This window comes from Aquila chrysaetos, chromosome 23 (assembly GCF_900496995.4).
Source record: "Aquila chrysaetos chrysaetos chromosome 23, bAquChr1.4, whole genome shotgun sequence".
Lineage (NCBI taxonomy): Eukaryota > Metazoa > Chordata > Aves > Accipitriformes > Accipitridae > Aquila > Aquila chrysaetos.
Genome location: NC_044026.1, coordinates 6,516,538 through 6,583,263, shown reverse-complemented (window position 1 = coordinate 6,583,263; position 66,726 = coordinate 6,516,538). Strand labels below are relative to the sequence as shown.

Here is a 66,726-nt window from a genome sequence, read left to right as displayed (position 1 = left end):
AAACTAGTTGTGCCTCGTTCTGTCTGTTAGCTTTTGGGTTTTTATGAATTCAGACTATTTATTTATAGCCGTGGCTGTTGATCCTAGTTCTCACTTTTTGTACAGCTCCTTTCGCATTTGAAACTCATGAGAGAGCTCCTAATACAGCCTTGTTGGTCCTTACCTACCTTAAAACCTTCCTTTACACCGAGCTTGTCCGATGGTTTTGTCAGTTCCGACAGCTCTTCCGTACTCTTTTTTTTTTCCCCTAGGAAAGCCTTAGATTTCCTTCCAAATGGATACTAGGCTGATCGCATTCTTTTGGATCAAAGATTCTCCCAGTCTCCTGCCACTTGTGATACTGATTTACTTGTCATTCCTACATAATGACACAATTAGAGAAAATGGAAGAAATGCAAGAAATATACTTTGTGTTAGTTAATTTCCTACTCACAGATTGTGTCAGATGGCTAAATATGTCCCATATGAGAAAAGTCTTTCAAAATAAACATTAAAAAAACCCTTTAGTAGTTAATATCTGATTTTAAACAAAGATTTAATGTTCCATCATTTCAAATAAAAGAGATACCCTCTGAATTTATTCTTTTTTATATATATATATACACACTTCAGAAACACTACAGATACATATATTTATGTAAGATATGATTTATCCCTATATTTTTATCCCATATTCTTTTTTACTTTATTCTGCAGTTTCATACAATTCTTCCTCTTCTCCTTTTTCCCAATACACCGTGAGATATTTTATTGCAGTCTGGCCAGTTAATAACATAGCTAGGTTATACGAGGATGCTAGTATACAAAGGTATGGGAGAGGACAAGAAAGGTGCATGAGAGGTTTTTGGCTGCACAGTCAAATTGTATATGATTTTTCTGAAGTCCAGAAAGAGATGGAAGGGAGACTTCCTCAATGTTTTTAGGTAAATATAAAAAGGGAGAAGAAGAAATTCAGTCTCACAGTCAAGACAGAGTTAATGATTTGCCAGGAGTGGAGATCTGAACTATTCAAATATCAGTTGGGAAAGAAACAGAGGAGGGCACAGATGATCCAGCAAGTTCTGGGAATGTGTTAGTGGCAAGTTTTTATTGTAGAGGCAGAGGAAGTTAATAGATAAGGGACAGTAATTAAATCTGTTTGAAATTTAATTCAGCCAGAGGTCAGACAGTAATGTGAGTTATAGGAGACTACAAAACAATAGCATTTCAAATAAAGGAAGGAAGCCCCGAATCGATGTGAGGCAGACAGGTAGGAGGATATCTTTGGAAGAAATTCCAAGGAGTATCTAAGGAACAAGAACTCATGTAAGAGACAAAAAGCTAATTAAAAACAAGGTGGGTTTGCCAATAACAAAACACTCCTTAGCAGTTCTGTTTCCTCTTTTCCAGGATAACTGGCTTATTGTTAAAGATGGAGCAGTAGTTGTGGTGTATGTCAGATTTAGTAAGGGTTTTGAGGAGTGCCATAAGTAAGCTGGGGAAATGTGGTGGAGATGATGGGAATGTACGGTTGATGCTCAGCTAGTTGGAAAACTGTTTTCATGGAGTAGTCAACAATGGATTTCTGTGAAATGGGGGATATTTCAGGGCAATGTTGCAAATTTAATTCCTGGAAATGGTTTGACTCTGCCTAATCTAAACATTTAGGTTAACAATGTCGGTGATGGACTAGGGAATAGTTTCATTAATATACTCCAAATTACAGTAAGAAAGGGTGGAAGCACTTTGAAGATAAACAGCAAAAGTCAAAGTGAGTCTGGTATGTTGGGGTGATGGTACAAAATTGATGAGCATAAATCCAAGAAAGCAAATACTAGGAAAAAAATTTTAGTGGTATTTGAGGAGCTGATTAGGCAACAGCAGTTCTGCAAGGCATATGGAAAACAAAGTCAACCAGAAATTGACTTAGTCAATAATGCAAAGCAGTTGCAACAATTTGTATTGACGTGTACTAACATACACTTTTTCATATAACGTGAGAGGTATTTATTCTACTCTATCTTTATTGGGAAGACCTTATCTGGCATTCAAACTTTATCAAGTTTTGAAATCATGTTTTGAGAAAGATGCATATAAATTGGAGACAATCCAGAACAGAGAACCCAGAAGAAGAGTTTTGGAAAACATGATTTATTTGGAATAAATTTAAACCACTGAGTTTGTTTATACAAGAGAAGACTAAGTGAATATTAATAACACGATAACAGACTTCCAAAATAGCAAGAAGATAGCAAACAGTTGTTTTCCATGTTCACAGCATTAGGACAAGCAGTAATCTTTTCAGATTTGCATGGGAAAAGAAACATTTATGTACTGTATTAGGGAAACCTAGTTCTACATTAGGAAAAACGCTTCAGCTGAAGCAAGTTTTTCTAGTTTAAGCACAGAAATAGACTATGAGGCGGGACACTATGAAACCTTTGTGAGTATGTTAAATACCCAACAGGATGTTGCAGATCTACCAGCCCTACTTCAGGACAAAAGCACAGATTAGGTGACCTTGTGAAGTCCTCTCAAGCTACATCCCAGTTTTTTCCTCCAAGGTCCCGTACAAGGGTTTGTGGAGTCTTTCCCTCTTCCCCCATGCAGCAATGTACCCATACATCAGTTTAACATGTCAGGTCCTTCTTTAACAGGCTTCTGTCTATAATTCCAATGGCTTTATCAGCATTTTTGCAGACTACTTCAGAGTTAACCTTTTCTCTGTGTAACTGAAGTAGAGAAAATTTGGAATCTTTGTTACCCAATTAATCCATAGGAGCTTGTCCTGGAGCATGCTGGAAACATTCCTTAAAAAGAAAAGCTTAAGTGAGTAAAAAACCAGACTCAACCTGCAAGGGAGAGCCGAGTACCTTCCAGCAGCCCAAGTTTTCCCATCAGTTCTGGCTAGGGACAGATACGTGGTTTAACCTCTTCACGGAAATACCAGATGTACTTTTGGTACTCTGAGGCTGCGTTTCATTGCTGAATGTTTGAACTTGGTATGGCATAAAATCTGAGAGATTTTCTTTGGAAGCCTTCAGTGATCTTTACAAATAGTGGTATGCAAAATTAACCTTAGCAAACCTCTTCCGCATACTACTTTTCTAAGTCTGTGGACACCAATACACATTTTACGTAAACATGCAATTCAATTTTAGTTCAGGTTCACCAATCAAATAACAATATAGCTATATAATTAACTTTGTGATTTCACATTACCAAAAGAACCTTTATTTAACACTTCCTTTTGCCTTTTTTTTTTTTTCTTTCTGTAACAGCTTCCACCCTATGTTATTTGTTTTATCCAGGGAAACATTGTAGTTTCTTTCCTTCACTATTTGTTTTTTGGGCGATTTACACAATGGCTATTTTGGCTGCAGGAATTTGGACGTCAGCAGCTAGTTAACAAACAGGTTAGTTTATTGACATTGACACTTCTATCGATCATGCAGCCTGCAAAAGTTGCTCAAGGCTTTTGTATTGAGTTTGGTTTCCGATTGTCCTCCTGTAATTTTGTAACCAGTCTCAAATAAGCACATTCACATTTTCAGTTACAAGTACTGTAAATCCCCTGATATTACTTGGAAGAAATGAAAAGAAAAAGCAATTAAAAATGGCTTCAAAACAATAGACCTGAAATTCATAGTTCAGAACTACAAGGTCACAGCCACTGTGCAGCTTTCTAATGGCTGTATCGCCATAAGAAATATCTTTGCTAATCAGATCGTTGCAGGAACTTTTCCTAATAAAGCTAATTGTAAAGTAAACTCCTTTAGTAAAATTCTTTTTTTTTTTTCCTTTTTTTAAAATTTATGACTTTAGTTGATTTATGAGACTTTTACATGCCAAAGTTGAAAAGAAGAAACTCAAGTTGTATTCTAGGAATAAACACAATTACAATGTGATAAGGAAGAACTTTTTTTTCCCCTTGTCCCCACCCTTGCGCAGAGGGTCAAGTGATAGAGGTTGGCCTGCGGTTATAAACCTGCAGATGGTACAAATGACAAGCTCCTACCTGGATGTGGAGGGAAATGCTGTGTCTACAACTGGCACATCAGACTGAGGGGCCGAAAGAAGCTGTTCTGGAAAAGCCCTGTAATGGGAAAAAAGGAGATGGAGCCTCCAGGGAGAGCAAAACCTCCTCCTGTCTGCATACACTTTCCCTGCGCGTCCTTGCTGAACATACCATAAACATACCAGCTGCAAGTACATGGCTTAGCATCCAGCCGCGTTGGGTTACACAGAGCTGAAATGCCTCTAAGGATTAGTCAAACGCTGGGTGAAATTTGCAGTGGTTAGCTGCCGAGTGTGGTGCGACGCTGTCCCCACCAGCAGCAGTGCAAAGAAGAAGGTGTGAGAGCACGGAGCAGCTTTTGACTCAGCGATGCAGACGGCAGTGGAGTGTGCTGGGGAAGATCCCAGAGTTTTCATCAAGTTTTCGCTCAAAAAAAAATAGAACTGTGACATAAGATATCACGCTGAGAGGTTGTTCTGTAGTAATTTGGCTGAAGACTAACTGTTCAGTGGGAATTTGGCCTGAGACTAATTGGCTCAAACGTGAAACATGCTGAGATGAGAAGCTCGCTCTTCATTTCTGACAGCTTGCCTGTATTCCGAAGTGCACACAGCTGCCCTTTCAGGTCATCCCTAGTCTGCTGATCGCTGGGGACCAAAATGTGCCTGTCGTTCAAGCACTGCTCTACCCCATCCTGGCACAGCTCAGAAGTCTCTTGGGATGTTTCTTTTCAGAAGCTGCGTTACTTTTGAAGGTGCTGCGACAGGATATGCCACGCTGACAGCCTTGGTAGTGGTACCTAATTAAATACTTGTGACATGGTTCTGTTCAAACTGTGCAAGATGTGGCCAGAACAAAAAAAAGCCCTGTCCAAAAGCAAAACAGGATTTAGTGTCATATGCTCTTAGTAATATGATTTAGTTTTAGGTAGTCCTGCGAGGAGCAGGGAGTTGGACTCGATGATCCTTATGGGTCCCTTCCAACTTGAGATATTCTATGATTCTAAAAGTTCAGAAATTTATGCCCAGAGCTGTGACTCTGGGAAGAGGCAATGCCTGGAGGAAAGGCAGACAGGCTGGCAGCAGCATCATCAGAGTATGGATAACTATAGGTGTTCAATTAGCTCCCTAGGGCTTTTTTTTTTCTTAGTACTGTCCTAGCTTCAATGCCACTTCTCTTCAGATTAAGGACTTGGTGGGTATATGAGCTCAGTAGATAACTTGAACCCAGAAGTGAAAGGGCTTTATAAGAGCCAGGTCAGGAAAGACATGCAGTGAATAAGGGCTGAAAAATTTGGCTTCCCGAAAACTAATGAAAACGACTTCAGCAGAAACTGTGCACGTTTCCAGCTGAGCCTGAGATTCTTAAGAGCAATTGTGGATTGTTGTTGTGGGCTGCAGTTTGCACAAAATCTGTATACACTAGTAATTGCACTCAAGCAGTCTTGCAGTTGCTCATTATTTCTGCTGCATTAGTATCCCAAGCGGGATCAGAGCTGCCTTCCGTAATTCACAGAATTTGAAGCAAAAGAGAAACTTATTTGCCTTTATACAGATGCGCATATTTCTGGGTCTCTTCAAACCTATTGAAAAATCCAGTCGTTCTCCAGTTTTCCAACGACATCGGCCTGCAAGTGATGGGAGCCGTTCCAATAACTTTAGTCAGAAGAAGATCAGGTCCATAAGTAAAAGAAGCTTCACTGGGATACATAGCACTTTCCTGTGCAAAGAGGAGCATGCAATGAGCCTGGCTTTCAGAAGTGAAGAAAAAAAGCAAATAACATTTTGAGGGGAAATTTTCCTAAAGAGCATTTGGTTGTGACATGACAGCTCTTCCTTTAAACAATGGTTTCAGAGAATTATAAGGAAGCCTTGCAGATGCCTTTTACAGTAAACCCACTTGCCCAAAACTCTTGCACAAAAGGCTCAGAACAGATAGGACTCATGCTGGAGAAGAGCTTGCTGAAGCAGTTCTTGTGTAGGAGGGGTCTAAAGGTTTGTCCCAATAGTTAGCACACGCAGTCAGCTACCGGAAAGTAAATCTTGCTCCCAGTCACTGGTATGACACGTGAGCAGATGCCATATTGAACCTGAATGGAGCATACGGTTTTTAGGGATGAATGATACTCGAGGCATACAATGGGCTACAATCCTATTCCTGCTCAAAATAAGGGCAAAGCTCGCACTAACTTCAGGCTCTTATCCCACATGCATATCCACGATGAGAATTGCCCTGCTGGCAGATTATGAGTATGAACAGGATATGTGACAATAAGATCGCAGACAAGCAAGCCTTCACTTGACTTATGCTCCCATAAATGTGGGTTTGGCAGCTTCCCACTTTTCCTTACCAGCCCTCGAAATATTTAACTGTTAAATTCCTACCACATGAAGATTGTAGCTAAGCAAGAGAACGAAAACTTTCTTCCTTAAGGACAGGTGATTGCTGCTCCAGGTAGGCTTTACCTGCCATAACATAGGCTTGTGTACTGCAAACCAGAGCTTTGGCTTTGTTGTGGTTTATTTAAGGTCCTGATATTTCATATTGGAAGGAGCAGATCAGCCCTCAGTACTTTTTCTCTTTTGTATATCACTGTCAAATGAAATAAATGGTAAAACCTCAGAGAGGACTTTTTGGTTTTGACAGGCTCTGCAAAGTCAGAAGCAGCTGGCGTCAGTGCTTAAGCAGTTGGGATCATTTTTGGCTATGTATGTAGTGCAATGAGTAAATATTGGTACTGTTGGGCTCAAATTAAAGCTGTTCTGTCTGCAATTGCTTTAAAAATAAGAGACAGGAAATTACTTAATTAGGCAACTTCATAAAATAAGGTGGTAAGTTTTCCTTCACTATGGGAGAGGCCAGTGTCATTGGAGAAGAACAGAGGTTTCTTGATTAAAACTTTAGTCACCAGAAAAAACCAATTTATTAAAACCTAAACTTCTTTTAAAAATGAACTAATTTTCACTAAGTTAATTTCCAGGAAGAACCTTTGCCTGGGACTTGGGAGAGCCAGACTGAATTCTTTGTTCCAAAGCAAGTGAAGCATGAGATTGAAACTCTCTCAACCCTGCAATTTTGTCTTTTCTTCAGGAGTTAGGATGTTCTTTAGGCTTTCTGGTGAAAAACTTGGGAAAAATTAATCTTCAACCCAATGTGCTAAGAAAAGAAATACCCAGCTCATTGATATCTTTGCTGAAAGGATGTGGGGGTTTTTCCTCATAAATTCTTTGGATTTTGAAGTGAGAGTCCATGGGCATTTTGAACTAATTCAGATAATTCTCTGGTAACTGCTCTTCCAGTTCACGTCCAAGTTTAAGGAATTATTGGAATGTGTGGCTTGCCACACATCTTTTTGGATTTCCTCTCAGTCTGTACTGATAAGGCAATAAGAAAGAGCAATGTTTTCACAGCTCACTTGGCCTCTTCAGTCTGAGAATTCATTCACAGGTTGTAAGAGCTGGAACATCGCTGGCACAGACCAGGAACAGCTTCAGCCTGTCACAGTGTGAAACGCTGGTGCTTCTTGCAACATCAGACCTGGCACTTTTATATGAGTCAGCTGAAGGATGAATGGAATTCATACCAGAATGGCTTAATTATTGTGTTGATCACTGAGCTCCAGAAACGCCATGGAAATGCGATTTCTGTGATGCTTCCGATATTGCATGTTACCCCCTTTTTATTTCTGTCTAGCAAGAATTTCCTCCATCATTTGTAGAGTAACAGTGGGTTGATCTCCACCTGAACCTGAGACAAGCTGCAAAGTCCTATCACTTCTAGCCTGGAACCACTTTTCTTCTTGAATGATAGCACCAGACTCCTACAAGGGAGAGAAGAAACCAGCATCCTCTTTCCCTCCCACTGTTGATAGGAGTACTTTGATAGGAGTACTTTAGTCCGCAATTTCATTTGAGTGCTCTTAAGTAAAAAATGATGGCATATCCCACTGTCTGCCTTATTCTGATTCAGGCCACTGGTGCTGCTAACCTGTCAGGAGAGTTCTCAGGGGGATCCTACTGACATCTCTGCTGGGATCTGGGGCTTTTAGGCTTGTTGCTCTCAAAAAGGTGAGGTGACAGACTTTGCATGTGCTACGGAGTTATTTAGCCTAGTGAAACACATTAAAACATGCTGTAAGAGCTACGGAAGGGTCTTATTAAATCTTCTCACAGAACTGCCTGATATAATGAGAGATTTAAATTTAGTGTAGACAAATACAAAGCCTTTTTGTGCCTGTGGAAAAACAGTATTAGCTGTACCAACAGCTGGCTCTTCATTAACTGTCTGTGTTCAGGAAAGGCGCATGGATATCACAGTGACTAGTTCTCTGAAAGCGAGATTCAATGTAGGGTTAGGTACATCGAATAACGTTAAGTGGTTGCAGCAAAGCAAGCACGTTAGTGTCTTGGAAAGAGCCTATGGTTCTCGTCCTCCCATCACCAACAAAATACAGCATAGAGGAGGGTGTCAGAGATGATCGGTGCTGTGGGGTGGCTTCACTAGAAGGCTCTCCAGCTTGGAAATGCTTAGAGGATCCTCCGAGTTATGAATGGTAATGGAGAAAATGAGCAGGAAAAGATGTGTTCATTCTTTCTCACATAATCAGAGTGAAGGATGCCTAGCTAATTTATTGTGGCAGATTAAGAAAAAGCACCAGAGTGTTCCTTTTTAATCACGGCGTGTGGTTAGTGCTTAATGATTAATGCACAAGTCATTTCCATGGGATGTTGTGGAGGCAAGACAGATAAGACTTTTTAAAAGGGACTAGACAGAGCTATGGAGGGAAAGTTAATTAGTAACTACTGAATATGGCATGACCTTTTGGTGACGGGATGCCTGAAATGCTATTACTGGAAAATAGGAGAGTATAACAAATACAGACAAACTCTCATTAGCCTTGTTCAGCTAATATTTTTACAAGTACTGCAGCTGGCCGTAGTCAGAGACAAGAGATTGTCTCTGGGGCTGTATGGCCCCTAGATTTGGCCTTCTATGCCTGTTCTTCTGCCACATTGGCTCTAGCAAGTGGCAATTTTTAAATGCTTCTATTTTGTTAACCCATAAGAACCCATACTATGCAGAACAAATGCAGGTCAATGATTTCACTTTAATCAATGACTCCTGGAAAAAATGAGGATTAGCTTCACTAGAAACAGATACAGAAACAGCATGATGCCCTATCTGTACATATTAACGTAAAGGAAAGTGGGAAGGCAGCGCAGTGGAGAGAAGATATGAAACGGTTTCAAATCTACATTAAATATTAATACCATAAGTCTGTGCCTAAAACAGACTCTCGCTCAGTTATTCAGTGGACAAGTAAGAGAATGAGGTAAAAACAATGTAATGTGCTGCTTCCTGGTTATCATAACATAACAAAGTCTTATGTTTTGCTGTCTTCTGGGGCTCCTTAGAGACATGGCTGGCTTAGTTTCCTGTTTGGATTTCCTAAAGGATACAAGCAGCAAATGATGCAGCATAATGAAGGGATTATCACCCGGACAGGGCTTTCTCTTCCGCTTTGGCTCTTCCCCAAACACTTCAATAATTTTCAGGAGTCACAAAAGCGAGATGGAGTGCTGCCTGCGTGCTTCAAGATCTGGACTGCACAAGTTTGTGCACAGAGAATTTTAATCTTTACCAAATGAAAGGGCTTTTGTCATGGATTACCTTATTTTAAAGGACCAGCGACAGCTCTGCTTTCTTCCCTAGAAGTTAGACCTGTCACACAAGAAAGAAGCAATGAAGTGAAGCTATAGATCCTGTTCTGCTTGTGATAAAATCATCTTTGCATTAGGTAACATTAGTCAAACATTTGACACTTGTGAGTGTTTCTAAGCTGACAAGCTTTTATGATGTCCTCTGACTCCTGGTTAGGAGCTAAACCGGAGCTGTTGGAAGACAGTAGAGTTCTCCTCTGCACCATAGAATTGGGATGAGGTCTGTGAGCCATAAATATAGATATACAATTGAATTTATATTCTCCAGTGATTTCTCATCACTGAAGGCATCATAACAGGCATATACAGCTAATGGGCTTAAATAAATATCACATGCACTTGTGAATGGGGAAAGGCAGACTAATGATAGTCTACCATACTGAGGTATGCATACCTGATAAATACATGAACAGTGAGAATAATACCAGATATACCCCTGATACCTGCTGGGGTAAAATTGTCACCTCCAAGTATTGACAGCTGCTTACCAGGACCTTTGCTAAGATCATCACTCCAAACATACACATGGAGGCTGTTAATGGGGTTTTTGTACATCTGCATAGTGAAAATCAAAGGCGGCATGAGTCAACTCCTTTCTAAAATTAGAAGCAGCACCCAAGTGAGCAAAAGATGCCAGAGACCCATGGTCTTTCATAGACGTTGGACAGGCATCCAACGGTTTCTGTAACACCATCCATGGGTGTTACAGAAACCATTTTATGGGAAAGATTTAACGTTAACTGCACCATTTTAAACCCCAAGTCATGCACCAGATAGGCCAGAGCTGCAGGGCTGCATGACTTCACATAGCTCACCTTCTGTCAGCTCAGATTTACCCCCTGTTTGTTTTCCTTTAACTATAAACACATTACTATGTTTAAATTGTCATTGTGGCATAACCTTGCAGCTGTATTATTAAAATGCACAGAACAGACCCATGATACTGCTGAGGCGCATTCAAACTCACAAGCAATTAAAACTTTATATTCTGGTTCTTCGTCCCCATCAAATTATCCACAGTAAGGGTGAAAGTGCAAACTACTTCATGTAGTATAATAACCACAATTTGGCCAACTACCAACTTTGGCCAGCTAAGAGTTCACTCTTAACTAACCAACTTTTTCAGCCTCTCTCTAGACTCAAAGGAGGCACGTGCTGTGTCACTCCCTTTACTTCTGGATTTCTAGGCATTCGTATTGTGAATCTGAATAAAGGAAGAGTCTCACTTTAGCCCTCAAAGTGAGGTTTATTTTCCATAGAAAACAAGGGATGGGGGGGGTCCTTACCATGTACTGGGGTGTCTCTCTGATACAGGCTGAAGCCTGCAGCTGGACCACAGGGACACACTCAGATCTCAGGTGCTGAAACCTCAGGACTACAGGCAATAAGCTATAGGGGTCTTTGAAAAACCAACGTAAAACAGTAACAGGAGGCTGGGGGGAAGAAAAAATTTGGAAGCTAGGTTTAAAATAATTTTCACCAGTTGTGGTCGTCTCCACAAGAGTCAGCCCACATTGATCGGGAAACTTTAAAAGCTTACAGCTATAAGTGCTCTCAGTTGCCACATTGCGCAAAAGAGTTTCTGTTCCAACAAGCCCCTTTTTTTTTTTTCTTTCTGTGGCTTATGCGGTCTCATTACTGTAACATGTTTACCTTACAAAATTATACATCATAAAAGCTATGTGCAGAAAGAAATGCTGCCATCCCCATGGGAATACGCAGCACAGAATGATGGTTGTGTTTGAGCCACCTCATGGGGTTTCCAGTTCCATTTTCCATTCTGGTTTGGGGGGACTTAGAGATCACTTCATCTCTTGAAACTCTAAAAATAACCTGTACAATCTCTCACTTGTGTTGCTTTTTTGACCTACTTGGTTAATCAAAATTCAGCATCCTGTGGGTTGTCTCTATCTGCAGGAGAGGTTGATGGTGGACTCAGATATCTTTGATGCACTTCTGTTCGTTCATGTTTTGCAAATAAACTCTTATTTCCTGACCGCAGAGTGCTTTGTGTAGGAAACTGTTCTTACTCACACTTCCAAATCCTCTTTCAGTGAGTTTTATTAGATAGTTTATTAGATTTATTCTTGAACTATAGATTAAATATGGTTGTGCATTCCAGATTTAATTTAATTATATGCTGTGTATCTGCTATATAAGTTCTTAACAATTAGCTGAAGTTTGATAGTCACTGTGTTTGAACAGTTTGCGGGAAAGCAGAGCTTTAGGCCAGTCACTACTACTGATCACTATTTTGACCCAGTATGCTCACAAAAAATTGCATCAAAACAGGAAAAAATCTTTTGCAAGCCTGTAAAATGAGCCTGCCCAACTACGTCGCACAACAGCAGGCACAAGTGCACAGGTTGCCATCTAGTAGTATTTTGTTGAAAGCAGTAAACGAGAATGCCTGCAGCACTGAAACTGTTGTCAGAGTTGCCAGGAATTGGCTGCAGAACAGAGAAAAGCCAGAACAAGTGGTCCGCCTTAACCCACTAGGATTTGGCATCCCAGGACCTATAGGCATTTCCTGCAAATGACGGAGAGGGTATCCATCGCAGGAACCGATGGCTCCGGACAACAGTGTTGACCTGACTTACTATCCTCTGTTTTTATAGAGCTGACACCCGGCAGGGAGATATGTTAGAGAAGGGATACTGAGTTTATCTGTTTGTCTAAGAAAATCTGTACAGTGACCTGTAGACATCAAACATACCTAAGGCTGACAGCTGACCTTTCCAGACAGACGTTGTCTCCACCTTGTTACCTGCATAGCTTTTGTGGTTGCTTCTTAACAGTCTGAGCTCCATGAGCTATTCCCATGTATTTTATGCCTTGCTGCTTGTGCGATGGTTTCTACACACTGTGTGGCATATGACCATACAGCTGAAAGCATGACTATAGTGTTTGCTATGTTGTCCTGCAGAGCTCTTCTAAGAGTCCCAGCTCTCTCTTCTGAAGAAGAGACATAACATGGGACACAGAACTGTGGGATGGCAGAAAGTAGTCTTCCTGTGCTCAAACTCTGCCAAAAATGGGTAAAATACAAGAGCTACCAAAAGGGACAAGGTTGAGTCCCAGAGTCCACCATTCAGTAGGGCTTCCAGGCTTGGGGTGGACAGCTGGCAGGGGTCAGAGATGTTGGGACCTCAGGGACATTCAGCAGACACGGATTTGAGGGCACAGGTTGTTAACAGAACATGGGAGGGCTGATATGATGCTATTGCAAGTCTATATATCCTGCTGGAACTGGAGGCAGAATGAAAGAGAGCTCTTATGGACTCCTAAGCACTGAGCGCTCCCACCATGTGGGCTGTGAATGTATTTTTCCTGTGCAGTTCATACACTGCAGAACCAGGATTGTGAAAGAGGGTGGAAGAGCTCCAAGGCTGAATAATCTGAGAACTTCAAGCACATGCTGTCCAACAGGAAACTCCAAATTTGCACCCTGAAAAAAGTCTGGGGGAGGGAGAGACTAAACCCATGAGTTTTTAGCTGGGAGGATAGAAAAACCTATTCAAAGGTGAACTTAAAAAGGGAAAGAAGCTGAACATCATAGCATAAAACCAATTCTCCTTCACCCCCTTCCTCAGTGGGGTCTTCCATGAGCAAAACCCACGTGTGCAGGCTCTAGGGAATCCGTGGGCATGGCAGAGCAGCAAGGGCTTCTTTTTGCTGAATGATGCCCCAGTGTTTTCAGAAGGAAAAGCCTGAATCTTTGGATGAAGTTGGAAGAGATCAGATGAAATGTACTAAAGATATGAAGGAAAAGAAATGAGATGGAGTGTTGTGAAATGAAAAGCAAAAAGTGCCCCATGGGATTCTCTGCTAATTTTCAATAGGGTTTTGATTTGAGGTTTCGTGAGTTCTTCAGTTCACCTGGATTCGCGGGCGTGGGGGTGGAGATGCAGCCCTGCAAGTCCTGAAGTGACTGTACGCTCTGTACTTCCACGTCTTGAGATTACTGTTTTCTTCCAAATGCCAAAAGGCTGCCTGCCTGCCTGTGCTCTTTCAAAGCTTCTCTCTCCCCCGTGCAATCAAACAGAGTCTAGTCATCACTTTTTGAGTTATTTTTAACCTTTAGCAAGAAAACTCCTAAATAAGTTTGAAACACAGTGTCACAGGAAATGGAATAAATGGGGCAGATTTTAAAAAAAAAGTGCTGATATGGTTTTTCCCTCTAAATCTTTCTTAGGCTATATTTAAATACACAGTTCAATATGTAAACTATATATTTTAACCTGCATTATTGCTACAGTTTCTTTTTATGTATTATAAGCTTTTGTTAAAAATACATCTAATTAGAGAGAGACAGCTTACTTTGCAATGTTCAAATCAACTGATGGACTGGAACTCAGAGTCTTTGAAAGACGCTGGAATAGTTTTGTTCTTGGGAAAATGACATTTCTGGCTCAGCCTGTATAGACTTACAAGGAACTACTGCGCTTAACGCAGGGGAGTTTGGCCGTGGCAGTAGGTAGCTGAGTTTGCTCTGTGCCTGACTGAGGGCTCTTGCGAACGCACCGGACTCGGAGGAGATGCCGACATCGCTTTTGCATCTCATAAGCACTTTGAACTCAGCCTGAGCTCAGGCTTTGTAGAAATATTGCACATTTTTATGGAGGGTACCTGGAGGTGCCTGAACCCTTTCCAAAAGGACTTTTCTAGCCAAGAGAACTGCCAAGCCATACTTTTTGTCTGATTTTAAAACAAAGGCAGATAGAAACCATACACTCTGCATTCTGGGAGGCTTGAGCACTGGTCACACCTGACATTTTCTCTTGAGAATACCAGCAATTTAACTTTAAACCTTCTTGCCTGACATTCATATTATCTTCCTTTCTAAAATTAACATAAAGATGTTTTTAGATGAATACTCAACAAACCTTCACAGTGGTGCACTGCAGGCAATGAACTGGAACTGAAGTCACATTTCAAGTATGGTGTATAACATAAATCCCAATTAAAAGGGTGAGAGGCAAAACCAATGTAAAAATGAATGGTTCACAAGCTTGTCCTGTATATGCAAAAATTCATATTATAATTTATAATTCATTCATTTATATCGTGATTTGTATTAGCTCCATGTTAATAGAAGTTTCTTTTCAAGACGTAGAAAGAAATTTTAAAAGAAGAAAACTTTAAATTCATAGCTATGTACGGGGATGCAATTAAAAGCAGATGTTATTTCAGATGAGATGATGCTGTTGCTTACGCAATATAGTCCCATGGCTCACATGATTAATGTACAGGATTTCATGATTACCTCTGTAAGTGTTTTAATCAGTGAAGTAAAAAAAGATGACCATAAATTACTTATTATTCCTGACCTTCATTTCCAGACTATTCCTCCATTAAGATGATTCAAAGTTCTCCAACTTTCATTTATCTTGCTGGTCTCAAGTAGTAACTCAAGTCAGTCCAGTGACTCATTTTGGATAGCTGTTTCAGCATCTAACTGGGAAAATCAAGGTCAGTCAAGATACAGTATTTCGAGTGCCTCTGTTACATGTTTGGACTTGTAATTTCTGCTGTATGTGCATACCAAATTAAAGTTTTGATATTGCAGCTTTATACATGGCATCTCGTTCAAATCTATTAAAATACCAGACTAGTGTACTCTCTGGCTGTGGAAGCAGACCAGGGATGACAACATTTCTTCCATCTCTTTGATAAAGAAGGGATTCATTGGTTTTGCTTTGGTATTTTTTTTTCACAATTTTCACAAGGAAGAAATCAGCTTACTTGGGAATCACATTATGTCACATGCAGAGCAAAAGCAACCAGTGTATTCCTCAGAACTGAACTGATAATGATTTTTTTCTAAATTCCTCCTGTTGAAGAAGTAGAAACAAGTAAGTCTTTTTCATGCTCTGTGTGTGCTTGTTTAAGATGTACAAAGCTCTTGGCAGGGGATGAGGAGGACATCAGGAGTTTTATCACTTCCTGACGTTTTACATATTAAACAAAATTACTCCCTTCCTGCTTCATTTTTAAACAGGCTGCAGCATGACCTGACTCCAGGTTCATTACTAGCCTGCAAGAAACACATGGGGGTTATTATTTTGATTTGTGTTTCTTACTGTATTTTGCTGTTTTGTTACTATCTCTACTGGAGCAATACAGAGTGTAATTGCTGCTCATAGCAATAAGGGCATGGCCGTAGCTTCAGCTACTGTGGCTTATCAGCCTCTAAAAATCCTTTTTGACATGCATCGACAAGCTTCAAAAAGAAAACCAGAAACATCTTAAAAATTCAGTACACACCTATTGCTCTTTACTTTTCATTCTGTTGTATATGGAGGAATTTCAGGGAAAAGCCTTTGTTCGAAAGGTTATCTGGTGGTGTTCAGAAATCCCTTTTGAGATAGGCAGCCTACCTATGTGCTCATGGATGAAGGCAGTTCACGACAGAGACCCAAGTGCTGTCCCACGAGCTCTCTTCCACCTGCACGCTCCCTGGCACGCTTCTGCCTTGTGCCAGCTAGCACTCTGCTAGGAAATAGCTGCTCCGGTACAGGGACTTTTACCAGTCAGAACTGAAGCTGAGGACACCCTTTCGAGAAAAGCCTTTGGAGTTTAGTTTAGCTGCATGGAGAGAGACCTCAGCCAACCTGTTCTCTGGCCCATTCATTTATTTGTGCTAAGATAACTGGGGATTGTCATGGTCCAGCTGGATCTCTCAAATTTACAGGACAACGGGGTCTGTAAATTAAATTTTATTTTATGAACATTAGGAAAGAAAAGAAACAAATCCAACAAATGAGCCCCATTCCCCTTTGTGCAGCCTAGTCTACCATGTGAATTCACTAATTCTTCACTTAATTCATGATGTTTCTAACTCACAAGTTCTCTAATTCATAACTCTCAACTCGTAACTTATGCGCCTATGAGCAGAACAGTTACCTAGCCGATGGTGAGCGTGCTCATCCTTCCTCCTCCATGAAGGTGTGGACAACCCCTGTATCACACCGGGAAGCACGAAAGCCTCAGCAGTCCAGCCACTGTTGGAACTGCTTCAAAAGCTTTTCTGGGCTAAGCTGATGTATTTATACCTTCCACCTTGGAAGCTGGTCTACACAGCTTCCATGAGTTATTGGATTCTGAAGAAACTGCCAGACAATCGATATGCAAGGATGATGACTGCAGGAAACAGCAAGCTGTAGGTGACAGTGGCTGCGTAATGACCTTTAGCCCTTACTGGACACCGTGTCCTGCCTATGTGTTGCCTGTGCTTTGACCTAGTGGCACGGTTCCCAGCATATGTCAGGCCTTAGCGTGAGCTGTGTGTTAGCCAAAATCTGAGCAGGAGTTGAGTGAACAGTCAGAGATGCAGGTCTATGGAGCATTTTTCAGTTTTGTTGTGTAAGCTGTATTTTATGGCAGAAAAGATAAAGGGGCAGGGCAAGAACATGGCAAAAGATAAGAAATGCAGCTTCGAAGCCTGCAATGCAATGCTTCTTCAGCTGGAAAAAGCTGTAACTCCAAAGTAGGGATGCAGAAAAGTTTTTGCATCTAAAAAGAATTTGTGCTGTGTGCTACACTGCTAACGTAGACCCACCCTCAAACTCCACCATTAATTATACCAGCATCTGCCTTGAGCAACATAAAGTGCAGTCTGCATCTCTCATTTACAGTAAGTTCATCCTTTGTAGCCTTCATAAAGGATGTGATGACCTTATTAGCCAGTCTAGGTGTGGCCAACTTTGCCGGTATTGGGCTATCAAGCAGAGATTTTTGCTCAGCTTCTTAGGGTGTGTATACACCTACCTGCTAGGAGGTGCAAATGCTCTCGCCAATTAGATCCGGTATGTTGTAGGCGGTCTCCGTTTCTCTCACAAGGCTGAAGCAGGTTATGGGAAGGGCGAGCTGATGCATGTCCTGATGGAGGCATCTGCACTAAGGACCGAAGACGTGCCTGGGAGTGCCACTCAGCTGGCAACTCGGGGACACCTCCAGGCCCCCTCGTTGAGGCAGAGATGTGGAGCATGAGGGGACAAGGAGCACTGAGCCACTTTCCCAATTCTGAAGCTGTAAGAGGACTAAAGAAATACCTGTAAGGGATGTAAATGTTGTGAGAATTTGGGAAATATTTAGGCACACTGGCAGTTTTTTAGGCAGCTGGGGAATTGCTCTCAAGTCGAATTGTATTCTTCAAATTAAAAATATGCAGAACTTGAAAATAGAGGAAGATGGTTTGGCAGCATCTTCTCTTTTTCCCCGCCACACATGAAAGAAGGAGATAAAACAGGAATCTCCAGCACATCCCTTTATTGTTATGTTTTTCCAATTGCCTGGAAATGAAGGAGAGAAACGTAAAGAGGTAGAGCCAACACCATCTCAAGAAACTTCAAAACAATCTTACCTGCTCATAATTTGAAATACTCATACACTGAAAATTACAGTTTCCAACTTCTAAGGGACATTAAAGTATTTCTAAGTTCCAAGTTTCTAAGTTATAAGTATATGGGATAATAAACTCCAAGGCATGAAAGAGAGAGGAAAAATGATGAGGTGTGAAAGGAAAAGGATGCATAAGGGATGGGATGATGACAGACACTTCAGGCACATGTTTCAAGGTTTAGTCAAAACTAGTTGAGTACTGGCAATGTCACTGCATTATTTAAGTAGTACTTATTACAGCCTGGACAAAATCCCTCCCTGTTGAACAGCTGGATTTTATATTGTACAAAAATGATCTCATTTAATTATCTAAAAGTATTGTCTAATGTGGTTTGCTGTAATTCTGGAAGAAAATTCTAGATTAAAATGACTGTCATAGTTTATGTTTTAATTGTGGAACTTTGACCTTATGTTCACTAGTAGACAAAGGAAGAGCTTTTGAATCTTTTTGAGCAGACCTTTGCTCTCCTCCTGGGTTCAGACTAAGTGATGCCATCCTTCGCAGGATTTCTTGTAAAATTAAGGTAAGAAACCATTTGTATTTGAAGTTGTCTCAGCTGTTTATTCAAGATTGACCTACTCAAAATGAACAATGAACAACGAATCTGATCTGTAAGACAAAAGACTTCACAAAGAGTTTCACCTAATGAAACACAGTCTATTATTATTTAAAGACTTTGTGAAGTGAGCACATATGCAAAAATACTGGCTTGCTTAGCACTATGTATAAGAAAAATGCCCCAACGAGCCATCTTCAATAGGAAGCACCATCAAGCATTGAAGAAGTCACAGCTATGTTGTTAAAATGGGTAAAATACCGATTATATTTAAGACAGTGATTTATAAAAGCATATCTCCTGCTTACTAAATCAGGTCAATTTCCATCACTAATTGGGTTAGCTAACCACAAAGGCACATGCCTCACTTCCTCTTCAAGCATGTCCTTTGGTGGCTTCTAAGAAAGTTACAGCTTGTGTACTTTACAGCAATACTTTGAAACACTCCAGAATCATTAAAGTTCCTTTTATAGCCATCACCTTCCTTCTGTTCTGCTTTCCCCCTCCTTACCTCAGTTATTACCCTTTTCTTTTTATCATCTTAAAATAAATTTCCCTTTTTTCATCTTTTATATGTTCAGCTGCTACTTTATATGAAATTTTCAGTGTTCGGGTTTGGGGTTTTTTTTATGATACCTTCTTCTGTAACTTCTTTAGAAATTTTTTTGTTTCTATTTTTGTTTATTTCTCTTCTGTGTTTTATTTTGCTCCTCTAATAATGCTATGCACACATGGCTTTTCTCCACTCATATCCTCAATTCTTTACTAGTTCAAATACTCCTTTTCCCCCTCTTCCTTTTTACATCAGGTTTGGCTTCCCATTCTCCTTCTCTAATTTGTTTAATTCAGCCCCACTTGTTTTCATCTTATGAGAAATGAGGAACTTTGAAACTAAAATACCATAAAATATTCAGTGTTGATAGCTCATTTATGAAATATATTTGAGAAATACGGTGAGATGATGTCAAATGTTAAATGTCAAATTCCTGCTTTTATAGGAAATGGAAAATTCCACAATACAGTGTCCAGGACAGTCTTTTGAGATTTAGCAACCTACAACTCTGAAGATTTCAGCCTTACTGAACATGGTCCATTGCTTTGCAGCTGTAAGTGCTGAGCAGACAGAACAAGTCTGAAGAGCAACATGACCCTCCAGTCTAGGAAGAAAATTGGATATTCCCTGTATTTACGCTACTACCCTGCAATGAAACTGGACGCTACTACTGAGAGAGGGAAACATGACCCTCCTTGTCTGTCCATGCCCATCCTGCAGCTGGTAAGCCGGGCAGCAGGAATCACTCTGAATGAGTGCACAGGAGACTACACCTGGGCCAGACGGAAAGAATGGAGTGGAGAAAGAAGTACACGACGCATCTCAGAGAAGAGGTTGAGGGATGCGGCTGGGGAGTGGGAGAACTGGGCCAGGCTGGACAAGGACCATAAGACTGAGAAGCAGACTAACTCCTGTTAGATTAGGAGAAAGTGGTTCATACTCTGGTGAGCAGTTTGAAGGGACAACAGAAAATAGGTAAAGTGGGTAGGAAAGAGAAGCTGATAAAGAGAATAAGTTTTTGAAAGAGGTGGAGATTGTCTGGACAGGGAGACTAGTATTAGCCACTTTTGTAGGAAGAAAGAAACAATACGGGGGGAGTTTGACAGGAGATGGGTATACAGGGATTGGGAGACCAATAAATGGCTGTAAGAACTACAGAAGAGGAAACTGGGAACTGGTGAGAATGCAGGGAGGGTGTGGTGGAGATGTTGGTTGAAAGAGGAGGTCAGTGGAGAGACTGGGAATGACAGCCACTGGGGAGGAGCTCATGGACAGCTGTACTGAGGGATTCTCCAGAGACAGGGAAATGATGGGGAGACTGGAGGTGTCTGTTTTGGAGGAAGAGGAGCGAATAAGACTACATATGAAAGGACGCTATGACTGGGGTTAGAGGTCAAAGAAAATAGAGACTGTGACAAGAAGCTCCAGGTGCATCTCACAAGACTGAGAAAGTAGGCAAAAAGGTGGCAGATAAATCTCAGTATAGGCAGATGCAAGGTAATGCATGTAGATAAAAATAATCTAGCCCATGCCCACATGATTCTGAACACAGAACCGGCACTTACAGCTCAAGAAAGAAATCCTGGACTAATCATTGACAGTTCTCTGAAGGAATCACCTCAATGTGCAGTAGAAACCAGAAGACCTAGCTAAATGGATTGAGAATAAGACAGAAAGCATCATTTTGCCAATATATAAAACCTTGGGGCACCTGTGCAGAGTATTGTTTGAACAATCGAGTATCATGTGGTACCCTTAATTCAAGATATAGGTGCACTACACAAAATGATGATTAAGGGGATAATGTAACTGTCCCATGAAGGGAGACAAAAGGCTGAAACTTTTCAGTTTACAGAGAAGGTGGCTGGTGGGGGAGAGGAAAGATATCGTTGGCTTCCAAAATTTCAATGGCAACAGGTAAGATGAATGTAGAATTTTTATTCACCAAATCTTATGGTACTAGGATTAGAGGACTGTCATTGCATCCGGCACTTGGCTTAAAAAAAGGCAGTACTTTGCACAGTCAGTACCGACCTTCTGGAAATGGTTGCCACAGGTGGTTGTGGAGGCAGCAGGTTCAAAAATGAATTAGACTAACGGTGTAGATACTCTTGGGGAAACACATCAATGTGCCCTCTAACTCCACAGTGCATTGCCCCCTTGCCTGACTTGTACCCCCAAGGCTGGATCTGCCTGCTGGACTCTCCTGTGGGTCATGGTCAGGATCCCCTCAGGTGTGTTGAGGAGGCTTCTCCCATCAGAGAGGGCCTGACCCTGTAATTTATGGTTGCCCCAAAGATGGGATTGCACTGCCTGCCAGGGTCTGGGCCAGCGGTCTCAGCTTAGGGTGGCAAGACTTGAGGAGGAAAGGTCAAGGAGCCATCTGCCCTTGTGAGCAGCTTGCTCTCACTTTAGGGTGTCCCTTGTAGCCCCCTCCTCAAGGACCCTGCTTCCCCACCGCAGGTAGTTTCAGTTGAGTTAGCCTGCCCATGCTGATCCCATTACCTGGACAGTGTCACATAGATTGAGGGGACACCTGGGTGTGAAGGGCCATTGGCAGTGGTGTGTCTGGGACCTTCTTTTGCCAGTCCTCCTGCCTGCATCAACGGAGAAGCCCAGAGGTGCCATGAAGCCCAGCAGAGGAAGGTGGGCAGGGGTGGTAGCACCCCACCCATGGGCAGGCACCCATTTGCCATGGTGCTGGGAGTGGGGTGATCCCAGGAGAGGGGCAACATCCATGCGCTCTTCCCAAATGAGAGGCAGGAAGAAGGGAGGAGATGGGTAGGATGAGGGAGAGCAACTGCCAACAGCTCCCAGCAATTCTGGATGCAAGGTTATATGACAGGAACAGACCGTAGCTAGCGGTCAGATTTGCATGATGTCATTTAATAGCATCTCCAACAGCCATTGCTGGAGACAGAGTGGTGGACCAGATGGGACATTTTGGTATGGTTCATTTGGGCATTGCTTTCATTCTCAGATTATTATCAAGATTAAAATTATCAAGATTGAAAAATGAATGACTTTTAAAATTATTTGTTGCTTATGCAGTCCCAACATTTTTTTCCTTTTACAGGAGTTACAATTATTTTGTCATATACTATTGTACCTTCTAGGAAGTCTTTGGCTCTATTGGCAATAAAGAAGGTGCTCTCTTTTAATGATCATGTAGTCAGGACATTTTTTTCTCCCTGGTAACTCAGTGAGCATCCCCATGCCTTATTTCTTGTCTTCTATTCAAGCCCAGCTGAGAAAATATTTGTTTCTACAAGGATTTCTTTTTGGTCCTCACCATTTTTTTCCCAGCACTGACTTTGCAGACAAGTTCTTTTAAAATAGTGAGTTCATGCTATAAATTCAGTCAGGACAAGGCTGTGTGCTGAATGCAAGTTTTGCTCTTTATAGCTGCTGACAACACTGACAAAGCAAAGAAGGGCACACGATAAATCTGCTGGTAAAACTTACATATTTCAGGGATCTTAGTGTCAAAAGACTTATTATCAACTGAACAATAAAAAATAGGAAAGGCCAAGCAAAGGTGAGATGCATGAAACTCAGGGACTACAGGTGGTTTCCATCTCTTCAGAAAGGGGGATGCTCAAGAAGTATGACTTTAGAAATGAAAAGGAGCGTCTGCCCATGGGTCCCAGCTGCTATTCCTCACGTGGGTCACATTCATATTGCGTATGTGGACCCAGAGTTGAGCATACATGTGAACTAACATGTGTCTATTGTAGACAACCAGGGAATTAGCAGCCTGTTTGACCCAGAGTGACAAATATTATCAAATATCTATAAATGTGGAACAAAAAATATTGATAAAATTAAATCACTTCCTCAATAGAAAACAAACTTGCAACACCTGCAAGCGCTGATGCTACTTTTATTCTTTGTGACTATTACAGTTCTTCCTTTATTGAGTGTTACAGGGAGAGGCAGGAAGCCTGGCAAACCACAGAAGTATAAGCACAGTGTGCTGGTACATTTTGAGTAATGTTCCAGTTGCAGTGTAAGCTGCTGTAGTGCTGCACTGATTGCTACTATGCCCTATATTTGATGTAGTAGACATTATTGCCTTTGTATAACTCCACTTGTGGCTGAAAACCTCTTGAATGAGAAATTCAAAGAGTGCTCTAGTGACCTCTGCAAAATTACTCTTACACTTACAGTGAGGAGCTGTTTTCCCTGTTGTGCTAGTTTTGGCTGGGATAAAGTTAATTTCCTTCATAGTAGCTAGTATGGTGCTGTGTTTTGGATTTGTGACCAAAACAGTGTTGATAACACAGCGATGTTTTCATCACTGCTGAGCAGTGCTCACACAGAGCCAAGGGCTTTTCTGCTTCTCCCCCCACCCCACCAGCGAGCAGGCTGGGGGGGCACAAGGAGTTGGGAGGGGACACAGCCCGGACAGCTGACCCCAACTGACCCAAGGGAGATTCCAGACCATAGGACGTCATGCTCAGCAGATAAAGCTGGGGGAAGAAGAAGAAAGGGGGGGATGTTTGGAGTGATGGCCTTTGTCTTCCCAAGTCACCGTTAGGCGTGCTGGAGCCCTACTTTCCTGGAGATGGCTGAACACCTGCCTGCCCATGGGAAGTGCTGAATGAATTCCTTGTTCTGCTTTGCTTGTGTGCGTGGTTTTTGCCTTCCCTATTAAACTGTCTTTATCCCAACCCACGAGATTTCTCAATTTTACCCTTCTGATTCTCTCCCCCATCCCACAGGGAATGAGTGAGCGAGCAGCTCTGTAGGGCTTAGTTGCCAGCTGGGGTTAAACCATGACACCTGTAGTCTGCTTTTTTCCTAGGTTTTCAAAAAATATTTGTAATCAATAAACCAGTATTTTTAATCTAATCAATATCTCCTTTGAAAATCATTATTACTGAACAAAATTAGTGGCGACTTCAACATTGCAACAAGTGTAGGTTCCCAACGGCACTGTGGGAGGCTCCTTCAACTACTTGCATTACCAGGATAAACCAACTGGTTTTTAAGGAACAGAATTGTTGTCTAGCTTACTTCAGTGCAGGCCTTCCTAAGAATGTTTTTCAAAGACTGTTTTTCAAGCAGTCATTGCAATCAAAACATATGGAAAAACCCATCAACTTTTCATATGCAACTGATTTGTTGGCGAGTTTTATTTTAAGTTGTTATAACAGGTTGCCATTAGACTTCACAAGGGGAGTTCCAAAAGCAATTGTAATTAACAGGTAGTATCGTGGATGGAGTTGATAAAAACACCGTAAGTTTCTGGGTGAGCTCTTTTTAATATTGTTAAAATTATCCCTTTGGACAGAGATCTTCTATGATCCATAGTCATCTAAACTTGTTTTTAAAAAAGGAAAGTCACTCAAATCTATTCAGAAATTTGGAAAACAAGGTTAAAGAAGAAAAACACTGTGTCTACACTCTTTCAAGCCAGGAACAGGAACACGGTATTTATCAGGGACGTGTAGCTTGCATTTCTAGGAAGCACTATGTGGATTTGGCAAATTTATAAATCATTGCATACTTTATCTCACACATGCTCATATTTGCTATGAGTTACCAGCTAAGGCCTTTGAATAGTTTTCTTTTATGATGTTTTGTCTGATTTCTGTCTATACTCCGGGAGCTTGGTTTCCGTGCCATGGGAGAGGAAGCGCTACATTATCGCAACATCCTCTTCATAAGTCATTGATGCCGTTCCTTTCCAGAAAACCTAGAAAATTCTGGGTCCTAACTGCTGTAGATACCAGTGCAAGGAAGATGAGGAAACAGCCTGCAACTGCTCTGTCCAAGGCCAGCTGGGGCCACAGGATAATTTCTCCCACATATTAGGGTGCCTCTGAAAGCTGTAGCTCCTTTGGAGCAGTCTATCAATGCCACTAAGATGATTCTACTTTGCTCACCCATTTTCTTTCCCCTTCTATACTCCGGCTTTCCTAATGACTGGATCTCTAAGGTGAACGGCTGGGATGCACAGCAAAGGTCACGGGGCAGTCCAGGGGAGGAACCTACCGGGCACAGAATCCCCTGGAGGGGCAGGAGACCTCCTCCGAGTGGGGCACAGCCTGCTAACCATGCTCCTTCCCCTTCCTGCCAGTTGTGTTTGAGCATTGATAAGCAAGCTCACCCAGTCAGCATAAAAGTAGGTGTCAGATCTGTAATGTTTTCAGCAAACTGAAACATGTCCTTGAAAAGCTGCTCTTGAAGAAAGCAAAACAAGTTTTCAGAAGTTTCTGCTAAGTGAAACAACAAGGGCAAATACTAGTTTTGTAACTTGTTGGACCTGTGCACTTAACTTTCTATAAATAGAGACAAGGTGTGTTCTACAATGAGATCTATGTCAGAGACAGCTTATCTAAAGTACAGATTTGGCTTCTTTCCTTCAGCTCTGCCCTTTCCCTTGTATCCTTTGCCTATTTGCTCCTTCTCCCAAGTACCCCATCATTCTGAAACTGTTCCCTGCAACGCTGCTGAGTAACACAGCACAAACACCACACAAATGAAGGGTGGAGAAATAAGGAGAGGACTTACTGTTGAATCATGTGAACAAAAATTATTGTTTCCAGCTTGCCTGCATGTAATGTGAATTTCCACCCTCCGCATGTCCTGTTTAAGAAAAAAAAGAAAAAAAAGCATAGTGCTGTGGTCTGGCTTCTCTTCCCTCCTTCAGGCTTCGGCTGAAGAGCAAGAGACTGAAATCAGAAGGGCGTGAAGCTTGCTCATCACCTGGCGGCATAAGGGAGACTGAGAGAGTTCAGAGCTCAGAACTGCTTCTTCCATTTGCTCCAGGGATGGAAGAGATGTTTCCTCCCATGGTATCACCTTCCCAGCTCCTCAAAGAGTGGCCAAAGACCCGGAAGGGCCAGAGGGGATGTGTGGGGAGAAACCAGTCATTACAGTAAATTGAACTTTTTCATGCACCCCAAACAAGCATTAAAAGAGTACTCCTGCTTTGCCAGTTTTAATTCACTTTCAAACTCCATGCTTGGCACTCATGAGAGGTTTATACTACCAGTTTAATAGCTTACAGTACCATCACCTCAAACTACCAATGTGATACCAGTTGAATGTTAGTCCCTAATCCAGATTTTGTGCCTTCTCTTGTATCAGACATTCTGGTCATCCACTTTGTTTAAGCTAACACCCTTTCAGACACTGATTTAGCACCAGTTTTAGGAAACGCCCCAGAGGAGAAAGCCTTCAAGTGGCTTGCGCATTCTCTTCTGTTGTTCTCTTAAACTAGTTATATTGCTCACAGGCCTGGACCTTCCCCATTTCAGTGTGGTTGCTTTGAGCTGGAGAAACATCAAGGTTGCTGTGAGCAATGGTGAATGGGGTGGCTCTGAATTCATTACTGAGTCTTGCAAAAAGAGTTAAATCAGCAAAAGTTGATTTCATAATAGCAGTAAAAGACAGTAATTATTGTTGAATGAAAGAAAGCAACTAGTTGACTGGACGTATCCTGTCACAAGCTTTCTTTGCAAAAGGAAAGACAAAAAAACTCCCAAACAAATCCACACCAGTGACGATCTCCTTTAAGCTGCTTTGGATCCTGTAAATAAGGTCAGGCCACCTCAAACAATATTTGCTCCCACTTGGTCCCCCTGATTATTTAACAGCTTTTTGATACTTCATGTAGATGAATAATAACGCCTTGTCCCCCAAATCCAGAGAGCTCAGTCGAAGTGAAGAAGAAATGGAAAGAGTAACAAAGCTCAGTGACATGTTTCTCACTCTCCAGCTACGCTCACTTGTAAAACAGTGGTTAACCTCTGAGTCAAAGCTGCGGCTGCTGTTTGTACTGCTCCACCCCCCTGCCACAGCAGCCGGATGACATTTGAATGATGGATTTGAACTAGGATTCCAGTTCAAATATTTGTCACAAACTTGTTCTTAAAACTCTTGGCTGCTCTTTTGCAGGGGATCATTAGGAAACTTTTCTCTACTTGCAAGGACAGCCTTGCTATACCTCATAATGATATTTCACTTCACTTTTCTTAATCTTTCTTCTTGATGTGGCCCCAGAAATCTGGCCCATCCTCCTGTCTTCCACTCCTTTCTCCCTGCTGATACAAACTCTCTTCTTGCCATTCACTCAGCACCACAATACCATCTTTTTCAAAAGGCTGCCTCTGTCTATGCAGGTCCTGCTGAAATTTTCCTCTTCTTTATACAAATCTGGCTGATCTGATGAACTTCGAAGGTCTAAGACAAAGGGTGAGACAATAATACTTTCTATAGAGTTAAAATTATCAAAACATAAACAGTTTTATCTCAGAACAGGGCTTGGAACAAACTGTATTGTCTCCCTTGGAAGACCATAGAGTCCTCATTTATTGTTATTGCCATCTTTGTCCTCCCATATAAAAATTTCATGGTAACATCCTTTAATTTTACATGTATTCCATGCTCTTTTGGGCAAAGATGTACATCACAACAGTTTGCCCATTGCTTTGCATAATGGACAAGACATGACTGGGATGCAATATTATAAAAATGATGATCATAAGTAATACGTACAATGGTAAAGCTCTGTTAAAAAGGCAAGGGGCACTAGAATCATAAAGCTGCATAATTAAGGGGACTCCAGCACTGGAATCTCTGTTACTTTCTACAGTGTTGACGTAAGCTCTACACTCTGAGTGAGAAAGGTCTGGGTGTTTAAGAGGAAGCTGTTTCCTCCAGTGGGATGCTGGGAGGCAGGAAGGCTGGCAACAGCCTTCTTTCTTACACTATCACCCTCTATTGTGCCTGACATCTCATGAACAAAAAGCTTCAGCTGCAATGGGGACAAGTCAAATTATTTGAAGGATTTTCATGTGTTGTCACTATGAATTATTTGAACACAGGATGCATACGGGATGTATGTTCTCTTTTGCTTCTAAAACCTGTACTTTACTTGGGGCATGAACTGACTTGATATACCATGAAGAGAAGAAGAAAATAGTTTAGTATAAGATATGTTCTTAAATTTAACCTTAACTAATGTTCACCAACATTAAATATTAAGCTGGTTAGTTGTTTTACTACCTTGAATGCCAGGGCATAGAAATAAACCCACAGATTTGGTATTTAGTCTGATTTACTGTAAAGAGGTAAGAAGCCTCTGTTTGGCTCATTGAAAGAAAAGCTTGCCATTAACAACACAGACTTCTTCTGGCTCAGGATGTTTCTTAGGGGCTGTGCTTTTTTACAATATAAAACAGCAAAATCAAAGGCAGAACTTCTCAGGAAACCAAAGCCTAAGACAGCCCCAAATGGTTCCCACTTTCCTTACCTCTTTGCTCAACTGAATCATCTTGAGCATTTGCTTTTTTTAGCCAGATACTATTTATCTATCACATTATTTTTTCTCCTAAAAGCTTTATCAGAAGAAATCCATTACACATAATTTACTCCCATCAGGCAATGACTTGTTTAAATCAGGCACATGAGCTGCTGAAAATCATAGAACTACTCTTCATCTGTGTGGACCCACTCTTCATCTGTGTGGACCCTGCTAGTCTGCGAGATGTTTTGGGGGCAAGGTAGTATGGATACTCCTTGTCATTGTTCCCAGCTCTCAGCTGACACCAGAGCCATCCAGGAGATTTTGAAAAGTCACTTTCCAAGGGAGAGGATTGAGAAATGTAGCGGGACTGTTTGTTGCTGTTGGTATCTACCATAGCACACCACTAGTTTAGGCTGAACTATCTCTGACTGGTTATTAAACACTCTTGAAAAAGAGTATAATCATTGCTGGCTGGTGGCAAATGATGCTTAGGAAGTGTATTAGCAAAAAGGGTACATTTACAAAGCTCTGAAAGAGGGATATTGGGAAGGGCCATGAGCACAGCACACTCCCTCAATTCATTCATCCTTCATTCTGTCATTCTGGACAGCCCCTAGATATCCCTCTGAGTTTACCTAGGAGCATCTGAAGGTACTGTGCATACTTGGTCTTTTGCGTGCTGGTTGATGTCCTCCATCTGTGCAAGACACCATGCTTGACATGGTTATGGTTTCCACAGACTGCAAAAAGGGTCTGGAGGACGGTCCTGGCAGGAGCCATAAGATGTAGTATTAGATGTACTCAAAGAAATCTTATCATAGAATCATCGAATAGTTTGAGTTGGAAGGGTCCTTTAAAAGTCGTCTAGTCCAACCCCCCTACAATGACCAGGGACATCTTCAACTCGATCAGGTTGCTCAGAGCCCCATCCAGCCTGACCTTGAATGTTTCCAGGGCTGGGGCATCTGCCACCTCTCTGGGCAACCCGTTCCAGTGTTTCACTACCCTCATTGTAAAAAATTTCTTCCTTATATCTAGTCTGAATCTACTATCTCTTTTAGTTTAAAACCATTACCCCTTGTCCTATCGCAACAGGCCCTACTAAAAAGTTTGTCCCCATCTTTCTTATAAGCCCCCTTTAAGTATTGAAAGGCCACAATAATGTCTCCCTGGAGCTTCTCTTCTCCAGGCTGAACAACCCCAACTCTTTCTTCATAGGGGAGGTGTTCAGTACAGGCTGGTACTGTTAGCTAGGAGCTAACAGCAGACATGGCCTAGACTCCTTAGTTTCTGAGAAGATATGACCCAGCACAATTCTCATGGTTTGCACAGCAAGGCTGATTTCAGTCAGGCCCACTTGTCCGTGATGCCTGAACCAAAGTACTGTTCACTCGGAGTGGGAGCATCCCTCACACTCTACCTCTTACACCTTTTCCCTCTGTGTGCTCCTCTCTCTCCTCCACTTCACCACACAGCAGAATGGAAGTTCTGACAGTCAACGTACCTGACTGCAGCCACCACAAAGGCGACCCAGTAAAATACCGACAAAGAAGGAGATCTCCTTAATCAGAGTCCCAAGACATCCCTGATAAGCTCAGCCCCTGATAAGCTCAGCCCAAACTTCCCTGATGGGGAGTAGTTGGCAGGACAAAGAAACCCTGATGGATGCAGGGCAAAGAAACTGTGATAAGGAACTGACCTCCCAGGAAAACAGGAGTCAGCAACAACTATTCCAGGAACTGATGTCCTACACCCACTTACATATCTACCAAAAAGGTATTTATGCCAAAAAGGTATAAAAAGTAACTTGCTACCCACCCAAAATGAGCTTCTTTGCAAGAGTTATTCTGCAACAGCTTCTCTGCAAGAGATCTCCCAGACAGACCGGACCCTTGCCGGAGATGCCTAGCCGACTCCGGACTCCGTGATGTGGATAATCTTTGAAGTGAGACTTCTTCCATCGTTGATTAGCCCCACTTTTGGGAGCAGTTTGGTGAGTGTCACCCTGGTAACACCTCACATAATATATTTATAGGTGTGCACACAGGTAAAGGTTCATAAGTATATACTTGTTTCACTAGTTGGAATTCTGCAATAATTTTTAATATACATATATATTTGCTTTACTCTTGCAATATATATATACTTGCTTTCATAGTGGTAATTTTGTAGTGGCTTGTAGAATATATTTATATTTATATATATATTTATATCTATATTTATTTGTTTTTATTAATAGTAGCTTTGTAGTAATTTGTAACAAAGAAATTCTCAGAAACCCCGACCTCTGTGTCCTTGTGTACTGCAGAATCCTTAGAACCCACCGTCACCATTTGGTCACCATCTTTACACACCCGTGGGTCAGGTAACCCCCAGAGGTCGTGACTGTGACCACTACAGTACCCATCTCTGTGGGTACTCACATGCAATCTAGAGAAAAGGTAGAGGACCAAAAGAGCACATGGAAATCCAGAGAAGGAAAGCATTTGAATTCAATGAATTTCAACATGAACTTAATTTATTTTGGAACATAGAAGCTTACTGTGCCATCTGCAGCTGTATTTACTGTGGGTGGAGAGATGGTTTTGATTACCAAAATCCAGGCAAAATATTATCCATAGCCCAATAACTCAATGAACACAGCACCAACATTTTACCGTAACTTTTGTATCACAGGTCAGTTGCTAACACAGTTAAGCAAGGACCACGGGAACAGAGGTGACTAGTTGGGCAAAAGGATACACACAGTACTTTTTTTCCTCTACCCATAACAAGATAGTCCTTGAGTGACTGCCAATAGGAAAAATGAAGAAATTTAATGAAATTCAGTAGAAAAGCTCTCTGTGGCTGCTGAAAATAACAATATTGGGGTTTTTTCCTGATCTTTTTTTTTTAATTTTTCTTGTTTCCCGCCCCCCCATCTCCAAAATGCCAATTTATAACTGTGGTCCAGTTGTGTTTTATAGCAATAAAATCACACAGAATTAATGTCTCCAAGGGAGAAAGCATAATGCTTGTGGGAGCTGGGATTGCTTAACACCACTGTCAGCATTTGCCAACTCATTTTTAGAGGTTCCACTGACAGAAAACCAACTCATGAACTACTTCTGTATTCCACATCACTGTTTGCTTTCTTTTGGCTGAGGAGAATGCCAGCTCTTCAGGCAATGGAAATTTTCAGCAGACAACAAAAAAAGCTCCTGCAGGTACTTTCAGAAGCTACAAGAAATTATTAGTTCAAAACTACTGCAGCCCTGAGGGAAATCATCTTCCTTTCCTTCTGTAACATGACCCAATAACAGGAATTATCATAAAATAAATAATTAATTAAAAATGCATAAAACGTATTAGAGACGCTGCAGGCTGTTCAGGCAGGTCTGAGCACTGGATTCATCCCCTCCAGTGTAGACAGCCACAATACAGATAGATTTCTATGGCTGAGATAGTTTTGAAGCAGACAGAGGGAAGCAGGTCAGAGGACTGCTCCCCACAACTCTCGGCGACCACAGACAGGTCATCTGCTGAGATGAACTCTGTCCTAAGTGCTCAAGTCAGGCTTTGCAAAAGCCTGACAGACCTGGGAGCTGAAAGTCTTGGAGAGCTTGCCCTGAAAGGAGGGTTATAAGGAGGAATGTGACATGTACAGCTGGGGAATGGGAAGAAGCAAAATCTAAGGAGAGGAGTGTGGCAGGGGGACAGTCTGACACCTTGACAGTAAGAAAGCTGGAGACTGTTTCAGTTTCTGCTGAGGGCTGTCAGACAAGGATAAGATTTAGGAGAAGCTGTTGTGCTGTAAAGAGTTGGTCTCAGGGTAAGATGAGAGAGAATTGCAAGGTTACTCTTACAAAGTCTGAGTTAATGTTTGTGTTTGAAGGACATGTGGAAGGAAAAGGAAGAAAGCAAAACTATCTGGGTAGTGTTATGTGTTACGAATGCTGCTGATGACTAAAAGCCTACCGAGAAAATAGGTGTGTCCTGACAAATGTGCCACAACGAATGACAGGGATGCCACAGGGAGGGCTCTATCATAGGTAAGCTTTTGTTTATATGTGGGAACGGCAATGAAAATCTGCCTCGTAGGCTTCAAATCTGCCCATTTTTAAGGTGGATCAATCTTAATTAGAGCTAATATGCCAGCACTGAGCAACAGCTATAGCATGACACAGCCGGAGCAGTCTTCTACTTAAAGGGTTTGTGTTCATTTCCCTCCACATGTACTGCTAAGTAGATGGCTGAAATCCAGTTTCTACTTCTTATTTCTTATCTGACTCTTTCTACTGTCCTTCCGCTTTGCCTTTGGCTCCTCTTTTTGCAACCCAGGTTTATGGTGGGGTGGGTACACAACGGCTGCAAAGAAAAATCACTGTGTCAAGAACTGCATTTTGGACTTTACAACATATACTAAAGAACCGTGGATAGGTGTTATTAATAGAGAAATAAAAATCTAGTAATAAGCATAACTTATGAGCCATTTTCCCCAAGCAGCCTGAGAGTATCAAATTTTTGAGTGAGGGAACATGTTGTAATTCCAGCCATGTTCACCACTCCAGATTACTTGGGCTTTTCCTAAGACTTCCTTGCAATTAGGCAAGCATCAGACCCCTATTCAGTTTGTGCACAAAGCTTCTGATGACTAATCAATTAAAAACTACTAACAATGGCAGTACTGCTTATTTGTTATGACACTTTAGCAAAAACAAGGCGAGAAAATAAGAAAATCAAAGCTTCTGCAAGAACTCAGTGACAATGCCAGCACAGGACCCCTAAACACCCATACAGCAGACAAAAAAATAACTGCTTGGCAAAATATTATCAAAGTATTCTGCCTAGCCTCTGGAATTATTTGGGGCAGCATTTAGCACAGTGATTTATGTTCAGCCAGTTAGAGCTCAGCCCTGTGAAAGACAGTAAATTATCCTCCAAAGGCAAAGGGTTCATGCTCCAGTCATAGGAAATCAATTGATGTAGACACTTAATTATCTTATTTTTTCATAAGCATTATCTTCCACACATCTGCTGCTTTGATTTTCTTGCTTTTTTGCTGCAAGGAATGTCATAGTTCAGGCAAAAGTAGCTCTGTATTTTGTTTCCTATGTCTCGTGCTCTTCTGAGGCTACAGCTTTTACAGGTGGTAGGAGAAAGCATCAGTACAGTCATTTCTACATGCTTCTAAGGCAACTAATCCTTCCTTCTAATCTACCTTAGTGCCTCCTGAGACAGAAGTTTATTTTTCAAAGCTCAATCCACTCAAGTTACTGCTCCTAAAGATTCTTTCTTTTTCAATCACAATATTTCAGGGTCCGCTCTAATTGCGTGCATCCTTTTTGTGCTCTCCTAGCAATGTAAAGAATATTCTTGCATGGGTTTCCTCAGGTCGCTTTGTTACTCCATCTTATTTGTTGCTTTTGTTCATGGAATTTTAATGATATTCTAGCAAGGCACTGGATAGTCTGACTATAGACATGCAGCCATTGTACAGTTTGTCCAGATTTTATTGTATGCTGTCCCTTTCTGGCTGGGTGAGAAGGCTAAATCTAGGATTCCTTTGCTCACAGTTCCAGGTTCCTTTCCAGCATATTGCCCTTTATTGTACAACATTCAAGAATAATTTCTGAGCACACATTGTACATAGCAAATTGCAAAAGCAGAAGTTAGAGAGCTGCTCCATGATAACAGCAGACAGATCATAGTCATTACAGACAAGGACCTTTTAAACTCATGCTAGCCATATATGAGGGATAAACTGCCGCATCCATCTTACAGACCTCACTGCAAATTAATTATAGCCATTTCAGTTGCACTTCTGCTGACTCCAAGAGCTTTAACCCACAAAACAGGATAAGATCTTGAGGCGGCTGTCTCTCAGGCAGAGATATCAAGTTGTGAAACTTGATTTTCATTTCAATGACTCAGCTACTGGCTAGTGAAGCTGTCACTTGCTTTGGCTCTGATGAGTATTGTTAGTGCCAACGTACTGTCTCCACGTCAAGGAAGTCCTAAGGAGACCAGTAATAAGCTTGAAGCCATTCCGGGATCTGCCTTGAGAACTGCTTCTGTTCAAACCAGAACTATTGAGATAATATCAGTAATACAAGCACTACTGAGTTACTTAAGTAGTAATGTGGTAAAGCCAAAAAAGCAGGGGTTTGGACTTGCTTAGTCACGTTGGAAATGAGCAAGGCTGCAGATCTTCTGCGTGCTGAAGGCAAAAAGGAAAATTACCCAACAGCTGTCAGCATTTATTTCAGGAGGCATACAAGAGAGTCACAGAAAAGACAAAAGAGAAGCATCCTATAAAGAAATCCACAGTGATTCTGGCTGGAGAGGAGGAGAAAGGCACTCCTAGCATGCATTCCTGGTTAAGTGTTGCAGTGGCAGTCACATAACTGCTGAGACCTCCTCCACTTAAGCTGCAGTTGCACATGGAAACACGTAGAACTGATGAAAGATCTTCTAGCTTTTTTTAAAAAGAAAAATGAAATATCTATTTTTATTTTAAATGAGATTCCAATTGCAAAAGCTTTTTTTTTGAGGTAACTAGCATGTTCAGGTTTTTCACTTACTTAAAATGTCAATTTGAGGTCAGTTGCTTTATCCAGTATAAATCTGCTTTAAGTGCAGATGGATATACCGTATCAAATAGGAGCTCTCTTTGCCTTGTGTGGAAAACTTGGACAATGTGACTGAACAAGCCTCAATACATGAAAACATGCTTCATGTTACTGCTATGTGTACAAAATAGGTCTGACGTGCCTTTGAAGGTACAACACTAAAAGTACTACTATGAGTGCAATGTGATGTCTGCGTCTTTCTGTTTCAGTTGCTACTCTGTCCTCTCCAAGAAGAGTGAGCTTTGTACAAGAGGGCATTAAGGGAAAGAATCTAGTAGGGTATGTAGCTACTCAGTTTTGATTCAGACTTGGCTGAGCAGAAAATCAACCACCCCTGTATTTAAGATTTTCTGGAATGAGGATCTCGGTGGGCACAAGTTCTGTTGTTGTGCTAAAACAGGTGTGTTCAGACTGTAGGAGGCTCAGAACTGGTTTGTTTTCAAAGATCTATAGCTTTTGGTGTTGCAGCAAGCTGTAGCAAGATTTAACTCGGTGTGAATAGGCTCTCTGGTATAAATTTGTGTTTCTCGCTTGCTTTCCACCTTAACCTATATTAAACTATAAGCCCAACAAGCCCTGTGGAGAACTTTAGTAGAATTACCAGACTGCCATTGAATTAACTAGCATGACATAGTCATCACTTCCAACATCAGTGACGGATGTGTCAGGAGCCATACCTTTCAGGACCAACTGGAACAACTCACTGTGTTGCTCTGAAGTTCACCCTGGCCAGGGTGAACTCCAGGATACTGAAGGACACAAACCTCTGTCTGGCTTCTTGGTGCTGAGTGATTTCTGAACAATGCAGTCTCACTAGCAGCAACCTGGCATTGGCCCAAAGGTTTGAGCCCTGAAACATGCCTCAGAGGCCTGCAGCCAGAAGCAATGACAGGCTTTTCCCAATTACGTGTGAACTCGGCGCTTAGGTACACTCACACAGTTGACTGTGTAACTGAGGTAACAGGTTGGGTGGTAAAACTCACTTGGGAAAACAGCTCTACAGTGGAACAAGAACAGAAAATCGCAAAATTACTCCTCTCTAACTGGAGTCTTACTAGATGTTTCATGATCAATTCATTCACAACACTCTTAGGAAACTCTAGGAAACATCCTCTGCTCTGAGAAAAATGCATACTTTGCTCCTGAATCACAATTTGGCAGTGCTGACACTTGCGTGTGTTCTTTTGGAAGTGTACTTTTGGTTTGGAGTGATTAGTTTCTCTAAAATGAGTGCCAGAAAGTACTCTGGGTTTTTATTTTAAAAGTGTGGTCATGACAGATATGGGATATCAGAATTATGGAAATAGTGATGTGTGCCAGATTCTACAAATGACCATTTTATCTTCAAGTGTATCTCTTCAGTAAGTGTATATCCTCAATACACTTATCAAGTATTATATACATCCAATATATGTTACTCTTTCTTGAGACTGTCGGGTTTCTGGCATGCTCCCTATTCTCTTGCTACATGGTGGAGAGCTTTCCTGGTCATTGCTAGCTACTGGGAGACACTTCTTTCTCTGAATCCCCCTGTGTCACCAACTTTCAAACTTTGTGCAGCTTAATTGGAAGCATTGCTGTTATCCTCTGGATATTGTGGAACAAAGTATTGGGCAGATAAACACTTAGAGCACTCCAATACCTTTGTTCTTAAGACTTCTACAGCCTATGAAATTCCCCCAATTTAGCCAGTCACCTGAACACCACCCTTGACTCAAAAACAGTGAAGGCAAAAGCAAATAAAAGCATTTTGCACAGCTAAAGTAGATATGAGAGCTTGCAAAGGCTTATAATCACACACACCAACAGGAACAGAAATTTACCCATTCAGCTCATAAAGGGTTTTCTCCCCCGTTATATCATCAGATAAGCTGGGAAACATTTCACAGCTTTCCTCTCTGAGAGCCCCATGGCTCAAGCCAGCTCTTCATCCTGATGTTGTCAACACAGAAGGCGGCCAGTATGAGAATCCCTTCTTTCCTCTAATTAGTGTTAATGAACCAAGAGGGAAGCAAACTAGCCCTTCTACCCAAAAAAGGCTGAGCTTCCCACTTGGAAAAGAGTAAAGGTTCTGTGAGTCTGGACAGAGGATCTCCTCTACCATTTAGTAAGTTAAAACATGCCTTCCCACATTTTTCCAAACCCTTAACCAAGTTGACAGTCCCTTCACATTGGTTTGGAAAGTGTTCAAACCCCAAGACGAAGCATCTTCTTACATGACATTTTTATAATTCATGTTAAAATGTATGTTTACTTCAACTGGAATGTAAATAAAGTTAATGCATGTGGATCTTGAACAAAAGCAGAGATGGGGCTAAGCAATCACTCTGATACAGTCATGTCTTTGAGGAGTGATTAAAAGTAAGCTTATAGGAAGCAAAACGAAGGAGGGGAAGGCAAACTCAGGGAGGAAAAGGGACTGAATTGAAAACTATGGACAAGGAAACAATTCCAGAGAAACTTCTCCCTGTCTGGAAAAATTTGCATTTCTATGTTTGAACATGTTTAATTTCACCATCAAACTAGAGAATGAGAACGATATAGAGTTACTACCCAAACCCTAAAGGAAGAAACTATCGTTTGAACTGAAAAAGTGATACTCTGGCACAGTGGAAGGGACAGCTGACCAAACCAGATAAAAAGTAAACACTTACATGACGGAAAGCAAACAAAGCTCTGCTTCAAACAGAGCGGCTGAGCAGCTTCAGGTGATGGAGTACGGGAGAGGTGGCACCAGGAACTCACAGGTCTGTTCTGGTAAATACCAGACAGAACTGAGAGTCCCCGCACTCACTTCATGAGGGGCTGCTGGATTCGCCAGGGCTGGTTTCACTTGTGCTACACGGGTCCCCAGGGCAGGTACGGTTATGTCCGGCACGTCCTGGAGGCACTGCGGCGCACGGGTAGAATCTGGTTATTTGAAGACATGGAATGTCTCCGCTCCCACCGGGCTGCCAAATGGCGGTCGGTCCCGCCAGGCGGCAAAGCCGGCACACCGAGCTGGCCACAGGGCTCTGGCGCTTTCCAGGATCAGCCCGGTCGGGGCTTGCCCTGAGCCCCGAGGGCAGCCTGAGGGAAGACCGGTGTCCACACTCGGCACCACAGCCCGAAGGGGAACTAAACCCAGGTGTGGCGGCTGAGGGAAGTGGGCGGATGCCAGAGAAAAGAGGGTTAGCGCAAACTTCGGGGAGATGCCCCAAAGGAACCCACGCAGGAGGCCGCCATGATGGCCAGCTCGCCCTCAGCCCACCCTGGAGCAGCCGGCCAGGCCCCCACCCGCCCCCGGCGGGCGGTGCAGGCGGCGGGGCGGGCCGGGGGCGGACATTGGGAGGGGTGAGGCGCCGGCCGCGGCCGGGGCGAGGCGGGCGAGGCGGGGCCTGCTGCCCGCCCGTTCGCCCGGCCGCTCTGTGGCGCCGGCCGAGGCGGTCGGCGAGGCGCGGGGAGCGGACGGAGGTGAGTGAAGGGCGGCGGGAGGCAGCGGGGGGCGGGCGCCTCGCTCCCTCCCGGGGCTCGGCTTCGAGCGCTCGGCGGCCTGACGGGGAGGGCAGCGGGGCGTCCGGCTGTGGCGGGCGGGGGGGGACCCGGCTGGGCTTTTCCGTGGCCGCGTTGTCCGTCCCGCGGCTCCGTGGTCCGTTTGCCTGCGGTTTAGGCAGCGTGGGGAGCGGGCGGTGGCGGCGTCCCCCGGCCGGTCGGGGTGTCCGCGGGGATCAGCTGCTGGGCAGGTAGAGTGAGGTGCTGATGGTTTCCAAAAAAAAAAAACAAACCAAAAAAAAAAACCCAATCCCCCCCGACTGAGTTTCTGCTCATTTCTGGCGTGTTTTGAGGGCGTTTGTTTTGATGCGCGGTGTGTTTGAACAGTCCCGCTACCTCTGCGTGTGGCTGCTGGCTTTCCGGCTTTTATGGCACCAAATAGCTTCCTTGGAGGTCATATTTTTTTATTTTGCATTTGTGTCTGTTGCGTGTCACGCTATACAAACCTAGGTGGGAAGTACGATATAAAAATGAAGACTGTAGGAGTGCTGAACGCTGCCACATTTTTTTAAAGTACTTGTAACAGGAAGCAGGACAAAACTTGGCGTAAATCTTCTTGACCCTACAGAAACTACTTATTGCATAACCGGTATCAAACAGGGGCTCTTTTTTAACTGTTTGTACGATGACAAGGGCAAGGCTTTGGGTGAAGGAGATGCCTGCAGAAGTACCGGTATCAAACGTAGCGAGGAGCTGCTCTGACAGACCCGGACCTGTGCTGGTCACAGCCCAGACGGTGCTTGGCAGCACCCTGGCGAGCCACAGCTTGGTAGGAGCGAGCTATCCATTATTCCAAAAAATCCATTATCCTACTGAGCTGAATCAAGGTTCTGGTTTGTTTCCAACAGCAGCTCTTAAGTTTTCAGAGTTTTCATCAGGGACTCGAGCAAAACGCTGGATGTGTGGTGTTTTTCTTCTTCATAAATTCGACAGCTGTGCGCTTGTTTGACTTGGACCATTTGTATGTGCTTGGATTCTCAAAAAACGGGCTGGGGTTACTAAATGAACACTTTTCATATAGATTGCGAAATTGGAGTGCTGTAAAAGCTGAGAAATTGGCATAAAACTCCTGCACAAAAATTGTTTTATAATGCAGAATCCTTAATTCAGATATTTTAAATTAATCCTTAAATGAGAAATACCCATTACTTTTTTTTTGTAAACAATATTACTGATTCCCCCCCCCCCTAGAATAATACATTAATTTTTTAATACTTTGCATCACTGTATTTTTGATACATACAGTTTTATCTGCATGAGTCCATCTGGTCCTTTTAAATGCCCCTTAACTGTACTTTGAAAATGTTAGTGGAAAAGTAATAACTTACTTTGGATTAAATAAGAAATATTCCACATTAAAGTCCACATTACTTTATATTGACAGGTATCAGGAGTTGAAATGACATAGCAAAGTCTTCAAAACGCTGACTGCAAGATGAGCTCCTTCCACTTGATGCTGAAAGGAGGTGCTGTTTTCAATTGATTTGAATACTGGTAAGATCACTCCTTTCAAGGCAGTTCCGTTGCTCTCATTGCCTCCAGTTTGAGGTGAGGTGGAAGTGTGTGGGTAGGTAGCTCTTCACTGTGCTAGAATCAACTGGTGGTGGCCAGTTATGTAAAGCTACAGATATCCATCTTTTTTTTTTTTTTTTTTTTTTTTATTCCTCCTGTGCTTTAGTGAAAGTTGAGGCAGTACCTGTAACAAACGCTTTGTTCAGATTTAGACCGGTTAATACTTTTGTCTCAAAGTTCAACTGGAATTTAGCTTTTAAAGATTTAACTATTGTAGGCTTCTTTGTGAATATTCTTCTTTGATTTCTGAGACTTCATTTTAATGTAGCTTGAACAGAATGTCTTATATAATGGGTTTTCCTTACAGGTATGACTGTTCTGTAGTCTGCAACTTGCAGGACTGTCTGGAAAGGAGGCATTTAAGGACTAAAGTTTGTGGTCATCACTTCAGTGTCAGAATACCACAGTGCATAGCCCGATCCTCTTCTAGAGGGTGCTTGTGCATTGTTGTGTGTGACTCAGTGTTCATGCATGCCCCTGTAAAATGATCAGCTGCATTTTGTTTATATATTAAGCATGTTAGACAGGAACGTTGGGACCTCAGGAAAGTGGCAGACTGGAAACAAGGTATAGTCTGTTAGAAATTTTATCTTGCTTTGCTGTCATGGTTTAACCCGGGTAGGCAGCTTAACAGCTTACTCCTGTTGACAGGGAGTCAACAAGGAACAAGGTGTGAGTTGTATGAATTGTGGTGGGTTGAATCTTGTCTGCATTGTTCTTTGGAACAAGTGGTCATACATGGGTTTGGTTCTCCCCCTTCCCCATTTCAATTAAACTGTATTAAAGTTTTACTTTAAAAGTTAATGCAGTTCTTTCATATAGGTATGCCACTAAATTGGGGCACTTCACACCTCTGCTATTATGTTGTTTGCAGAGATGGTAATGAGTTGCCTTTGAACCATGATTTCTGTGTTCTTCTGTATGGCTGAAAGGCTAAGGATCTGTTGGTCCCTTGCTGTAATGAGTCCCCATAGGCAGTGATCAATACTGAAAGCCGCTTAAATTAACAGTGACAACGTGCTGATACACAATTGAGGGGCTTAGATGCTTTCTATGCTACTGTCTTGAGTGTTTTTTCATCGTGTTGGCCTTTGCAAGGATCTGTCATGTCCAGGTATTTATAAATTATTTACAAGTAAAATCTTTTAAAGATTGGAGACAGAAAATTTGGAAAACAAAGATAGTTATGTGTTTTGCCCAGCTTCCTGAAGGACAAGTTTGCTAATTCTGCTGCATGCAGACTTAGGGACCCAGTATGTCTCTAAAACCTGTTCTTATGGCAGTTAAAGTTGGCAGTGTGCCTAAGGCAAGTAAAAGGGCAAGTTCTGTGAAGATGGACATCCTGCAAAGAACAAAATGTCAGTATCTTAAATTAGGTCCACATGTTTTCTATTTCTGTTTTCAAGATGGTAATTTTAGAAATTTGAAGGAGCAGTAGTAAGTTGTATTTTAACTATGGGAAGATAAATATTAGGAAAGTAACTTGGAAATGAAACCTTTTCTTTTTTAGTAGCTTGAACCACAAACATGATGGGTTGGTGGTGTGGGGTTTTGTTTGTTTGTTGTTGGTTTGTGGTTGGTTTTTTTTTTTCCCTTAAAAGACTTCATGTACATTTTTCCTTTGAGCCCAGCAAGCTTTGAGCTGAAACAGTTTACCAAACTAAGTTTGTAGCCAGTGTCATTAGTGAAATTGCTATTCTCTCTACATAAGTGAGATTTTTGAGCTTCTGTGGTTGTATCACAGGGGCATTTCATATTGCTGAGACTGGGATAGAAGGCACTACAAGGCTTAAGTTGTTAGGTATGTGAACAAACATCTGCTTTTTAAACAAAGTTTGCTGTTTCACATTTGTGGATTTTGGATGGAGTTTCTCTGTGTATTCTGCTTAAGAAAAAGCGTAAAAACCTTGTGTAGTTGCTTGAAACCATACTGACCAGAATAGAAATGCTCCATATACTGTGAGGTGTTGCAACTACAAAAGCTAGAGGCTTCTTCCCTTCTTTCCAGAGTTTTTAAGCTTTACCACTGCAATATTTGAAGGGGAGGTATGTGTGAATTTTGAAATAAAAAAGTTGAGCTTTAGCATACAATATTAGAAAGACATCCACCCTTGGTCCTGGAGACCAGTAATGGGTGCAAAATATAAAGCTTAACCTGTTGGTTGGATTGCTTAATTATTCTTACCTTGCCCTAAATTTAAGTATTCTTTGTTTGGTTTTAGTAGTTAAATCTGTCTTACAAAGTGGCTACTTATGTCTGGTTTTTTTGCTTGCTTGACACCTGTGTAATGTTTTCTTGGTTTTGACAGAAGCTTCCTTTTCCAAAGGTCTTTGCTAGAATTCTTGGTCAATCTTTACTGCAAGTTTTGTTGTTGCTTTTTTGTTTTAAGTCATCTATCTAGTGTAGGCAGAGGGATGCTCTTGCTTTTACATTTAGGATGTCTGTAGAAAATTTGGTTTTTTATGTGTACGCTGCTGTCCAAATGATGTGTTCTGTAAAATCTTTTTCCCCCTTCTCCGCTCTTTACAGGTAAACTGAAACTCCAAGAATGATGATCAGCTTATTGGCAAGTTCCAGGAAAACCACATACAAAGCAACTAAATAAAGCCTATGGTATGAGTGCTTTGTCAGATAAACCGTCCAAAAGTAGTACATACTTTGAGGCTGTTGTATTAAAGTGTTGAACTCTGCTCTGTGTGTCCCTCTGCTACCCCAACACTTCTGCATATGAAATGTTTCAAAAGAAGGAGCTGGTGTGGCTTATTTGTCACTAAAGTGAACTACATTGGATATAAAAGTAAGTCAAGGCCATGTGCGTTTTTCAGGGAATACCATCTCTTCTTCCAGCCATTTCTAGCTGGGTAGAAGGCAAATATTAACTAGGACCTGTGCAATGAATGTTTGGCAATGGGGCTGCTACGTGGGAAACCAGATTGCTTTAGAGTGAGAGGCAGCAGCATGCAAAATAGTCAGGAACTGAGGAAAGGCAAGACAGCTAAGTGCAGACCTTAACCTACAAGGAGCTGTCAGAAGGGAAAGGGGTTAAGTGTTTGCCAGCTGGCTAATGGTAGAAGGCTTGGCAAGGGCTCTGATGACATCTTGCCATGAAAAAGCAGGCACATCTGAGAGGGGAGCAGGACTTGGTTAAGATTTAGAGGTTTCACGGAAGCCACTTGCGGGCCACGAGGGCAGTGGGTGTCTGTTCAGTCATGTCTTTGTTGGAGAAAGCTGCAAAGAAGACCTGAGGTGTGAGGTGAAACTACAGTTTTTGAACACTTTGTTTTGTGTCTGACCACAGCAATTCATATTAGCTGCGGTTTCCACACACGTTTGATTTTTCGATGCCAATTTAAGTGCCAGATCACACTGGAGTTACAGCATGCTTGTCCTCCTGTGAAGAACTACGAGTTCATCTGCTCTTAAAAGCAGTGCTGCCTCAACTGTACAAGAACAGTTCAAAGAATGAAACCTCATACATCTCTATGATTGTGTGTCTCATAAACATGTGGAAAGAGGAGTAGCTTAATCAAGCTTGGTTTCTAAATTAAACGGTATAGCTTAAATCACTGTATGCTAGCATAACTTGTCTGTGCTAGAAGGTTGGGGAGGTTTTTTTGGGCTTCATATGCTGGCGAAAGAAAATCACACTTTATGCAAGAGTTATTCCAGTAGAAACTTGGAAAAATTCCAGTAGAAAGCTGAAAACTGAGCAGCCTTCTGTGGAGGCCAACAGTTGCTGTAGCTGAAATCTTCGAAGGCTGGGGCTAAATTACCAAACCCATCTTTTCCCTCCCCAAGGTGACTAATACTTGTCCTGATTTTTTTTAAGGAGTAATGCAGGGTGCAGAGGACAGTGTAGCTTGAACACTCTTATCACACTAATGGAAAAAAATTCTTCTTTGCAGCAAAAGATGACATCTACATTTTTGCTGATTGGTCATCTCATTCTACTGATACCTCTGTTCAGTGCTGGTGAGTTAAATATGTTGTTGAAATCACCATTTTAAAAAAGAAAACCTTCAAGAGATGAGTTGTGTGTATTTAGTAGAAAAGAGTTACTGAGAACAAATAGTGGATTTGGGGTTTGGTTTTGCTTCAGTGTATTGAAGGTATGCTGAATCCCTCTTCTTGGATTGAAGTTGCACTGGGGATGGAATGGACAAATGGACATAAATATTTTTAAACCTAGCCACATAAATTGACAGTACTGAGGCTTTGATTAGCCTCTCCCTGATTCCGATGAAGAAAGTCCAAAGAGGTTGGCTTTGTTGACTTAAAGTTAGTTGTTGAATGCCGCCTTTAAGAGACATGCTGTAGCTCTGGTCCTGAAAGCAGTAGGGCTTGGTTTCCTTTACAATTAATTAGTAATATTTTTAATGGTAGATCTAACTTTTTAAGTAAAGTTTAGGACTACATAAATTAATGATGCTTGTCTTGCTGCCCTTGGCATAAGCAGTCCAATACTAATGTCTCTTAATTAGTTTAAGCTCTGTAGGGAGACCTTTAAATTACGTGATAGGAAGGTGGCGGGACTGGAAAGATTACTGAAGACTTTTTATTTTGAAATTGAATACATTAGCTTTGTATTTATACAGTCATTCAGCAAGATTTGTAAAATCAGTTCCGTCAGATGTTTTGCAGTTTCATAGGAATTCAGTGTTGCACATGTATGCAAAAGTTTGGAAGCTTTTAAAATCTGCTTTATAGCCAAATGGCCTGCTCTGTTTGTGCTAAACTGGTATTCTCCAAGTAGTTTTTGCTTGCAGATTTGGGTTCTTGGTGACTTTTTGCAGGATCTGCCCTTCTTTCTCTGTTTTCTTTTTTTGCTGATGTTCAAAAAACAGCTTGCTAGGCTGTATGATTGTGTCTTGTCAACTTGTTACACAGCCATAATTATAAAAATGCTGTTTATGCTTGCCTTTTATGTGATGTTAAGAATAATGTTCATAATTTAAAGGGCCTTCTGGATAAAGATGACCGAAATTGCAAATGTAGTAAGGAAATAATACATGATAGTCAAGACTTCTTAACCTAAATACTGTGCCTGTCCAAATTTCCTTTGTATTATGACATGTTGGTTCACAGACTTCTTTGATGTGTTGAGGTCTTGATCTCATTCCATACTGCCTTGTGCTTTAGGTCAAAAAACATCTCCCCCCCCCCCCCCTTTTTTTTTTTTTTCCTAATTTGTTTTTGGCCCCACAGTCATAATGGCCAGAGTACTGTGAGGAGCTCTGCACTGCTGCTGTTTGCACCATGCTTTTCATAGATAGTATCCACATTAAGAGTCTGGTAATTCTGCAAAAGTACTAACAAGCTCAGATAACAAGGACACGACAGGCGAGTTGTGAAGCTTGTGTTGCCTGGTGGATCCTGTGTATCATCTTATACCCTGGTTTGCACTGAGGCTATTAGACTTGTATGTGCTTGTTGCTGACTACCTTAATAGAGGGAAGTTGTGGCTTAAGCTTTGTAAAATGTGTAGTTTAGATCCTCAACCAGAAGGTGCTAAACAAACAAAAAATGGTAGCCTTGAGATGTTTTAATGGTAAATTGTTACAGAAAGTTTATTTTCTAATTCTGTGTACTTGGAATGGATATTAATACTTCTAAAACATGAAAGCATACAGATTAAGTGTTGATTTTTTTTTTTTAAATAGAAGAATGCGTTATATGTGATTACTTTGTACTTGTTGGAGAGCCTACAGCTATTAGTTGCCCAATAATTACATTGCCAGTACTTCACTCTGATTACAATCTGACGTGGTATAAAAACAGTACTGCTACACCAGTAACCACAGAGAGAGATGCCAGGATTCATCAGCAAGAGGGCTTGCTTTGGTTTATTCCTGCAATGCTGGAAGATTCTGGACCTTATGAATGTCATGTAAGGTAAGGAATGCAGGAGAGAGACGACTGGGTTGCTAATGCTTAAAAGTGTGGTAATATATTCATGGAACTTGAATGTACAGAATTTTTTGTTTTAGGTAGAGAGCTTAGATCAGTTAAAAGCACTGTTTTGACCATGCTTTTTGTTTCTGTGTGCTGCCTTTTTTTTCTTTTCTTCCACACATGTAGCATTGCAAAAGTGGTTCATACAGAAGACTCTTTATCTTAAAGCATGATAACATTAACAATGGTCTGTGTGGGTTGTTTGTTTGTTTTGTTTGTTTGTTTTGGATGAATTGTAAGGTCACAGGGAAAGGTCTTAACTGCTTCAGCTTGTCTTGTGTTCAAATTGCTATTTGATACTGACCTGACAGAAGAACATTTTGGTTTCTTCATTGAACATGGTTAAATGGAAGAAGGATCTAAGAGGAGCAAACTCTACGTGTTACGCAGTATCACCACGCGCAGACTTTCTGGAGAGCTGAGCAATTTTTTGTGAATCCTTTTAGGAATTTACAAATTAAAAGGCAGAAAACCATTCTTGTTTTATTTTAAAACATGGCCAGATGTTACTGGTCAAAAATGAGAATGCGTGTGAAGAGCAAAGCAATGTGCTAGACAGCTTTAGAGACAGTGAAAGTAATGTGTCCCCAGTACTGCTCAAAAGATCTGAGTGCACAGAGAAGAAGAAAAAAGGAATAGATTCTTTTCACTTCTTTGGTACTTTAAAGTTCTTGCCATATTTACAGCTCAGACTAGTGCACCGGTCTTCACTACTTCAGGTGGTCCAATCTGATTTATAAGGGCTGAAATTCACTATGTGCTGAACAGGAAGTTAATTTGGGGAAGGCACACAGAAATTGTTCTTTTCCTCATGGCCTTGCCACACAGCACACTGAGAACAGCCAATGCAGGCTTTTCAGGTGACCCAAAATTTTAGTAGTGTGTAGTTACGTGTACTGGTGCGCATAGAGCACACTGGTTATGCTGAAGGGGTTTGGGTTGTGAATGTAGTAACAGTGATCAGCAAAAACTTCCAGTGTAGGCACAGGTCGCACGCCAGAGTCAGTAATGAAGCTAAAATTGGAAGTCAGAAGAAATGTAATCCTTTCAAAGCTACCCAGTTAAATAATTTATTTCAGTCTTTCCTGCTATGTTTCTAGTTACTCTAGCTATGAGATGTGTTCCCGTGGGCACCTCACATCCATGGCTTGCATAATGTCAGCAGGACAAAAAACTTGCTAAAGTTCAGTTGTGTTAACTATAGGCTACATTTTGTGCATCAGTCACTTAAACCTTAATTACAGAGCTTGTCAAGGTATAGTGTATAGAAGTTGAAGCCAGGACTGTCAAAACATGCAGTTCACTCTCCTGGAAACTTCTCCCTTAGCATAGTATTGAGAAATGAAGAGTTGAGCAATGAATTAATAGAGGGTATTCCTTTGCTTCTGGCATAGGCTTCTGGTTTCTAGTGCCATCTCTTCTCTGCAGAGCTGCTGTACCACAGGTTCTTGTGAGCTCTTGGTGTGACGTGGTTTCACATTGGTATTGCACCTTGATGTATATGTTATTCAAAAGCTCTGTCTCTCTTCTGCTAAGAGTTACAGCCTGTTTTTCTTGATACGTGCCTCCAAGGAACGCTGAGATGAACCTGTCTTCTCCTGTTCATTTGGCACCGAGGGTGTTCCAGGGCATATATGTTTTGGGTTACCCTGCACTACTGTGTGTTGGCAAACGTAGTGCTGAAAATGGCAAGGCTGGGTTGGTGCCACGGGCTCTGTAGAGTGTCAGCTCTGAGAAGTTCAGGCATCCCCACCGGTGCTTCCAGAGCAGACCCCACTTCTGCTCACAACACAAGATCAGAGCTTATTCCCATCCCTCAGTCTGGAAGAGGGGGTGAGGAGCTGAGGGTGGTGTTTGGGAGCTGGGGGGCTGTAGCAGGGGTGTTAAAAGCAAGCCTGGTGGAGATGCTGAAGTCCCTCTCCATAAACTCCCTGACTTGCTGGAAACAAGCAATCTTATTGTTAATGACCTGACTTGTCTGCTGTTCTAATTACAGGAGCCTTAACCACTCTAACAAAAAAACTATAAATTTAACAGTTTTTAAGAACGATAATGGTCTGTGTTTTAATGGAAAAATGAAGTTTGAACAAAAAGTGATGAGCACAAATACTGGCAAGATTATATGTCCTGATCTAGAACATTTTAAAGATGAAGACAATAATCAGCCTGAAGTACACTGGTATAAGGTATTGTGCATGTGTATTTCAGTTATACAAGATAAGAAATATTCTATTTAAAATGTGTTATGAAGTAACTGTGAAAAGCAGCTTGTGGAAAGGAAGGTTTCTTTTCTCTACAGTTTAATGCATCTATCTTGCTACACTATTGGGAAGGTGTAGGGAGGTATGGGAGGCATATTTTAAAAAAACAATCTCCATTTTTGGATTGCAAGTTTTTTCATAGTCAAAAACATGTGTTTTGGTTTGCTGATTTGTGAAAATCTAGTTTATCCTTTGATTATTTTATGTAGATAAGAAGTTTAAAAACTTGAATGTCTCCTTAAATACAAGGCTCTGCAAAATTATTTCAGTTTCACAGAATATTAGGCTTGTCCTATCTCATGATCATGGTGCGGTATTCTTGTGCTTCTTGCTCTGATTCTGCCAAAATACTCTGTAGACTATGCAAGCTTAGAGACATGTATTTTGTCCGTGTTAAGGTAAAATTGTAAAGTAGTTCCAACTCTTAATTCTGATGCAAGTACCTACATGGGCCTGTACGTGTAAAATAATCTTGGTGCTGCACCTATACATCATCTTTTGAGATGAAGTGATTCTAAACTGCTTATAAGTCAGGGAAGAGAAGGAAGTTTGTCACTCTACTTGCATTGCCACAGAAACAGTAATACACCCAACAGCACAAGGCGCTGCTACAGCAGCTCTCATTTATCTCAGTGAAGTAGGAATGCAGGCATGTATTCTCATAAACTCTGCTACATGCGTAATGACTCCTGTTACAGCTGAGACAGGTAACTGTCAAGCTATTAAATGAAGGCAGTGAACTAGAACACGGCATTTGAAAACTTAAAGGATTGGCTGTAGTGATTTTTGAAAAGTGCAAATGCAGCAGGATGTCATCAGGCTTCACGTTAGAGCGTAGTGATGCTTGGATAAGAACCCACATCATGACTTCCAAAAAAATCAGTATTTGGCAAGTATTTTAATGATCAGTAGAGTTCAGTAACTTATTTAATTATGAGATTATTAGTTCCCTTAAATCACAGGTACTTTTGATATGTTTAGGAGTGTAAGCCTGGATTTCTTGAAGACAAGCGACTTCTTTTGGCAGAGGGTGAAAATGCTGTCTTGATTCACAACGTAAGTCTAGAAGACAGAGGAAACTACACATGCCGTATGGTATACACATATATGGGAAAACAATATAATGTTTCACGAACCATAAGTCTAGAGGTTAAAGGTGAGTGCACTGAGGTTATTCTCTTCTCTTTTGGGCTCTGCTGTAAATATTTGTATGTAGGCATAAGCTATTTGGCGTGTTACTTTTCAGCTCTGTGAAATGAGAATTGCAAATCTTCTTTTAATGATTTTTTTCCTGAATGTAAAATTAAAATACAATAATGCATGTTGCTACCCTTGAGCATTGCTTCTGAGGAAGAATTGTCATGGGGAAATGAGAAATGTGGGGTTAGGAATGAGAATTAGAAAGAAGCAGTGGTTACTGGGGTGGGATGGGTTGTTTTTTCTAAAACAATGCACCATTAAATTAAATAGATTTTTTTAAAACAGAGGAATTTTTGCTGAGACCGTCACAGCAAAACAGCTGCTTGTGGCCCTGTTGGTGAACTTGCTTACGAAGTTCACTAGAATCTCAATTGATGGGAAAAGAGATGTGACAATCTGTATAAATACTATAAAGTTAAGCAGCTGGTCCCTTCCAGAGGAATACTTACTGTTCGCACTTGGTTGTGCTTTTCTGCACACAGGTCTCATAACTGCATGTGTCACTCTCCCAGTACTGTCATTTATTGCTGTGATCATTATGATTACGTGTTTGTAGGCAGCATTGCTGATGACCTGACCAGTACCATGGTAATAGTCCTATCAGAAAAGTTGGCTGGGGGTAGAGTGTCCATCTTTTTAGACTAAATCAAAATTCTGACTTCAGATAGGTGACGCAAGAATAGTGGGTTGTTAGCAGCGAGTCTATACATTGTGAAGAATGATACAATTCCAGCCCCATTTAAGTGCATGCTTGCTTACTCTTTTACTTAGATAATCACCTGATCTAGGAGGTCATTGATAGAATCCCTCCTTCTCTTCCTTATCCATCTCTCTGACAAACTTAATCGCAATTTTGGGTTTGTTTTTGTTTTCTGGTTTTGTATTACTTTTATATCAACTGCCAGTAAATGTGAGTTGTGTTTTTTTGTGGTTTTTTTTTTAAAAGTCTTTTTAAGGTAAGCTAAAGCCTTTTGTTAACTTGGAAGCTAAAGTAGAATAATTTGGGTAGAGTACAGCAGATCTTATGAGATACTTTCCATTGTAAATTTGAAACTGGTAGTAAGCATGGCACTACAATAGCACCAAACAATAAAACAAAACCATTGTAAAACTATTAGTTGAAGTAAGTTGTGGAACTCTTCTTGCCTTTAAGATTTTATTTTTCTCTTTCCTTCTTTTAGAAGGACCACTGCAGATGAGACCAGAGTTTATTTATCCGAAGAACAATACAATTGAAGTAGAACTTGGTAAGTAGTGACTATTTAAGAAGTCATTAACGTTGAGTAAAACAAATAAGCTCCTAGTCTTTCTGAAATAACACGTGAATAGTTCCATTGACTTCAGCAAAACTGGGAGATAGGCACATGGATTGAGGATATCTCGAAGACAGATGATAGAACATGATTCCCGCAAGTAATTTGCGGGGGCATTAACTGTGTGCTTAAGATTGGAGTCTCTTGACCAGCAGTGTCAGGCAGGATGCATTTTTTTTTTTTTAATTGCCATCTGTCCTTTGTACCACTTCTCAGTGTCTATGTCTTGACATATCCTCAGTATCTGTGGAAATATAGTTACATATATATATCTTTCCATATATGTAACATGTTAGGATAGTTACCAGTTGACCAGTTCAGTAGTTTTTCCTCCTCCTGTATGTGTCCTGTCTCCCTTTCCTCTCCACAACCTGGATTTTGTTCCTTGTTCTAGCACATGAAAAGGTTTCAGATACTGATCTTTTGTGAAACAGGGAGCTGCTAGTCAATGGATATCCCAGGTATTGTTTACCTTAGAAATTTCTTAAATAAGAGATTCTGGATATAAGGAATAACATCTTCCCAGTGAGGACAGGCAGGCAGTGCAGCAGGCTGCCCAGAGAAGTTGTGCAGTCTCCATCCTTGGAGGTTTTAGAACCTGGCTGGATAAAGCTCTGAGCAGCCTAGTGTGACCTCAGAGCTGACCCTGCTTTGAGCAAGAAATTGGACTAGAGACCTCCCAAAGTCCCTTCCAACTTCAATTATTCTGTGATTCTATGGGCCAAGTATATGGTATGCAAGTCTTTTCCTAAGCAAACCTATACATGTTTAGATTGCACCTTATATCGGACAGAGTTCTGTTCTACTGATGTAGTTCAGAAGAATGAGTTTTGGAGCTGCTTGAACTGTGATTGTTGGTTTCTTTTTTTTTTTTCTTTCTCATTTTGCACCAAGAGGAACAGTTTCAAACAAAGTATTTGATTAAAAAGGGCATTAACTGATTTTGGAGAAGTGTGATTGGCTGTTTACTAGAATTTCCTAGTACAGGATCTAAACTGTCTTGTAATCTTTTGAGGAAGGGTTATTACCAATTAGGTCATTAGAGAAGCTCTGAGGAAATTTTGTGTTGGGGCTCTGGCACCATACGGGAGCTGAGGCCAGAGCGTTGTGGATTTTTCTTATGTACATCACACTGGTGGTAGTCCCAAACAGCACAGCTACTTTTGCTGCTGCTTTTTCTGACATTGAGCTTGTAAATACTGTGTAAATCAGGTGTTCTTTTCTGACATTGAGGCTTCATGCTTCTTTTCACATCATATGAAACATTTTGTCTGGCCCAAATTCTAACTTTGAGTATATGGTATTGAACTGAATTGAACAGCACTGAAATACTGGTGGGTTTTGTTTGTTTGGGGTTGGTTGTTGTTGCAGTTGTTCTGGGTTTTTGGTGAGTGGTTTTTTTTTCTTTTCTTTTTGACCTCAATAGCTTGTGAAAGATACCTCGTTCTGAAGTTGCCAGGTTCTGGTGAGGATCAGTAGGTTTTGACAAGAATAATGAATGAGCTTTAACAGAAATTGTGTTCCTCCAAAGTCCGGAAGGCTTTGTTTTAAACAGTGGGAATATTCAGGACCTGATACAAACAGTATTATTTTATAGACTTACAGTCCTGCAGTCTTCAGATGGTTATTTAGTTCTGTTTGAACTACTCTGAAATGGCTCAGCAGCCTCTTCTTTTCTGGTAATGTCATCTTCTCTGGCTTCATTACAATTACATGCCTGAAAATCTTTATTTGTGCTCTTCCACTAATAAGGAAATCTGTTCACCAGGTCTTAGATTGAAATAGGGAGACTTTCCACAGTCATTTTTTACCTCGCACAACTCTAATCTTTATGTGTGAAAACTTTCCTTTTCCTTTGAAATTGTAACTGTGGAAGAAATGTAGTAGTATTACGGTGGGGCTTCCTTGTACTGCATCTCCCATCCATAAAAATACCATGTGAATCTCATCCCCAGTTCTGACTGGTAATTAGTTATGACTTTCATTTAATTCAGAAAAATTCTTACCAATGCAACCTCTCCTCAGAAGGAGTCTGATCTGCATAGGCCCTTAAAAGGCTCTTTACTTTACTGAAGACATCCTTTAGGATTTTCTTAGTCCTTGATAATACTTACTGAGAAAATGGAGAATTGAGCAATTATTAGTCCAGGGGCTACCAGTGACAGCCTATACTAAGATGTGTTACGGGACAACTTGTTTAGACTCCTTATTTTAGAGTAGCATTTGGTCCATATTTGTTATGGCTTGGACACTGCATTAATTAAAAGTTGCTAATGTATTATTGGATGCGTTAGACCAGCTAAGACGAACAAACCTTGACTGCCTTACAGATGTTAGGAAAGCAGGGACACGTGAGACTAAAAGGAGACACAAAGCCTCCACCCACAAGGTGGGTTTATTGTGGCTGCTGAACAACTGCAAACAATTCCCTACTACAGGGGGACCCTTTAAAGGAAGTTGGTTAAGTTGTTTGTTTGGTTTAAAAAGGTACTGCCATTCAAAAGTAATATTCTCTGTCTGGTACCTTTAATGGGATGCTGGGGGAGCGGGGGGGAATCTTTGCTCCTATTAAGTCCCTGGCTGTGTGGCAGAACCTGGAAACACCTGTATGCTTTTTCAGTGAGAAATGGCAGGAGAAGGTAGTGCAGAAACTTAACAGTACATTCATGAATGTATGGAGATGGAGGGCATGGAACACTTGAGGGGTTTTCTTCCTTTCGAAGAGCTGTGCAATGCACTAAACCACATCTTTAGAAAAATTCATTATTGTGTGGAAAGACATGAGAGAAGAGATTGGGGAGCATCTGTGATTTCCATGTGAACTCTTGTTCAAGTAACTGCTTTGCATGTGAGCTAAAGGTTTATTCCATACTTTTGATAGAGACTATCCCTTGGTGGAAGCATCTAGATCTGATGTGGTTCTAGGAAACGAAACACTGAGATCTTTACATAGGTGAACTGAGAGCCCACCTTCTCCTATCAAATCATAACTTCCGTGGGTAAGATACAGAAGGAAAGGACTCCAAGAAAGCTGCTTACCTTCCTGTAAATGGAGCTCTCTGAGGTACATTGGCGATAAATATATTCTACAGCTTGGCTTGCTTTCTTAATACTGAGGCATTCTGTAAGATCTGGACTCTTGGTGGCAAAGGAGCTGAGTGACAGGTGAGCTTACTCTGGGAGCAGAGTATTCAGAAACCATCCCAGTGGACAGTGTTGGCCAAAAGACTCTTATCTGGAGTAAAGATATGTGTGGTCACTAAGCATGAGGTTCAGCTCCATGGTGTAGTTGTCTACACACAGTTATCTGCATATGAGCTAGGGCCCTTAATTCATGCTTTTATCAACGGGGGCTCAATTCAGTTGCCTATACATAGACACCTGGTGCTGTTTTGGGTGGTCTGGCTACTCTAGCAGTGCAGGTTTCTTGAGGATCTGGAGTCCTATCTGCCAGTTCCATATGGATGCCTTGGATGCTGGAGAGCATCTCGGATGTCACCATACTGTGTACTTGCAACTGATTTGAGCCCTGGAGATCTTTCAGTGGAGTCTAGAGAGCCATTCAGTTGATAAGGTCCACGTGTCCACTTTAATGTGAGTGGACTTCAGCAGAACTGAACTCTGTTACTAGCTTAGACATACAGCTTACATGTAGATATGAACATTTAGACACCTACATTTAGGGTAGAATTTATATCCAGATCGGAGACACCCAAGTGTGAATTACAAATGGATGAGTTTTAAGGACTCTGCTTTCCACAAGGTAAGTGGGTTTTTTGTTATCCCTCCTTTTCCCAGCTGTTCCCCAATCACTTGATCCTGCTTCTGTTACAAGACCTTCAATTGCCATATTTAAATGTTTTTTGTAGGCTCTCATGTAGTTATGGAATGTAATGTATCAAGCGGCATAAATGGCTTGATTCCATTCTGGCAAGTTAATGATGAGGATGTTGATAGCTTTGATAGCACCTACAGGGAACAGTTTTATGAGTAAGTATCCTTATACATTGAATTGTAAGTGCATTTGTAGGTGAAGTAATCTGCAGTAATTTGCAGTGAATTCATGATAAAGTTGACTACTAGTCAAATGTCAGTAGTCATTAGGACACTGATTAGAAGTCTGCATCAAGTACGTTATATTCTTATTGCTTGGTTTAAAAAAAAATACATCAGTATTTATAAAAAAAATGTTTATCTGATACAAATGTAATGAAGCAATCATATGTAGGTTTTTATAATGCTGTTGTGAAACATATAATTTTGTAAGACTTATTTCTTACGCAATCCTTTTGCTAATAGATTAAAGCCTGCCCTCTATCATTAGTACGGGAAGGATAGATGGTTCCAAAACAAAAAATCACCCAACTTATTTTTATTTATGAATTTGGTCCTTTTCTAAGTACAGACACAGCTGCTGATCCTCAAGAACACAAAGCAGAAGGTCTCGTTGCAGGACAGTTAGGGGTTTTTTTTATGTTCAGGAAAACTAAATGCAAATGAAGCTGATAAAACCAGCAATTATTTTGAGAGATCAGGACCTTTGCTACTCAGTGACTGGTCTACACTGTAGCACAGTGTGGATGTACTGTTTGCTTTCTCATTGTACCAATCACTGCCGTTAAATATAACCCTTAAAATGTAGTACAAAGAAGAAAGAGAAAAAAAAATCTCAGCCTATCAGTTCACACTCATGCAGAAGCATTGCTGTCTCCACCAAGTGCCATCATCAGTGCAAAATATGGCTAGAGAGTTAGGTTGCAGACTACTTCTAAAATGATCTTTTTCATTCATCTGTGTCTGGCCTCCAGAAGGAATCTTAGTTCAACTTTGTCCCCAAGTTCCTTTAGGGGGAATTATTACTTTCATTATAGAACTGTATACTTGGCTGTTTGCCTATAAATATTAGGGCCCCAGCTTATGGTCTCTAAGGCACAGCTAAGTCCATTATTCTTTAGGGCGTGAAGTTTCTCAGCTTCACCAGTTAAGACACATATGTAGCTCTGTGTAGCTATGTTTGAAGTTATAACAACTGCATTTTCTTCTGAAACCAACTTGCTGCTGCTATTAAACACATCTTCCTGAAAAGCATTTAATATATTTAACTCAAAGCAATTCTTTGTTAAGATTTTTGGCTTGCTTGGAACCGATCTCCATTTCTAATTACTACCCTGCCTAATAATTTTCCCATGCCAGAGATGGAGATGTGCAAAATACATCCTGTGCAAGTTCTAATTAGGATTAATAGTTCAAGTTTTCCAGTATCAGAGAAATGAATCTAATTGCAATAATAATGTTTTATGTCAAAAAAATAGTAGCAATTTCTCAGCAATTAAGTTTGTGGAGCATTTGCTAGTAGCAAAGCATGCTGTAGGCATGGCCAATATCATGAACTTTAGGGCTTATGCCTGGGAGGTAACACTTTCCTCTGATGGGAGGAAAGTTAAAACTGACTTGGACAAATCTGAACATGTTGCAAAATGGTGAGGTTTGTATTGGCATCCCATGACAGAAGTTGCTGGCAATTATTTATTGCAATAGAAACTGGTTCTTCAGGATGTTCTGTAAAATGAATTTTCCTCCCTGAGTACGTAAGGTGACGTCACTTTGGTATATATAGAGTAGGACACCAGTTTGTAGGTACCTTCCTACTGCAGCCCCTCCCACCTGATACTTGTAAATCTACCTTAGAGCAGGATGGTATTTAGCAGGATAGCATATTATATCTCCAAGCTGCTTGTGGCAGTAGATATCAGACATAAAGGCAGTATCACCACTTTTGTTGTCATTTGATACCAGGGTCACCCAGCTTTTGTGACTTTTGTTCATCATTATTTTCCAAGTTGGTTGGCACCATTGACTGTGGACAGTGCGGGCTCAGGTAGTCTGTTAGTATGCTTAGGAAGGTCTCTGCTTCATCATCAGTATAAAGAATCCTGGAAGATTATTTTTCTCTTGACAGTTTTATTACTAGTTATTACTGGTTTGAATAGTCTTTCATTCACAGAATCATTTAGGTTGGAAGGGACCTCTTGAGATTGTCTAGTCCAAACCTGCTCAAGCAGGGTCAGGTAGAACAGGTTGTTCAGGGTTGTGTCCAGTTGGGTTTTGAATATCTCCACAGGTGGAGACTTCACAACTTCTCTGGGCAACCTGTTCCAGTGTTTGACCACCCTGACAGTAAAAAAGTGTTCAGATGGAATTTCAGATGGGAAAGCGTTTCTGTTTGTGTTCTTTGCCTCTTGTCCTGTCAGTAGTCACTACTGAAAGGAGCCTGGCTCCCTCTTCTCCATTCCCTCTCATGATGTATTTACATACGTTGATAAGATCCACACCCCACCCCCTGCCCCTGAGCCTTCTCTTCTCCAGGCTGAACGGTCCCTGCTCTCTCGTATGGCAGATGCTCCAGTAAATCCATACATCTCTTGTACTGGGGAGCCCAGAACTGGCCTCGCTACTCCAGGTGTGACCTCAGCAGTGCTGAGTAGAGGGGAAGGATCATCTCCCTCAACCTGCTGGCAGTGCTGCTCTTAATGCGGTCCGGGATGCCTGGGGACTGGTTATTCCTCCTCAGGTGGAGGATTTGCATTTTGCTTTGAACTTCATGAGGTTCCTGTCAGCCCATTTCCCCAGCCTGTCAAGGTTCCTTTGGATGGCAGCATGGTTTGTCAGCCATCCCTCTGAGTTTTGTATCATCTGCAAAACTGCTAATGGTGCGCTCTGTCCCACCCAGCAAAAAAAAAAAACAACCCCAACAACCCAATGTGTATGGAAAATGCCAAGTCACCTCTGGTCATGAAGCTGTTTGTTACAGGGGTGATATTTACTGTGCTTCACTGGCTTCTTACATTTATAGAGGTAAAAAATTAATGTTCTTGTATGTGTGGATAGATGAATCTATCCCATATTAAGCACTGATACTTCAGTTTCTCTACAGATTTTTCCTTTTTACCCATTTTTAATGACAGAGAGGTGATGCCTCGTGGACTTGCTGTATCTGGAACAAAATTCAACATTTCAGAAGTGAAAGTAAAGGATTATGCTCATAAATTTTTCTGCCACTTCATATATGGTTCTGAACAATTTACAGCCTACATCAAATTGGAACGACCAGGTAAGAGATCTCATCTTGATAAAATGGTGATCAATGATGCTTACTTCTCAGTTAGTTTGACAATACCCTACTTAGAGCTAAAACTGTATTATGTACCGTTGTGCAAAGTGGGCAATGCAGCTCAATACCTTTGTGAAATTTTTGTCATATTCTTAGCAAAATTAAAGAAAATAGTATTTTTAATTTGCTTTGTCTTCTCTCATTCAGTGTCTTAGGAAACATTAATGAAAGACTCCAGTTTATTTGAAGCAAGAGTGGAATACTGTGCTTTATTTTACACACTTGTACTTAAAGCAGCATGTGGATCAGAGGAGATTGTGTGTCTAAAAGAGCAGTGAAAATGGCCAATTCTCTAAAAGAGCTAGGGGGAAGACATAACTAAGCGTAGAACTGACTGTCAAGAGGACATGAATGTATATGTGGACCTGGTTGTCCTGTTCTTCAGTAACAAATAATGGGCTGAGATTGCCAGAGGAAAAAAAAATATTTATTTATATAGTAGGAGAAACTCTAACAGTGATGGTAGTGAAGGAATGAAATAGATTGCTTGGAAAGGTTGTGGACTTTCCATTACTGATGCATGTGCTGTGTTATCACCTTCTAGATAGGCTCATGCGTGTGGATTGGGAGCATCCCTTGTTGGAGACCCCAGTCTTGTGCTCAGAGACAAGGATAAGTTTGACCTATTGCTGGCTAGTGTGAAATTTTCTTTTTAGTAGATGAACTTAAAGATAAAGTGAGCTTGAAAAACTCAAATGCAAGGCTGAAGAAATTAATTCATTTTATTTAAAAACAGATACACAGAAAAGCAAATCACCAGATATTATACATGCCCATTGTTTTTTAATTTAGCTGCAGAAGAGTCTCTGGTCTATTGAGCTTGTGTTGAGCTGGCTTTGTCAACTGTGAGCCAATCCTTTGACAAATGTTATTCTCAAACTCACCTTTAACTGGCTGCATTGTAAACAAATAATTGACTGAAAGTGGATCTGAGCTCTAGCTTGTTACATAACTGTAAGCTCTTCATAAAGATTGTCAGGGTAGGATTTAAACTTGGAAAGCCTTTAATATGGATGAACTAAAAAATGCAGTTTGTGGAGGGTGTGTGTTTGTTTTAAGGACAACAACTCTATTAAGAACAACAACTTAGTGGGTTCGATGACAGATCTTTGAAGAGGCTAGAGGCAATGGAAAGCTGGTTGGTCTGGGGAGAATAGCATGATCAGGAAATCACCTCTCCACCTCTGACTTTCTTGCTTTCTGACTGATAAAATTTTGTACAAGAATTCTCACTCTACTGCTGCACTGAGTTATATGTCAATATTTGGTGTTTCAGCTGAAGAGTAGCCTCATTTGTCGCATTGCTGAAGTACCTTTTCTCCGAAAGATAAAAGCAGGCTTGTCAAATAACAGTATTTGCAGAACGCATACATGAAAAACTTTCAGTCGTATTCATTCCTTCCCACCCCATTTTTTTTTTTAAATATTTTAATGACTAAACAATTTTGAACATCTCTTTCATCCTTCTCTCGTTCTAGTGTATAACCGAGTTTTGTTTGTTGTCTCTCTTATTCCACTCTACTGCAGCTTGGAACATGCAGGGTTACTTAATTGGAGGAGGAGTTTCTTTGGTATTTTTAGTATTTTTTACTCTCTTTATCTACAAGATTTTCAAAATTGATATTGTGCTTTGGTATCGGGACTCCTGCCATCGTTTCCTGTGTAAAAAAGGTACGTTTGTGTAACAGTGCTGTGTGTTGTAATGAGCCTCCGCCTTTCCTTGCAAAGCAGTGAGTTAACCTCATGGAGTGTGATTGGTTTTCCTTGGGATTTTTGAAAGGAACATGTTTTTAGGATGTTTAGAATTAGTTCAGGTAACAAAAGCATCTACAGGGGAAAAATCAGCAGCTTTCCAGTAATCCAGTACTATCATTCCTTTCTTTGAAGACCCACTTCAGTGGTTTGAATGTTGTTCTGACAGCAGTTGTTCAGATTTGTTTTAATTACTGTTCTTACAGAAAGCAGTAATACAGTGGAATTGTTGGGTGGGTTTTATTTTCTATAGACAAATCAGGACAAATTTCACTTAGTTTTGTTTTCTATTTGAAGGCACTTCTGATTATTTTACTTTCTATAAATTCCTAGCATTCAGAAAAATGTAGATAGGAGTGCTGTCTATGAGAGTATGCTGAAGCATGGGTCATTTCCAGTCATCTGAGAGGAGGTACATGGCTAGAGAAACAGAAAATATCTTCTAGAGGTATTGAGGTTCTCTTAGATTTATTTGAAGTCTTTTAAACTTGGTCTTTCTGAAAAGTTTGTTCTGAAATATCTAATACAATTCAGACCTTGAAATTTGCCAAATACTTTGTCTTTGTTTCCTTATCTAAGTTGTTGCTGTGTTTTGAAACTCCAGGTTACAAAAAGGACCTATGAATTATATGGCAGCTGGAATTTTAAGTATTCAGTTGTACTACTGGAACTGCTGTTTTCCAGATAATTCAGTGATAACTTTTTTTTATTTAGAATTCAAAAAAGAATATTCAAACCTACTTAATTTTGCAGGTTTCTGTTGCCTGTTCTGATCCAGCATACTGAATTCTAGAAGGCCCGATTCTACAAATATTTCAGGCTTAGTATAATTATACATGCTTAGATAATAGCAGGTTTAGGACCTAAAACAATTATTCAGATGGGGGAAAAAGCAGTTTAGAGATTTTTTTTGTTTGTTTGCTTGCTTGCTTGCTTTTGTGTCTTTAGAATCCATTTTTATATTACTCCTATTGCTCACTTTTTAGTTTCAGATGGGAAGATCTATGATGCTTACATTCTGTATCCAAAGAACAGAGCGAGCTGCTTGTATTCATCAGATATTTTTGCTCTGAAGATACTGCCAGAGGTCTTAGAAAGACAGTGTGGATATAACCTCTTCATATTTGGGAGGGATGATTTACCAGGAGAAGGTAAGCTATCTGAAGACAAATTACACTCGAGTTTTCTCATTAGCAGCTGCAAATACAACTCAAACAGGCAATCAATCAGCTGTGATTCTAAATGTCTCCCACCATTGAATGAGCGATGGTTTTCTTATTCTCTCTGGAGAATGAGAAGTACAGCACTGGGTGCTCTAATGCAGTCTGTTTATCTCAGCCTTTCCCTTGTCATTATTTAGCTCTTCCAAGCTTTTTCAGTGTCTGGGTAGCCTAGACATCTGGAGATGGAACGATGCTGAGGGAAAGAGGAGTTGAAATTGTGGTTGTGAATGATGACTAATGGCAGGAAACATGGAAGAGTAGATCTCATGAGTGGTGTGAAAAGAGCCCATTGCTTTGAGCCCATTGCCCATTTGACAGCCCATTGCCCATTTGGCCCGTTGCCATTTGACAGGACAACCTCTCTACTGTTTCATTTTTGTTTGGTCTGAGAATTGCTGTCAAACCAGTGGGATGCAATAAAGGGTATAATGGATGCTTAGACAGTGCAGGTGGAAAAAAAAAAAAGAATACAAAGCAACACTAAGTTATCGGGAAAGATCAGCTGTATCAAAGACTGCTTGTCCCTAGTGAAAGTTCTTACAAAGCCTTACCTTCCTTGCAAGGCTTTAAAATCCTTGTGGAGGTTTCCTTTGTTCGCATATGTGCATCAATTTTACATTTCCAGCATCTGACACTGAAAATTGCAGAGTCTGTCCCACTGATTGCTTATGTGAGGTGAAATGATGAAAGTGTTTTGAATCATTCCTGGTCTTTTGACTTTAAAAAGATAATACGGAGACGGAATAAATTGGCAGAGTAGGCCTTAAATAGAAGGTTTTGTTTTAAAAAAATTGGGTATGAACAAACCTACATGAGGTGGTTCATGGATCCCTTTTTTACATCTGAAGGCTTTTGTAGTGGTTTGAGAAGGAAGGTTTCCCTGAGAAGTAGAATCTAAAGTGCTGCTTTATTTTGCCAGCTCAAAAAAATGCAATAATCTATTCTTAGCGTTAACCCATATGGTGTTTTTTGTGTGGTATTTACCATCTTTTGCTGGTTTAGAATTAATTGTCTGGAATGCCATTGAAGGGAGGATTCTTTGCGTTCTCTTCCACTTACATGTAACAAAAAACAGTTAAGCATATCAGAACAAGCTCTTCAAGGAAAAAGGTCATAGTTTTATCTAGGCCTGTGGTTTTGGAACTTGGGGGTTTTTTTTGTTTTTTTTGCAATTGCACCCGTGATGGTAATAAAATGGCATTAGTGAGATAAGTAATAGGTAGTTGGTAGCTCTTCTCTGTTTATGCAAAACAAGAATATAGACATGCAGTCTGATGGGGTCAAATTGTGTTGCGTTGACCAAATCTCTACTTGTTGGTCAGCCCAGGGTAACTGCTTGCATGCTCTTATCCTATCCCTATTTGTGAGGTAAAGTGTGTTGGCTCAAATACCAAACAGTGAATGAACCAGCTGCAACATGTTGGTAACAAAAAATAGAAACATACAAGCCTTAATTTTGCACAACCTTTTTCTCTACAGCTGTGGCCAGCATTGCTGATGAAAAAATCCGTCAAAGTAGAAGAGTGATAATTGTTTTAGTACCAGAACCCTCCTGTTACAGTATCCTAGAAGATGTGTCTGAAAAGCAGCTAGCCATGTATAATGCTCTTATCCAAGATGGCATTAAAGTAATACTCATTGAACTCGAAAAAATACAAGATTATGCAACCATGCCAGAATCCATCAAATACATAAAGCAAAAGCACGGGGCTATCCGATGGAAAGGGGACTTCTCGGAAAGGTCTCTCTCAGCAAGTACCAGATTCTGGAAGAAAGTGCGCTACCGCATGCCATCCAGAAAGAGTGGATCTTCCTCAGGATTGCATTTGTTACCAAAAGACTTTAATTCTCCCTAAATAACAAAAGATGACACTTAATGACTAATTCAGTTCACTTAGTTGGTGATCGACTGATTGAAGGTCACATGTATCTGTTTTGTGCAGACAGTCTTATCCAAATTTTCTGGATTGAAGGTACTACGACCTCATCTACAGATGTGAATCATTTTTTCTTCTGGCCAGACCAACAGAACGCCTTGAAATGTTGGCAGAAGCACAGTGATGACATGGAAACCATGTAGGAAGTACATGAGGCCTTTTCCAAGAATTGCACTGTGACTTGGTGGAATTCTTTTGACATTAAAAATGGAAGGGGAAAAAACTATCGAAGAACCAGAAAACTTGTTTTTTGCAATAAAGGTTGAATATGAAGGGAACTATATTAATTATAATTGTGATATTATGTAATGGGCATGGTTGATGCCAGTAAATGTTTTTGTTTCATTTTTTTAATGATACGACACAAAACTTCTGTTACAAGTTCGTTATTTGTCCTGTTCAGTTTGTTGAAAGATAAATCCTTGTGTTACTACATCAGTGTGTTATCGTCCAAGAGAAAAGGTAAGAGACAATCCCAGCCCCCCGAAAGTGCTGTTGAACCTGACAAAGCATAAATACTCTTCCCTGATCTTTTTTACATTTTAAAGGACTGTACCATTTTTAGTCGCTTGTCCCATGCAGACATCGTAGAAGTACCATTGTAATGCTGTGCTGAGTCAAAAAATTAATCTCAAGAGAATTTTTTTTTTCCCCAGTTAAGTAGCTTAGTATATTTATTCTTATTTTACCCAAGTGGAACAATTAGCTAATGACACAGGCGCTCTCGTGGGGATTACAGGATGGTTGGCTTCATCTGCCTTACCTTAAAGACCAGATCAAGGGACTTCAGGGCACCCACTTCTTGTGGGTCGCTGTTGCTGAAGGAGAGCAGGTCTTCCCTCCTGTTCCCAGCCAGGGTGCATTTGTCAGCTTTGAAACCTGAAGCTGGCTGAACAGACTAATGTGGCAGAAATAGTTCTTTCCCTTAGGATAGTTTTCTCCCAGATTAATGAGTTTACGTGGTTCCCGAAGGGTTCAGAATGCAATTGGAGACGAGGAGGGGTGGTGGGACCGTGTTTTTTGGCTCCAGATGTGTTTAGAAAATAGAGCTAAAATAGCATTGTTGCCCAGTACTCCTTAAAGTGAGAGAGAGATGCCCTCTGTTACCCCCTGCAGCTGCTTGCTTTTCTCATTTCCCCCTGCCCTGATGATCAAAGGAATCTGAGGTGACTGTGTATTGAATTTGGCTGGGGCTGGATGAATTGGGGCTGGAGTCACAGCTTCCAAACAGCTGTTTGGAAAAGGAAGTCGTTAAAACTTACTGTGCATGTTGAATCCTTTCTCTTTCCTTTTTTTGTTTGTTGTTTTTTTTTTTTTTTAACAATATTATGTATGCCACAATTGTTAACTCTGAAGTTATGTTTGACTTGTGTGTAGGCAGTGATGTAGTTTGTAATGATCAATTCTTTTTTCAGGGGAGGGAATTGATTTGATTTTAAAAAACCGTCAAATCTGTTTAATGCCATGTTTATAGCTATGAATTTTATAGGAGCAGGAGACGTGAGAGCCGAATTGCCTGTGCTTTTCAGTCTGTCCTTGAAAGTTACCTTTTTAAGTTATGAGAACTAGTTGTATATGGAAGCTTCAGGATTTGACTGTTGTTGCCTTTAACTGCTGCTTGCAACTCTGAATTCCTGTGTGTGCCCTATCAGCTGCTCTCTTGCAGCACCTTTTGCTCTCTTGCAGCACCTTTTGCTCTCTTGCAGCACCTTTTGCTCTCTTCCCATTCAAACTCCAGCCTGTCTTTTCCCATGCAGCTCCCTTATCTTGGAACAAGCAACTTACTATTGTGTCAAACCCCATCACTTTCCAAGCTGTCCTTTCAAGGCTGTTGCTAATACAATACAGTACTGGGCAGAAATTTTCCCTTTGAGTTGGTCCTTTGAAAGCTCCACATGTTCATCTGAAAAAACTCATGTTCTGCATCCTTCAGAATTTGTCTGCTCATTTTGACACTGCAGTGTTGGCTTTTTCTTCTTTGATGGCTCATGCCTCCATCTTCAACCAAACCAAACTGATAGTGTGAGATACCATCCCACGGAAGAACTGCCCAGTAAACGTGGGATGGTGTGACCCTTGTGGTTCTGCCTGATAAGTGTCAGAACCAGTGGAAATAGGTTCTTCTCCCACCTAAAGTGCTTTGGTTACCTTGGTGCATGCTGGAAACTTGAAACTCTGCTTCTGAGAGACAGTGCCTTCTGAGCTTTGTGAGTTGAGTGTGTGTTTGGCCAGAAGGGAATAAGAATCTCTTCATTTCAGGACAGGAGGGGGGGAAAGTGCATTTGAAGCATCAGACTATTTCAAACTGTCATGGTACTGGAGTGTTTTATTGATGAATGTCATGTATGTATAGACCAATGCACATGCTTATATTCTGTTCTCTGTCTGTGTTTTAGTCAAGATAAGTGTCAAGGGAGGATCAGTTCTGGTTATGAAGTGCCACATTCACTTAGCTGTTGCACACAGCCTGCTTTTAAATGTGGTGTGTGTTCAGCGACAGCCTGTTGTAGAGTAAAAGAGCCTTGAGATCCATCTGAAGTTACTGAGATTGATCTAAGTAAGGGTAATTGTTACAGTTCACATCAATAGAAGAATTTAGTAGGACAGAAGCTGTACGGTTTGGTCACAGAACTCTTCTGTAAGAAGATTCCTATATCAAATGTGAAGACTAGACACTGGAAGTATGGTATTTGTACTCTGAGGACTAGGGTATAATACTGACTTTGTGCTTCCACCTTGACAGCTTGCAGCGTGCAGGCCAGCCAACAGAGTTCCAGCGACCTCGGGCCTCTTGAATTATTTTTGCTGACTGGAATAGATTGAATGAAAAACTGCTACTTGTCATCCCTACCTTTAGGGATAGGAAAGTTATTTTACTGAGCCAAAATACTGTTTTTAAAAAAAATATTTGTTCTTTTTGATGTATTTATACAAATGATGCAAAAGTTTTCATGTGTGTTACGTAAACGCACTTTGAAGAAAGGTCCATTTTTTTAATTCAATAAAGGCACTACATATTTTTTTTTCTTACAGCACTTCTGGTTTGTTTTTTTCCCCTCATTCCTCTGCTGAAGCATGCTGAGAAGGAACAACAGCAAGCAGCAGTCTTGAAGTGTCTTCAACAAGACTGCTATATTAGATCTTCATTCAGGTTGCTGAATGACTGTGGGAAAGGGTATTATTAATCTGGTCTTGGCACAACATGAGCACCGACCACCTCACCCTGCCTGGGCAAACGGGAGCTGTGAGCTTGGCTCCGCTCTGTCCGGTACTCCCCTTGCAGTGAGGTGAAGCTAGAGCAGCCCCAAGGCTGCTGCCTCGCTCTTGGGGACTAGCACGGTCCCCAGCAGTGCCCCACTGAATCTGTCAATGGTTTTGTGTGTTTAGAAGCATACTCATTTTCAAATTTAGAGCCTAGGAATCCAGCCATTACCCTGTTACTCTTTATTTGGTGCTCTTGTCAGCAGCTACGCTTTCCTAATCAAATTATGCTTGTTATGAGCAGAGAGTGAAAATTTGAGGCGAAAATCACTGGCCTGGAAGTTACATCAACACTTGTAAGTTCTTGGAAGGTGAGTGTGCCGACTAACAGGCAGGTCGCAGTACGTGGCAGTTCATCAGGCTGTGGGGCATGAACGTGGGCGGTGTGGACGCCTACCTAGCACAGCACAGCACCTTCATTGCCTCGGGAGTGGAAGAAATGCAAGTCCAGG

The 66,726-nt window shown here is 41.1% G+C and overlaps 1 protein-coding gene across 5 annotated transcripts; it reads left to right on the top strand.

Annotated features, from left to right (window-relative positions):
• The first annotated feature begins 38,460 nt into the window (after nt 1-38,460).
• IL1R1 (interleukin 1 receptor type 1) lies at nt 38,461-66,048 on the top strand. Of its 5 annotated transcripts, none has more exons than XM_029998742.2 (13): nt 38,461-38,553; nt 40,016-40,097; nt 42,734-42,817; nt 44,110-44,176; nt 45,865-46,096; nt 48,153-48,342; nt 49,399-49,573; nt 50,799-50,864; nt 54,800-54,920; nt 57,896-58,041; nt 59,629-59,772; nt 60,840-61,004; nt 62,556-66,048. In XM_029998742.2, exons 3-13 carry the CDS (start codon nt 42,815-42,817, stop codon nt 62,930-62,932), a joined length of 1,686 nt encoding a protein of 561 aa, XP_029854602.1. In that variant the 5' UTR covers nt 38,461-38,553; nt 40,016-40,097; nt 42,734-42,814; the 3' UTR covers nt 62,933-66,048. The 5 variants fall into 5 exon arrangements, with proteins under 5 accessions (XP_029854602.1, XP_029854604.1, XP_029854600.1 ...); XM_029998744.2 differs by having other exon boundaries at nt 42,734-43,001; XM_029998740.2 differs by having other exon boundaries at nt 40,016-40,125.
• The last annotated feature ends 678 nt before the right edge of the window (nt 66,049-66,726 follow it).

What these genes read in the sequence shown, in the direction of transcription:
- IL1R1 (XM_029998738.2), top strand. Translation starts at nt 44,086, where the DNA reads ATGGAAAAAAATTCTTCTTTGCAGCAAAAGATGACATCTACATTTTTG. An exon ending in CCTTATGAATGTCATGTAAG is followed by an intron (nt 46,097 to 48,152) that starts GTAAGGAATGCA and finishes TTCTAATTACAG; the next exon opens with GAGCCTTAACCACTCTAACA. An exon ending in TCGTTTCCTGTGTAAAAAAG is followed by an intron (nt 59,773 to 60,839) that starts GTACGTTTGTGT and finishes CTCACTTTTTAG; the next exon opens with TTTCAGATGGGAAGATCTAT.